Source organism: Saccopteryx leptura, chromosome 3, assembly GCF_036850995.1.
Source record: "Saccopteryx leptura isolate mSacLep1 chromosome 3, mSacLep1_pri_phased_curated, whole genome shotgun sequence".
Classification (NCBI taxonomy): Eukaryota; Metazoa; Chordata; class Mammalia; order Chiroptera; family Emballonuridae; genus Saccopteryx; species Saccopteryx leptura.
The window spans coordinates 246,234,849-246,306,493 of NC_089505.1; the positions used below are offsets into that span (position 1 = coordinate 246,234,849).

The 71,645-nt window shown below is 42.8% G+C and overlaps 2 protein-coding genes across 2 annotated transcripts in view; one reads left to right on the top strand and one right to left on the bottom strand.

The window, feature by feature from the left end:
• The first annotated feature begins 14,307 nt into the window (after positions 1–14,307).
• PAIP2B (poly(A) binding protein interacting protein 2B) lies at positions 14,308–55,186 on the top strand. The gene is made up of 4 exons (XM_066378016.1): positions 14,308–14,508; positions 48,049–48,197; positions 53,732–53,908; positions 54,856–55,186. The coding sequence occupies exons 2-4, from the start codon at positions 48,060–48,062 to the stop codon at positions 54,910–54,912; spliced, it is 372 nt and encodes a 123-aa protein (XP_066234113.1). The 5' UTR covers positions 14,308–14,508; positions 48,049–48,059; the 3' UTR covers positions 54,913–55,186.
• A 10,515-nt stretch (positions 55,187–65,701) lies between these two features.
• The window catches only part of NAGK (N-acetylglucosamine kinase), a 10,778-nt gene continuing 4,834 nt past the window's right edge, over positions 65,702–71,645 (bottom strand). The window contains exons 5-10 of the mRNA XM_066378012.1: positions 70,847–70,957; positions 70,039–70,151; positions 68,296–68,383; positions 67,220–67,317; positions 66,655–66,733; positions 65,702–66,025 (exon numbers count right to left, since the gene is read on the bottom strand). Coding sequence (XP_066234109.1) covers positions 65,835–66,025; positions 66,655–66,733; positions 67,220–67,317; positions 68,296–68,383; positions 70,039–70,151; positions 70,847–70,957 — 680 coding nt within the window. The 3' untranslated portion in view covers positions 65,702–65,834. The remainder of the gene's footprint in view (positions 66,026–66,654; positions 66,734–67,219; positions 67,318–68,295; positions 68,384–70,038; positions 70,152–70,846; positions 70,958–71,645) is intronic.

Consider the following 71,645-nt stretch of genomic DNA (forward strand, 5'->3'; position numbering starts at 1 on the left):
GGCAGGATTTAGCTCAATGACCTTCCTTTCCACTATTGAAGCAGGACCCAGATGGCATCCTATGAGATCCCTTTGGGGCGTTGGAGCCTTTAAGGGTGTATCCTAAAAGCTGGTAGTTCCCCTGATCTCTATTGGACTTTTTCTGCCTCTAGGTATCTTAAAAGCCATGCTCAGAAGATCTCACTGAGGGGTTTGAGGATCCCCCTCCACCTATATAAATCTTTTCCATATATCTGGAGCTATTTGGAAAAAGAAAAAACTGTTATTAGCTGGATCTAATAAAGAAGGTAGTAGTTTGCAGGCGAAAAAGATTTGGTGTCTCTTGTTCATCAGCATTCCAAAGAAATGTAAAAAATTTTTTTTTTAACTAAAAAACATGATATGGTAGACCCGTAGGAGTTCCAGGATATGACTACCCCCTCTTAAATTTTTTTTTAATTACCTTAAAATGTTTGCTGAGTACACTTTAATAATACCTTAACTTTAAAGATTGTAAGCATGACAAAATACAGTAAATGCTTTTGCTCCATATGCAGGAGCATTTTCAGTTTAGCCAGTTTAGGAAATCCAATAATAGAAAATGCATACAGACAATGAGCTATATAGCATGCTTAGCAGCCTCTCCTGTTCTGACCGAGGTTACTATAGATCCGGAATATGTATCCACTGTAATGTGGACATATGACTGTTTGCCAAATGAAGGTATATGAGTAACATCCATCTGCCAAAGTTGTCTTGGTAGGGGTCCTTGAGGGTTAACTCCAAATGAAGGGGCAGTATAGGACCCCTTGGACAGGATTTCCCAATCTGCTGTGCTGCTTCCCGAGAAAGTTGAAACTGTTTACACCGGGCTGCAGCGTTCTGGTGATGAATAGTATGAGACTGACTTGCTCGGTCTGTCATGGTTGCTCCATATAATTTTCTTTTGGGTAGCTTGATCAACAAGGGCATTCCTAGGCCCTGGCCGGTTGGCTCAGTGGTAGAGCATTGCACTAGTGTGCAGGATTCCCGGGTTCGATTCCCAGTCAGGGCACACAGAAGAAGCGCCCCTCTACTTCTCCACACTTCCCCCTCTCCTTCCTCTCTGTTTCTCTCTTCCCCTCCCGCAGCTCCACCGGAGCAAAGCCACCCCAAGCACTAAGGATGGCCCCATTGCCTCTGCCTCAGGCACTAGAATGGCTCTGGTTGCAACAGAGCAACACTCCAGATGGGCAGAGCATTCCCCCCTGGTAGGCATGCCAGGTGGATCCCGGTAAGGCGCATGCGGGAGTCTGTCTGACTGCCTCCCCATTTCCATCTTCAGAAAAATACAAAAAATAAGTAAATAAAAGAAAAACTACACCCCCCCCCCAAAAAAAAGAAAAGAAAAGAGAAAAAAAGAAAAAAAAAAAGGGCATTCCCTTGTGCTAAAGCTCCAGGGAGCATGGAGTGAGCTTGAGTATGTCCTATGAAACATGGAGCTCTATTTTGACATATAAGTCTTTGAAGAAGGAGGAACTGCTGAAATAGTTCATCAGCATTTGTCCCTAAGATAGCAGTCTTTATAATGGAAACACCATAAGTAAATATTTGCTGTCTGTCTATAGATTAAAGGGGGAATATGGCAAATGCTGAAAAAGCATGATCTTTGTGCCCCTCCCCTCCCCCAACCCCCTCCCTCTCTTCCCCCCCCCCTGTAACCCCAACACTGTTGTCCATGTTTCCGAGTCTCATCTTTATGTCCCACCTATGTATGGAATCATATAGTTCTTAGTTTTTTCTGAATTACTTCTTTAGCTCCGTATAATGTTATCAAGGCCCATCCATGTTGTTGTAAAAGATCCTATGTCATTATTTCTTATGGCTGAGTAGTATTCCATAGTATATATATACCAAAGCTTTTTAATCCACTCGTCCTCTGATGGACACTTGGGCTGTTTCCAGATCTTTGCTATTGAGAACAACGCTGCCATAAACATGGGGGTGCATTTCTTCTTTTCAAACAGTGCTATGATGTTCTTGGGGTATATTCCTAACAGTGATATAGCTGGGTCAAAAGGCAGTTCGATTTTTAATTTCTTGAGGAATCTCCATACTGTTTTCCACAGTGGCTGCACCAGTCTGCATTCCCACCAGCAGTGCAGAAGGGTTCCCTTTTCTCCACATCCTCGCCAGCACTTATTCTGTGTTGTTTTATTGATGAGCGCCATTCTGACTGGTGTGAGGTGATATCTCATTGTGGTTTTAATTTGCATTTCTCTAATCATTAATGGTGTTGAACATTTTTTCATATGCCTATTGGCCATCTGTGTGTCCTCTTTGGAGAAGTGTCTATTCATTTCTTTTGCCCATTTTTGGATTGGATTGTTTGTCTTCCTGAAATTAAGCTTTACAAGTTCTTTATAAATTTTGGTTATTAACCCTTTATCAGATGCCATGTCAAATATATTCTCCCATTGTGTAGTTTGTCTTTTTATTCTGTTCTTATTGTCGTGAGCTGTGCAGAGGCTTTTTAGTTTGATAAAGTCCCATTTGTTTATCCTGTCTTTTATTTCACTTGCCTGTGGAGACATATCAGCAAATATATTGCTGTGAGAGATGTCAGAGAGCTTACTGCCTATGTTTTCTTCTAAGATGCTTATGGTTTCATGGCTTACATTTAAGTCTTTTATCCGGTTTGAGTTTATTTTTGTGAGTGGTGTAAGTTGGTGGTCTAGTTTCATTTTTTTGCAGGTAGCTGTCCAATTTTCCCAACACCATTTGTTGAAGAGGCTGTCTTTACTTCATTGTATTTCCTTACCTCCTTTGTCAAATATCAGTTGTCCATAGAGCTGTGGGTTTATTTCTGGGTTCTCTGTTCTGTTCCATTGATCTATGTGCCTGTTCTTATGCCAGTACCATGCTGTTTTGAGTACAATGGCCTTATAATATAACTTGATATCCGGAAGTGTGATACCTCCCGCTTTATTCTTCCTTTTCAAGATTGCTGAGGCTATTTGTGTTCTCTTCTGGTTCCATATAAATTTTTGGAATATGTGTTCTATATCTTTGAAGTAAGTCATTGGTATTTTAATCGATATTGCATTGAATTTATAAATTGCTTTGGGTAATATAGACATTTTAATGATGTTTATTCTTCCTAACCATGAGCACGGTATATGCCTCCACTTATTCGTATCTTCCCTGATTTCTTTTATCAATGTTTTATAATTTTCTGAGTACAAATTTTTAATCTCCTTGGTTAGATTTATTCCTAGGTACTTTATTTTTTTGGTTGCAGTGGTAAAGGGGATTGATTCCTTGATTTCTCTTTCTGACAGTTCATTATTAGTGTATAAAAATACCTCTGATTTCTGAGTATTGATTTTATATCCTGCCACCTTGCCAAATTCATTTATCAGGTCTAGTAGTTTTTTTTTACTGAGACCTTAGGGTTTCTATATACAATATCATATCATCTGCAAATAATGATATTTTTACTTCTTCTTTTCCAATTCGGATGCCTTTTATTTTTTTTTCTTGTCTGATTGCTGTGGCTAGGACTTCCAGAACTATGTTGAATAAGAATGGTGAAAGGGGTCACCCCTGCCTTGTTCCTGATCTTAAGGGGATTGCTTTTAATTTTTGCCCATTGAGTATGATGTTGGCTGTGGGTTTGTCATAGATGGCCTTTATCATGTTGAGGTATGTTCCCTGTATTCCCACTTTGCTGAGAGTTTTGATCATGAATGGGTGCTAGATTTTATGAAATGCTTTCTCTGCATCTATTGGAATTATCATGTGGTTTTTCTCCTTTCTTTTGTTTATGTGATGAATCACATTGATTGATTTGCGAATATTGTACCAGCCTTGCCTCCCAAGAATAAATCCCACTTGATCATGGTGTATGATTTTTTTCATATATTTGTGGATCCCGGTTTGCTAATATTTTATTGAGGATTTTTGCATCTAAGTTCATCAGGGATATTGGCCTATAATTTTCTTTCTTTGTGTTGTCTTTGCCTGGTTTTGGAATCAGAATTATGCTCGCCTCATAAAAGGAGTTTGGAAGTCTTCCTTCCTCTTGAATTTTTTGAAATAGCTTGAGAAGGATAGGAGTTAATTCTTCTTTGAATATTTGGTAGAATTCACCTGTGAAGCCATCAGGCCCAGGACTTTTCTTTTTTGTGAGTTTTTTGATAACTGTTTCAATCTCATTTGTTGTAATTGGTCTGTTTAGGTTTTCTGATTCTTCCAGATTGATTTTTGGAAGATTACATGATTCAAGAAATTTGTCCATTTCATCTAGGTTGTCTACTTTTTTGGCGTACAGTTCTTCATAGTATTTTCTTACAATATTTTGTATTTCTGTTGTGTCAGTTGTTATTTCTCCACTCTAGTTTCTGATTTTATTTATTTGAGTCCTCTCTCTTTTTTTCTTGGTGAGTCTCATTAAAGGTTCATCGATCTTGTTTACCTTTTCAAAGAACCAGCTCCTGGTTTCATTGATCCTCTGTATTGTTTCTTTAGCCTCTATGTCATTTATTTCTGCTCTGATCTTTATTATTTCCTTCCTTCTACTAGCTCTGGGCTTTACTTGCTGTTCTTTTTCTAGTTCTTTTAGATGCAGGGTTAAGTTGTTTATTTGAGCTTTTTCTAGCTTCTTGAGGTATGCCTGTAATGCTATAAACTTCCCTCTCAGGACTGCTTTTGCTGTGTCCCATAAATTTTGAGTTGATGTATGCTCATTATTGTTCATTTCTAGGAATTTTTAAATTTCTTCTTTGATCTCAATGTTAACCCATTCGTTATTTAATAACATGCTATTTAGTTTCCAAGTGTTTGAATGTTTTTCAATTTTTCTATTGTGGTTGATTTCTAGTTTCATGCCATTGTGATCAGAGAAAGTGCTCGATATGATTTCAATCTTCTTAAATTTGTTGAGACTGCTTTTGTGCCCTAACATGTGGTCTATTCTAGAGAATGTACCATGAGCACTTGAAAAGAATGTATATTCTGCTGTTTTAGGGTGAAAGATTCTGAAGATATCTATTAAATCGAGTTGATCTAATATGTCCTTTAAGTCTGCTGTTTCTTTGTTAATTTTCTTTCTTGAGGATCTATCTAATGATGTTAATGGGGTATTGAAATCCCCTACTATTATAGTATTGCTGTTGATCTCGCCCTTTAAGTCCATCAAAGTCTGCTTTATATATTTAGGTGCTCCTATATTAGGTGCGTAGATTTTTTTTTAATTAATTAATTAATTATTTATTTATTTTATTATTTTTTTTTTTACAGAGACAGAGAGTGAGTCAAAGAGAGGGATAGACAGGGACAGACAGACAGGAACGGAGAGAGATGAGAAGCATCAATCATTAGTTTTCCATTGCGCGTTGCAACACCTTAGTTGTTCATTGATTGCTCTCTCACATGTGCCTTGACCACGGGCCTTCAGCAGACTGAGTAACCCCTTGTTGGACCCAGTGACCTTTGGTTCAAGCTGGTAGGCTTTTGCTCATACCAGATGAGCTCGTGCTGAAGCTGGCGACCTCGGGGTCTTGAACCTGGGTCCTCTGCATCCCAGTCTGATGCTCTATCCACTGCGCCACCGCCTGGTCAGGCTTAGGTGCGTAGATATTTATAATGGTTATATCTTCCTTTTAGATTGCTCCCTTTATCATTATGTAATGACTTTCTTTATCTCTAACTATGGTCTTTGTTTTAAAGTCTATTTTGTCTGATATAAGTATTGCTACCCCAGCTTTTTTTTCATTTCCATTTGCGTGAAATATTTTTTTCCATCTTTTTATCTTCAGTCCGTGTGCATCTTTTAATTTAAGGTGTGTCTCTTGTAGACAGCATATGTATGGGTCCTGTTGTCTTATCCACGCAGCTACCCTATGTCTCTTGATCAAATCATTTAATCCATTAACATTTAAGGTTATTACTGATATGTAATTGTTTATTGCCATTTTTTTCTTTACAACTGTATTCCTTTTTTGCTATATTCTTTTTTTCCTTTGATCTGTTTACAACAGGTCCCTTAGCATTTCTTGCAGCCTTGGTTTGGTTGCAGTGAATTCCTTGAGTTTTGTGGTTTATTTTTGTCTGGAAAGCTTTTTATTTCTCCTTCAATTTTAAATGATAGCCTTGCTGGATAAAGTAGTCTTGGTTGTAGGTTCTTGTTCTGCATTACTTTGAATATTTCTTGCCATTCCCTTCTGGCTTCAAGTGTTTCTGTTGAGAAGTCCGAAGTCATCCTTATGGGGGCTCCTTTGTAGGTGATAGTCTTTTTTTCTCTAGCAGCTTTTAATATTTTCTCTTTATCACTTAGCTTTGGTATTTTAATTATGATGTGTCTTGGTGTTGGTTTCTTTTGGGTTTCTCCTTAATGGAGTTCTCTGTGCTTCCTGAACATGTGAAATGTTTTCTTGCCTTAATTGGGGGAAGTTTTTCGCTATGATATGTTTGAACAAAGTCTCTATCCCTTGTTCTTTCTCTTCTTCTTCAGGAACCCCTATGATGTGAATGTTATTTCTCTTCATGTTGTCACAGAGCTCTCTTAGAGTTTCCTCAGACTTTTTGAGTCTCTTTTCTTTTTTCTGCTCTGCTTCTGTGCCTTTATTTATTGTGTCCTCTAACTCGCTGATTCGATTCTCTGCTTCATCCATCCTGCTTTTAATTCCTTCCATTGTATTTTTTATTTCAGATATTATATTTGTCATTTCTGACTGATTCTTTTTTATTATTTCAATGTCCTTTTTTATATTTGTTATCTCTTTATTTAGGTTTTCGTAATGGCCATCTATGGTTATTCTAATATCTTTGAGCATACTAATAATCGTTATTTTAAACTCTGCATCTGGTAATTTGGTTATATCTGATTCACCTAGGTCCTTTTCTGGGGATTTATTTCTCTTGGTTTATTTGTGTTGTATTTCTCTGCCTCTGCATTTTCTCTTCATGGGAGTGGTTGTGATCACGCGCCCGGGTGCACAAGCGTTGGTGGCCTTGGCCTTTGCCCCGCCCCCGTGTGTGACGTGATGCTCGGTCCTGAGGGCACTGGCAAGCACCTTTGCTCAGCTGCGGGTCTCTGCCTGTTTCTGGGCTTTCGCCCTGCCCTTGCAGGAGGAGCTCGCTGGAGGAACGGCTGCTAGCCTTGGCTCTACCACCAGGCAGGACTGCTTGCCCAAGCTCAGCTCAGTAGCGGAACTCCACCTCTTCTGGGCTTTTGGCTCCATTCCCACGGGAGGAGCCGGCTACCAAGTCAGACTGCAAGCCTGGGTTGCACAGGCGGGGCAAGGCTGTGCTCCTGTGCCCTTGCTCAGGGGCTGGTCTCCACCCTTTCCGGGGTTCCCACCCTTCTCCCGCAGGCTGGATTACAGGCTGCCAGCAGCTGAACTTGACCGCTTTTACGCCCCCTTCTCCCCAGCCGGGCAAGATTGAGCTCACACCTGAGCCCAGTGGTGGCCAGCTGGCTTCTGCCCCTGCCAGCACAACCGCGCTTTTGTCTCCCGCTGCTGCCCGCCCTCCGGCAAGCCCTCAGCCACGTGGGTGGGGGCATTGCAGCTCGGACCCTAAGACTCACTACTGTAGACCCAAAAGCTCCCTCCTTCTATGCGACTCTGTTCTGAATGCCATGGGGGAGCTTGTTTGGCTGCTCTCCTGCTTCCCTTTGCTGGTATTGCTGTATCTGGGGCAAATATTCACTTCAGCTTTGGGGAATGACTCGTCCCCGGGGTTAAGGTGGCTATCTCCCAAAATGTTTCTCCCTGTGCCTCCTAGATTACACTCTCTTTCTGTTACTCTGGTCCTCTCCTCTCTCCCCGTCCCCAGGAGCCCCAGGTGAGTTGTTGTGAGAGAGATGTTCTGCACGGTCCCTTTAAGAGGGATCCTGGGTCTGAGAAATCAGACTCTTTCTCACAAACAGTATCCTGACTTGTTTCCAGCTAAATACTGTCTTTATGCCTCTTTTGGGCTCTGGGGCTGCAGGCTGGGACTTTGTTTCTGGGGCTCAGGACCCTTCCCCCTCTGCTAAACTCACTTCCCGCCACACGAGTTTCTCCCTGCTGCCGTTCACTCCGGGAAGCTGGGCAGCCCTCTCTGAGTTTCCGCTTTTCCTACCAGTCTCGGTGTGGCTTCTTCAGTGTTCCTTGGTTGAAGAGTCCTTTTAGTTTAGTCCAAAGTTGGTTTTTCCAGATGATATTTCTTAAAATTAGTTTGTAATCCACTTTGGTTCTGGGAAATAGATGTTTGTACGTCCGCCTACTCCAGCGCCATCTTGTCTCTCCTGCAAATCATTATCTTATTGGGGGCTAATATCCAGAATATATACAGAACTCCTAAAACTAAAAAACAAATTCTGATTTTAAATTTTGCAAAGGACTTATATAGACATTTCTCTGAAGAAGATATACAAATGTCCAATAAGCACATGAAAAGATGTTTAACAACACTAATAATTAGGACAGTGCAAACCAAAACCACAAGGAGATGCCATTTCACACTCATTAGAATAGTTATTACAAAAAAAATAAACAACCTAGAAAATGACAAGTGTTGATGAGGATGTAAAAGAATTGGAGCCCTTCCATACTATTGGTGGGAATGTAAAATGTGCAGCTGCTGTGAAAAGAAGTATGGCAGATACTAAATAAGTTAAACATGGAATTACCATATGATACAGAATTTTGCTTCTGGATGTATACCCAAAAGAACTAAAAGCAGGGACTTGCACAGATATTTGTACACAAATGTTCATAGCAGCATTAATCATGATAGTCAAGTTCCATTGATGGATGAATGGTTAAACAAAAGGTGGTATATACATAAGTATATACAAGGTCTACCGGAAAGTTCTGTCCATTTTTGGAACAAAGCAAAATACAAATTTTATTTCCACACCAACCTTATCTTCTGAATATGGTCCAAAATGGTTTGCTGAGTTGAATTAAGCCTTTCTGCAATCCTCGATATTGTCAGAAAAGGATATTGCTTCAACATGGTCTTAACAACATCATCATCGATGAAAGATGGTCGCCCAGAACTTGGCTTATCAGAAAGGTTGAAATCACCTGTTTTGAATTTTTCAAACCATCTTCTGCATGTCCTATCAGAAACTGTGCCTTCACCAAACACTTTCAATAAATTTCTACATGCTTCTGTAGCATTTCTTCCTTGTTGAAATTCGTAAAAATACAGTGGCATAAATGAACTTTATCCATAGCCATGGGTACACTATCACTTCACACATAAGACTAACGTGAATCAACTTTGTTTTAGTTAATTTGCTACATCAGTATGTGTACATTAAGTGATAAAAATAGAGAGGCACACATGCGCCAAATAAACATGTACTTACGTGTTGAAACTTGTGATAGAAACGAACAGAACTTTCCGGTAGACTTTATACTATTTAGTATATATAAATAGCATAAAAATTATTCACCTTTAAAAGAAAATGGAATTATGATACATCTTACAACATGGATGAACCTGGAAGACATTATACCTAGTGAAATAAATCAGAGAAAAAGGACAAATATTGTATAATTCTTTTTTTTCTTTTTTTTAGTTAAAGAGAGAGACAGGCAGACAGAAAGGGAGAGAGGTGAGAAGTATCAACTCATCTTTGTGGCACTTTAGTTGTGGATTGAGTGCTTTCTCATATGTGCCTTGATGGAGGAAGGGGCTCCAACAGAGCCAGTGACCTCTTGCTCAAACCAGAGACCTTGGGCTTCAAGCCAATGACCTTGAGCTCATGTCTATGATCCCATGCTCAAGCTTGCAACCCTGTGTTCAAGCTAGAGACCTGGGGGTTTTGAACCTGGGTCCTCGGTGTCGCAGGCTGACTCTCTATCCACTGCGCCACTGCCTGGTCACATTGTATAATTTTTATATGAGGTACCAATAGTAGTCAAATTCATAGAGACAGAGAATAGAATGATGATTTCCAGATAATTAGGGCAGGGGGCATAGGGAGTTATTGGTACAGAATTTCAGTTTGGGATGATGAAAAGGTTCTGGAGATGAATAGTGGTGATGGTTGCACAACAATGTGACTGTTCTTATGAACTGTGATGAACTGCATGCTTAAAATAGTAAAATATATGTTATATGTTATGTATATTTTTACTGTAATAAAAATAAAAGAGATACTCTTCAAGGATGAAAATTTACCACCATGACAGCAATGGAAAATGAGGAAGGGTTGATGAACTCCTCTTGTCTCCCTCTCTCCAACTGATACCATCCCCTATTACTTCATGACTGATTATTATTTCCTATCTGTCTCTTTAGACTCCTATTTATTCTTAATACCACTACCAAATACTGTATTCACATGGCTATATTCCTCCTTGTCTAATCCTTTTTTGGCTTGCATAGTTTCTGATAAAAAGTCTGTTGTATGTCTTATCCCCCCCCCCCCCCCCCCCCCGTGTACAATGTACCTTTTTTCCTCTGTGGACTTTTAAGATTTTCTCTTTATTATTGGTGATATCCAGTAATGAATTTATAAGAGACAGTATCAGTGTTACAGAGGGAAACAACAGGAGCCAACCAACCATATCTTATTGCTATCCTGGTAACAAATCTTTATCCTTGAATAGTATTTCTGGTTGTACAGGGATAACACAATGGACCTAAAGACCCTGGTTTTTAAAGTTATGAGATACTGTGAGTCCTTATTGTACCATACACCTGAAGGCCACCTTAGGTGAAAGAAAGCAGTGAGGGGTATGGGGAAGTTATCCCAGAGACAGATTTTTTTTTTCCCTTAAAGATATGTGTTTCTTATAGGGACTATTTAAATTACTTAATTAGATAAAGTTTAAAACAAGAGCAGGCAATTCCAAAAGGATCTATACCTAATAACACAAGTTGGAAATATTGGGAGCAATGGGACTGGTGTTCCTGGGGTTGTGCAACGTACTGGCCCTGCTTACTAAGTACCTTCCCACTCTTTACTTTACATTATTCAGGTCACTGGTCAATGCTCCTTCCTCAAACAGGTCTTACACTAATCCTTCTACCAAAAATAGCCATTTCCTCAAACATTCCTTAACCTTGCTTTACTTTTCTTTGTAGCACTTAATCACAACATGAAATTTTATTATTTATTGTTTACTTGTTAGTTGTCAGTCTCCTTCACTAGAGAGTAAACATCATGGGTATATCTTCATTGTCTTATTTGTATCATATCCTCATAGCATAGATTAGAGCATAGGCTCAGTAATAGTTGTTGAATAAATGAATTTATTTACTTACGTATTTACTGTAGATTATATAAAGTACAATATATACAGGTTGGGGCAAAAGTAGGTTTACAGTTGTTCATATGGAAAATAATAGAATGAGACCCTGGCCGGTTGGCTCAGTGGTAGAGCATCGGCCTGGTGTGTGGAAGTCCCGGGTTCAATTCCCGGCCAGGGCACACAGGAGAAGCGCTCATCTGCTTCTCCACCCCTCCTCCTCTCCTTCCTCTCTGTCTCTCTCTTCCCCTCCTGCAGCCAAGGCTCCATTGGAGCAAAGATGGCCCGGGTGCTGGGGATGGCTCCATGGCCTCTGCCTCAGGTGTTAGACTGGCTCTGGTCACAACAGAGTGACGCCCCGGATGGGCAGAGCATCTCCCCCTGGTGGGCGTGCCAGGTGGATCCTGGTCGGGCACATGCGGGAGTATGACTGCTTCCCATTTCCAGCTTCAGAAAAATACAAAAAAATAAAAATAAAAATAATAGAATGATTAATAAATACTAATACAAGAATAAACTCATGTGAATTTCATGTACTCACAAGTGTAAACCTACTTTTGCCAAATCCTGTATTTAACATTTCCCTATTATATTATTTAATTTGACATTAACTGTTGTTTTTATTTTTATCCATTCATTGTGCAATCATTTACTAAGCCTCTACTTTGTATTATATGTATAGATAGCTTGAGAGGTGGGGAGAGACAAGAACATTTAAAGTAAGACTTCCATAAAGAAATAACCACTTCCTCACTAATAAATTCAAAGTCCTTCGGAAGCAAAGATTATTTTCACAGAGGGGAAAATTAAGCTGACCAATCGTCCTCCTTTAGGGAGGACAGTCCTTCTTTTGTAAGTTCAGTCCTCCCTTGAAAAGTAACCTCCTACTTGTCCTCCTTTTTGATATTGGAAAACTAATCTGTAAATGTCTGTATTTGATTGATGCAGAGTCAATTCCTTGTGTGTGATGTGACATACTTGTATTTGACATGACGATTTGTCAAGGATCAGTACAGTGTGGCAAGATGCGATTATGAGACACATGTGCTCCACCCGGGAGACCTTGAGAGAGCGCACAATATACCGAGCATGCAAATGGCTTTGTGTACTTCTTACTGAAACACCACATGGCACATACGACATTGTAGACTCATGATTATTTCTTTCTTTTTTTTTTTTTTTTGTATTTTTCTGAAGCTGGAAACGGGGAGAGACAGTCAGACAGACTCCCGCATGCGCCCAACCAGGATCCACCCGGCACGCCCACCAGGGGGCGACGCTCTGCCCCTCTGGGGCGTCGCTCTGTCGTGACCAGAGCCACTCTAGCGCCTGGGGCAGAGGCCAAGGAGCCATCCCCAGCGCCAGGGCCATCTTTGCTCCAATGGAGCCTCGGCTGCAGGAGGGGAAGAGAGAGACAGAGAGGAAGGAGAGGGGGAGGGGTGGAGAAGCAGATGGGCGCTTCTCCTGTGTGCCCTGGCCAGGAATTGAACCCGGGACTTCTGCATGCCAGGCCGACGCTCTACCACTGAGCCAACCGGCCAGGGCCAATTATTTCTTTCTCAGTGAATATTCAATCATAGACAGGTAAGCACAATTCATATTTTATTAATTCATTATCTATTTAATAATTTCCAAATATGTATAATTTTATACAAGTATTTTCCCTGAAATTCGAGTTTTAAAGTGGAAATTAACTTTAAACCATATCTCTTAATAACACATTTTGATTAAATAATTGCATAAAACAAATGTTTTTTAATTAGAAAATGATAAATACATTCAAATATCACTCCAAATTAGAGGTTTTGTTTGATATTTAGTTTTAATAAAGGAGTACTTTTTGCTTACAATTATTATTAAAAACTAATAGGCATGTGAGCATAATTACAATATAAAATATTAAAAATGTTGCCCTGGCCAGTTGTCTCAGCGGTAGAGCGTCAGCCTGGCGTGCAGGAGTTCCGGGTTCCATTCTCGGCCAGGGCACACAGGAGAAGCGCCTATCTGCTTCTCCACCCCTTCCCCTCTCCTTCCTCTCTGTCTCTCTCTTTCCCTCCCGCAGCCGAGGCTCCGTTGGAGCAAAGTTGGCCCGGGCACTGAGGATGGCTCTATGGCCTCTGCCTCAGGTGCTAGAATGGCCCTGGTTGCAACAGAGCAAGGCCCCAGATGGGCAGAGCATCGCCCCCTGGTGGGCATGCTGGGTGGATCCCGGTCGGGCGCATGCAGGAGTCTGTCTGACTGCCTCCCTGTTTCCAACTTCAGAAAAATACAAAAAAAAAATATTACAAATGTTTTTATTATGTATTTATCATATTGTAGTGTATTACTGTTGCAATGAATAAAATGTTTCTTTTATTTACGATATTGTTTTCTTCAATTTTTTTGTCCTCCTTTTCATTGTAAAAAAATTGGTCACTTTAGGAAAATAAATTTTTCTGTTTCTAAAAACACTCAAGGAATTAGGTTCCTTGAAGTGTGGGAGTCACACTGCTTTCTTCCAGCGCCTCCAAGGAGCCCAACTCCCCAGTTTTCAACCAGAGCCAGCTACTAGCTAGCCTTGCTCAAAGCTCCTCCCTTGGTAATTGACAGCTGGGGAAATCCCACTAACTGCTCCCCCCCCACCCAACACCCCACAACGCCCTTGCTCGTTATACTGAAGGGAGCAACCAGTGGGAGTGATTGCTGGATCAACCAATGGAAGAAAGAGGGAACAAGAGCCTGTGTAAACAAATGCAAAGATGCTGCGCTTTGGGCTCCTCCCAGGCAGAAGCCCAATACCTTGACCTAATGCCTATCCAAGACTGGCAAAGCGTCCTTTCAGCCAATCAGAGCCAGTGTTTTCCGCAAGGAGGCAGCCGCTCCACCTGGAGGGAAAGAACGAAGGAAGCGAAGAGACAGATGTTAACACCAATCAGAAGCTGGGACTTCTGAGGAAGTGGGCGGGAACTACTTTACATTTAAACCAATAAGCAGCACACGTGCCCTTCTAGGTGACTGAGCGGCAACGTTTTATGTCCAATAAACGAATAGGGCGGTGCCCAGCAACCAATGGCTTGGGTTCGGGGGCGGAGTGAGGAGTCAGTGTGCTGTAAGAGGCAACCTGGCGAGTGGTAGGGTCGCTTTTCGGTGCTGTAGCTCACGTTTCGGTACTAGAGGCCGAGACTACCCTGGCGACGAAGACCTCTGCGGCAACGGCTGAGGCTCTCAGAAGAGCAGCGGAATAGGGTCTGAAGAAGGGGCTTCTGGTCAGCCCAGGTGGGCTCGGGCTCCCGTGCTGCCGTGGAGGGGACCCGCGGTAAGCGCTGCTCTCCCGGTTTTGGGGGCGCCCTGCGCCTGCCTTTCCGCCGCCCTCGGGGCTGTGAGGGCGGCGCGCGCCTGCCCGGCTTCCAGTGGGGAGGGTAAGCCGGCGGGTCCCACGTCGCGTCAGCTGCATGCCCCGTACACCCTGGAGTCGCGGGAATTTTTAGTTCTTTTCTTGCCGCGAGGCGCGCTATTCATCTCCCACCGCCCAACTTCCCTGAGCCCCTTCAGCCTCCTTCTAACACGCGGACGGAGGTCTCTGGCTTGCGAGTCCCGTTACTACTTCAGTGAAACACTGCTACGGAAATTGACCAGTGCTGCGTTCACCGGTCCCCCTGCCCAGGCGGGAAGGGGGAGGAGATGCGCATTTTGCCCCTCCCCCATTCGCGGGCCCCGGTGCCTTTTTTGCGTTTCTTCCACTCCTTCCCTCTTGACTCCAGCCCCTTTTCTTGGTACCTAATTTTAGTTAGGGACCTTGGCCACTTTTTCTCTGCCTTTCGTTCTTCCACCCCCTAAATTTCATCCTCATTTCTCATAGAAACTAACATTTTCCACTTGCCCCTTCCAAGCAGATGGAAGGTGAACACCAGAGAGAATACAATGTACAGGGAGCTTTACAAGGTTGGGAACCTTAATCGGTTTTGTTAATGGTAAACCATTCTTGTCTTCCTTAAAATGGCATTGGGTCATTATATTCTCTCTGGAATCTTTGTCCCAATACAATTGTTTTGATGATAACTTCTGAAAATGCAGATTGAGAAGGATTTACTGGCAGCAAGAAATTTAAAATGTATTATTTTTTAATTAGATAGAATTGGACTACATTTTAAACAGCTTAACTGGGGTGGCAGAGAGTTTGCAGTGAGAGCCTGACCACTCTAGTTTGTCATGAATTATAGAGCATGCTTCAGCTGTATAACACAATGTGATTTGATCACACCCAGCCTATGGATAATGTAGCATTGGAACTGTTTAAAAATAACATTCTCTTTTCCCCCTTTTACAGAGGCTGTGTGTTCGCCTTCAACATACATCAGTTTAGGTTTCAATAGTGTAGATTCTACTAGCCATATGTTCTAGATGATAGTGCAAACTGTGTTGTGCCTTTTAGATAAAATTATGCCAAGAATTTTATGGAGAAAAAGTAACTCACTTCACTGAGTTTTGATTGAGACTTTAGAGTTTTAAAAATACTCACCTAGGCATTGGAGAGTTTTGTAACTGAGGGTTTTGTTTTGGGGTGTGGGAAGTTAAAATACTGGGATAAGCCTGATGGCCCCCTCAGGCTGTGCATGTATGGGGGAGAGAGTGCACACAGAAGAAAGAAAATACACGTGTACAAAACCTTGTTGATTTGGATGGTGCTTAGTTTCATGACTTTATGTAAATTAGAGTTGTTTTTCCTCATTCTCAGTGGTGAATTGTAAGCAGTGGATTTAATATCATGTCTATACTGTTTTAGCCAGAATTTTGCAAGCTTTTGTGAAAAATTCTTACTGTTTTTCTAATTCTTTTTGAATTATACATATCAGTATGCTGTCTTGTATTTTGCCATGGTGAGACTGTATATTGTATGTAGAAAGATAACTCTAGTAGAGTGAATTAAAAGTAATCTTTACTGTGAGGAGGCAGCATTGGCTAGTGGACCATATGTTTGAGCTTTATTAATCACACTAAAAAGAGTAAGATCTTAAAGCTGTTACAACACATGCCCAGGTGTTTAGAACAATAAAAAGAATTCACGACAGTTATTAGCAGTCAAAAAAGAAAAGTCCTGGACAAATAGCAAATCTCTGAGTGGGTCACTCTTGTGAGTTGGTTTAAGGCTGCAGTTGGAAACCAAAGTTATTGTTTTTGTACAGTCTTTTCATGTGGATTTGTACTTACAATTACTTGTTTGCAAATTTAAGATACTATAATTATGATGTCTTTCTAGAGATCATGCCTATAAGGAATTTACTGTTTAATGGATGAAAATCTATAAACCAAGAATTAAATGTAGAGGGAGAGATTCTACAGTACAGGATGTAAACATGACCCACAGAAGCACTGTGGCCCCGTGTCAGAACCCGTCACATCTTCTACTGATCTAGACTTTGTGATGTGACATTTTCCTGAACCTGCCTGTTTATTTCACACACCTTGGCTTATCTGTGTAGGTGCTGTTTACTCCTTTCTACAGCATAAGTGCTTGGTGAGGTCCTATTTCAAACTCTTCTTGAAGCATGTCACTGGCTTCTACTTCATCCAAATAATTGTTTTCTATATCTATCTGTTATTTTGTTATAAATTATTACAGTTGATTCTCATTATTCACAGTAATTATAGTCTGTAAAGCCACCTAGATCACTAAATTAGCAAATACTGAATCATTACTCCCAGGTAAAATATGTACATACATATATATAATACATGTCTTATAGAGATTATAATCTGAAATACAAAATACAGCTCATCCTGGTAGATTCTGTTTTCCTACTTTTATGGAAGAAAAAATGAGGTTCGGAAAGTATTAAGTGACTTGGAGGAGGCCGCCCCCTAGTAGGTGCCAGAGTTAGGATTCAAGCCCTTCCCTGCTGGTTCTAGTGGCAACGCTTTAAGCTTCTTGCACTACACTGCACTGCCCCCTACCGATTGAGTCCTTTAGTCATCCCTGTATGAGAACTGAAAGAAGACAGAGCACTGCCTTGTTCTGCTTTAGCTGGAAATGTGAGGAGTGACTCAAAATTTTTGCCATTCTGTGCATGTCTGTGAAAGACTGCAAAAGTGCTTATATTGATTTTTAGGATTACAAATAAATTTTAGCAAGTAGGTGAATTCTTAAATACAGCATCCACAGATCAACTATACTTGTAAAGGAGTCCCTGTGGTGGCAAACCCCCCCCCCCCCAATTGACTCTAGATTCTTGAGTTTATTTGAGAACTCGTTCACTTATTCATTTATTCAACAACTTTTTATTAAGCACTTTCTATAAGTTGGTTTGTTCTAGACTGTGGTGAACAAACTAGAGATTAAGCTCCTGCCCTTATAGATGTTATATTCAAGTAAGAGGGACAGACAGCTAGCAGTCTAGAGCTCAGGGGAGAGTTCCAGGTTGGAATTATAAATTAACTTGACACAGGTGAAGGCTAGTATACTTTCTCCCACTTCTCATCCCCTAGAATTCCGACTTTCAGAACATTTCTATTCTGCTCTGTACATAAACACTTCCTTTTGAGCCAAACCATGCCCTAATCAGTGGTCGGCAAACTCATTAGTCAGCAGAGCCAAATATCAACAGTACAATGATTGAAATTTCTTTTGAGAGCCAAATTTTTTAAACTTAAACTATATAGGTAGGTACATTCCTTATTGAGGTAGCACCCGCATGTGGTATTTTGTGGAAGAAGCCACACTCAAGGGGCCAAGGAGCCGCATGTCACTTGCGAGCCATGGTTTGCCGACCACTGCTAGGTGATCATCTTCAAGTTCAGCCTGTCCTCAGGGCTCTGAGCCCTGGTCCACTCTTTTGTGGCCAAAGCAGTAGGATTAGTTTTATGGATTATCTGTCCCACAGACTATAGTATATATAAAAAGAAGCCCTTGGGGACTTCAGAAGACAGTTGAGACTATAGCAGTCCTTTGAGTTTCCTGAAAGTCTGTTCAATTCAAATACCTATCACATGATCATAGGTAATGTTCAGTAAAGCAGCTAACAAAGTAATTGACACATAGCACAATATATCGTAAGTCATTCTTTTGGTGTTGTATTTAATATTATTATAGTATGGTTATTTGCTCATATGGCTGTTTTTCTCCTTAGACTGTGAACTCCAGGAGGCAGGATCCACATCTTCATTCTTCTGTCTTTGGCCCCTAGTTCAGTGCCTGTTATATAGTAATAGAAGCACACTGTATGACTTGACGAATTTCTCCTGAAAGGCAATATGGGAAGATGTGAAGCCTTCCTAGAGAGGTATTGTTTTAAGCTGGTTCTTTTTTTTCTTTTCTTTTTTTTAAGGGAGAGGAGATTGACTCCTACATGCAGCCTGGCTAGTATCCACCCAGCAACCCCATGTATGACCAATGCTCCAGTACCAAGCTATTTTTTGCACCTGAGGCTGACACACTCAGATCAACTGAGCTATATCCCCAGCACCTGAGGCCAAGGCTTGAACCAGTTGAACTACTGACTGTGGGAGAGGAAAAGGAGAGAAGGGGAGCTGGAGGGGAAAAAAAGCAGATGGTTTCTTTTCCTATTTGCCCTAACTGGGAATTGAACCTGGGACATCCATATGCAGGGCTGATGCTCTATCCACTGAGCCACTGGCCAGGGCCTAAGCTGGTTCTTTTTTTTTTCTTTTAAGATTTTTTTTTTCTTTACAGGGACAGAGAGAGAGAGAGAGAGAGAGAGAGGGATAGATAGGGACAGACAGACAGGAACGGAGAGAGATGAGAAGCATCAATCATCAGTTTTTCGTTGCGACCCCTTAGTTGTTCATCGATTGCTTTCTCATATGTGCCTTGACCGCGGGCCTTCAGCAGATCAAGTAACCCCTTGCTTGAGCCAGCGACCTTGGGTCTAAGCTGGTGAGCATTTTTTATTTTGCTCAAACCAGATGAGCCCGCGCTCAAGATGGCGACCTCAAGGTCTCGAACCTGGGTCCTCGACATCCCAGTCCAACGCTCTATCCACTGCGCCACCACCTGGTCAGGCTCTTTTAAGATTTTAAAAATTCGTTTTAGAGAGGCGGGGATGGGAGTGGGAGAGAAGAAGAAGGGCAAGGGGAGGAGCAGAAAGCACCAACTCCAGTATATGCCTTGACCAGGCAAGCCCAGGTTTTCAAACCTTGTGACCTCAGCATTCCAGGTTGACGCTTTATCCATGGCGCCACCACAGGCCCTAAGTTGGTTCTTAAAGGATAAGTAGGAATGTCTTCCAGGTGAATAAAACCTTGAGACATTTAAAAAAGAAAAAAAAAAACCTTGAGACACCATGCGAAGCAGGGACCAGCATGTGCAAAGGCACAAAGATATGAAAAGATAATGAAGGTTACTGAACACTCATAGTACATTAAAAAAACAAAAAGCAAGCAAACAAAAATCACCTAAGGAAAAAACTGTGAGTGGGCATGGCTAGAACACATGTCTCTGCTGAGTTAACCATGACCACAGCTGCTCAGATATGAATGTAAGTTTTAGGGAGAAACTTTCTCAAGTTGTTGGCAGGTTATCAGTAACAGTTTAGAAATACAAGTATTGAACTCTGGGAACTATTACATTATAGTGAAATTCTTTATTTACTTCCTCATGAGGCTCATATGTGTCCCATACTGTTCAAGGTGCTCAAAATATGATCAGACTTTATTTTCAAAGAGCCCACAAGTTAGCAAGAAGTCAGATGAATAAACTGATTTATCATATAAGTGAGGCAATGTATTGATATAAATAAAATGCTATTCAATGGAGGAAAAAGGAATAGTAATATATGTATATGAAGCACTAGGGGAAATTTCTCAAATGAGGCCTTAAGTTAGGTTTTGGTGGGTGAAGAGGAAGGAGTTCATTAGGCTGAAATTAGGGGCTTTTTGAAAAATTAATATTTTGTGTTAAGACATTTAAGAATTACTCATTTTTGTTTTATCTGTTGTCTGTTTTAATTAATGGTTACATCTATTCAAACAGTTTTTCTGAACACAAAATGTAAGTAGTTATGTCGTAATAGAAGAATTTTGTGTCAAAATAATCTGGTTTAACTGAAGGTTCCTGTGATACTGGGCTTCTCTAGAGCCTTTGTTATTTATATTGTCCATTGTGAACTGTGGCTCTCCAAAAGGAGTGCATTGCATTTAACCCTGGCTTCTCCCTCTCCCTTCCACCTCCACAGCACACCTAAACATCTTTGGAGCAAATTTCATGAGACATAGTTTGAGGAATGGTGATTTAAAATATATTGTGACCAAACCATGATTTATCAGTGCTGCTGTGTGTGTTGTAAAATAATCTGTATGTTGTATAGGAAAGAAGGAGAAACATTTGGAGAGAAAGAGTACATTCTAACCAAGTTATTATCATCATCATTAATAAGTTCCAAACTTTAAAAACCTTATATAATCACACACTCACACACCCTTTGAAAAGAATGGCTTATTCATATTTTGAAATTTCATTGGAGACACCCTGGGGTGTTGCAAAACCAGAGCAGAAGTCAATGCTGGTGACAAAGGCAAAAGTCATCTCGAGAAAAAGAATCTTCCAGTTTGAGAGGATGGTGGTTTTATCATGTGTTCATATTAGGCCATATTAGACATGTATATATTTTGTCAGTTACATATTTTATTTAGGAACATACTAAAAATCCACACCTTCTTCTGACTGGAGTTTTGGGATTATATGTCAATATTCTTCTTTCAGTAAGATCTGGTTATATGAGCATCAGGGACTGAGACCTTATACTGTGTAATTTTAATTCATCTGTCAATTCTGATTTTGTGATTAACTCCTTACGACAGGGGTCCCCAAACTACGGCCCATGGGCTGCATGAGTCCCCCTGAGGCCATTTATCTGGCCCCCGCCGCACTTCCGGAAGGGGCACCTCTTTCATTGGTGGTCAGTGAGAGGAGCACATTGACCATCTCATTAGCCAAAAGCAGGCCCATAGTTCCCATTGAAATACTGGTCAGTTTGTTGATTTAAATTTACTTGTTCTTTATTTTAAATATTGTATTTGTTCCCGTTTTGTTTTTTTATATACTTTAAAATAAGATATATGCGGTGTTCATAGGGATTTGTTCATAGTTTTTTTATAATCCGGCCCTCCAATGGTCTGAGGGACAATGAACTGGCCCCCTTGTGTAAAAAGTTTGGGGACCCCTGCCTTAGGATATGTTAAAATTAAGGAAGCAATGATCATGTTTTTGATAGCTCACTAAATTTGAAGTCAGTAGGTCTAGGTTTGAAATTTATCTGTCAGCTTTCTATTTGAATGACCTTGGGCACAACTACTTAATCATCTGTGGCCTTCACATCTCTTTTGATAAAATGAGGATACATATGGTTAGTGTAAGAATTAAGTGATGCACATAAATATACTTTATAAACTCTGAAGCACTACATAAATATAAGACAGTAAAGGAATGTATCCAGCTTTATTTGAATTAACATTTTATTTTTAGTTTTTAACTTTATATTACAGAAATAGTATCTCAAATTCAAAAGCATTAATAGACAAAAGTAGAGGAAAACTACAAAGCCCTCCATAGATACACCATGAGCCAGTGGTTTATGTTTTGATGGATATATTTTATATTCTATGCATATTCTTATTTATGCATATATAGATATATATATATACATATATACATATATATACATTTTTATAGAAATGGATTTTTCTTGGGTGTTTTGTTTAGTCACTGTATTTTTATGAGATAAATCCCCTAAGAGTATAATTGGTTGGTTCAAGAAGTTATATCTTTTGCTACATGTTGCTGTGTATAATGAGAACTAGAAAAGGCTTTATCTTAGCCTGGCAAATATGGGACCTTGTGGTAATCTATTACATAGCCTGAACCACTTCAGAAGCTTCATCAAAGGCACATTCAGAAATTACCTTGATGTGTATTGTGTGTGTCTGTGTGTGTATGTGTGTGTGTATGTATACATGCTTAGCATTGTTTGCAATAGCATGATAGGAATGCCTCCAGTGTTTGTTCAGAAGGAACTAGTTAAATAAACTTTGATACATCTAAACCATGATTTATTCTGTAATTGTAAAAAAGAATGAGGAAGATTTGTATACTCACGTTAAAAAGCTTTAAGATACCTTTTGATTTTCACAAAAGGAATAATGTATGGAACAGTATATTTAATATTTTTTTTGTGTTGAAACAGGGCTAGAATAAAAATATACATTTATATTTGCTTATAATTATAAAAATAAATCTGAAGTGTTATATAAGAAGTCACCATATGCCTTTATATATATTTAAATATTTAAAAAAAATTTAAATTTCCTGACAAGGCGGTGGTGCAGTAGACAGAGCAGCAGACTGGAATGCAGAGGACCCAGGTTCAAAACCCTGAGGTCGCTGGCGTGAGCGCTGGCTCATCAGCTTGAGCATGGGGTTGCCGGCTGGAGCGTGGGATCATAGACATGACCCCATGGTTGCTGGCTTAAGCAAGGAGTCACTTGCTCTGCTGTAGCCCCCTGGTCAAGGCACATATTAGAAAGCAATCAAGGGAAAACTAAGGAGCTGCAACGAAAGATTGATGCTGCTTGTTTCTTTCCCTTCCTGTTTGTTCTTATCTGTTCCTCATTCTATATCTCTGTCTCTGTCACACACACAAAAAATGTTTTTGGTTCATGTGTTTGTATTACCTTTTCATAAAATGAGTGAATAAATGAATGAATGAATGGATTTATAAGACAGAGAGAGAAGATAAAAGGATCTGGGGGGCTGCCCATATTTTTGGTACCTGGTAACTACATAGAAACAGTAGCAAAGACTTGAAGAGGGACCCCAGGAAGGGTTTGGTAGACTTTTCTTCTTTTTTTTGTATTTTTCTGAAGCTGGAAACTGGGAGAGACAGTCAGACAGACTCCCGCATGCGCCTGATCGGGATCCACCCAGCACGCCCACCAGGGGCCGACGCTCTGCCCACCAGGGGGCGATGCTCTGCCCCTCCGGGGCATAGCTCTGCCGCGACCAGAGCCACTCTAGCGCCTGGGGCAGAGGCCAAGGAGCCATCCCCAGTGCCCGGGCCATCTTTGCTCCAATGGAGCCTTGGCTGCGGGAAGGGAAGAGAGAGACAGACAGAGAGGAGGGGGGGGGGGGGTGGAGAAGCAAATGGGCGCTTCTCCTATGTGCCCTGGCCGGGAATCGAACCCGGGTCCCCCGCATGCCAGGCCGACGCTCTACCGCTGAGCCAACCGGCCAGGGCCGACTTTTTTCTTCTTTTACTCAGTTTTGTCCATTTCAAAAATAATTTGAGAACAATAAAACAATTTAAAATGTTTTCAAACAGCAGCCCCATTGCTTTAATAGCTGCTTTCTTTTTCATATTCACTTGTATTTTTTTTTACTATGCATATGTATTATTTTCAAGTGTAATTACACTTTACATTTTAAAATTTAACCTGATTTTTTTTTAATTAAGGTAGGGAAGCTTTGTCTAGTACACATTCCAAAAGTGGGCTAATCTACCTCAAGAAGCAGTTATTCAAGACTTCTAGTCTACATGTGACACACATACATGAGAGAAAAAAAAGATTTAAATAAATATAAATGGAAGTAACATTTCTCCTGATTATAAAAGAAACCATGTTTTATTTTGTAATCACTCAAAAACTACAGAGAAAAAATGATCTTTAATTTTGCCACTCAAAACATTATAGTTCTCTTGCTTTTTAGACCTTTTTTATGCATATAAACATTTTTAAAACTAGAATCATAATATATAGCCTTTTTTTTCACTTACTATGTTTTGGGATTATTTTCAGGGCAGTAAATACAGTTGTCCCTTGCCATATCACGGTTTACTTTTGTGGTCTCACTGTATCGGAGATTTTTAAATCGTATATGTATATCTAATTTTGTGTCGTGGATTTTTCGCTATATTGCAGGATTTTGTGGTATATGGGTATTTTTATAAATTTATTATTTTGATTGTTTTTGCGGGAAAATAAACATTTTCTAGCCTAAAAAATTGAAAACAATATAAAATATTAATTAACATTAAAAGAATATTAAATGGAAATAAAATACGTAATGTAGAATTTTATATGTTAAAATTACATAGGTTTAAGTGTAGGAAGTATTTAAGAGCATAGAAGTGTTTATAAGAGTGTAGGAAAGTTTAGTAATAGTATGGGAAAGGTTTATAAGAGTGTGGTGAGCCTGACCAGGCGGTGGCGCAGTGGATAGAGCGTGGGACTAGGACGAGGAGGAGCCAGGTTCGAGACCCCGAGGTCGCCAGCTTGAGCGCGGGCTCATCTGGTTTGAGCAAGGGTCAGTTGGTCTGCTGTAGCGCCCCCCTCCCAAGGCACATATGAGAAATCAATATCAATAAACAACTAAGGAACCACAATGAAGAATTGATGCTTCTCATCTCCCTTCCTGTCATCGGTCTGTCCCTCTCTCTGACTCTCTCTGTCTCTGCAAAAAAAAAAAAAAAAAAAAAAGTGTGGGGAGGGTTTATAAAGCCTTAAATATATGTAAATAAATAAATATGGGGTCGCTACTTCAGGGACTTTCTATCGCGGGGGGTGAAGGGGTGGGGTGGGGTTCTGAATTCTAACCTCTGCAATAGATGAGGGACCACTGTAGATTCTTGGCATCATTTTTTTTTTTTTTTTTACAGAGACAGAGAGTCAGAGATTGGGAGACAGACAGGAACAGAGAGAGATGAGAAGCATCAATCATCAGTTTTTCGTTGTGCATTGCGACACCTTAGTTGTTCATTGATGGCTTTCTCATATGTGACTTGACCGTGGGCCTTCAGCAGACCGAGTGACCCCTTGCTCCAGCCAGCGACCTTGGGTCCAAGATGGTGAGCTTTGCTCAAACCAGATGAGCCCGCACTCAAGCTGGCGACCTCGGGGGTCTCGAACCTGGGTCCTTGGTATCCCAGTCCGACGCTCTATCCACTGCACCACCGCTTGGTCAGGCTCTTGGCATCATTTTTAATAGCTGGACATGCATTGTTAACTATTGTCACACCTGTAATGAAATTCCAGTGCATTCATTTTAGCCGAATTGAACAAGTATTTTTGGACTAAATTTCTAGAAGTTGAATTTCTTGAGGAAAAAAGTACAAAACAGTTTTAATATACATTTTCAAATTATCCCATAGAAAAATTGCTTCCATTTATATTCCCACCCACAGTTGAGTGAGAACTCCACTTTCCTCCCTACATTTGTTATCTTTACATGTTTTTAAGCAGAAAAATCTCACTTTTAATTTACATTTCTTTGATTTCTAGTGTCTTTGACTTTTTATATGCTTATTGGCAATTTTTATTTCTGTGAGAATTGCCTGTTTCTTCATTGCTTATTTTCTATTGAAGCATTTGTCTTTTGTTTTTTGGTTTGTTTTTTTTTTAGCAAGAGAGACAGATGGACAGAGAGAGGGACACATGGATAGGAAGGGAGAGAGATGAGGAGCATCAATCATCAGTTCTCCATTGTGGCACCTTAGTTGTTTGTTCATTGATTGCTTTCTCATATATGCCTTGATGGGGGGGGGGGGATGTGTGCTGCAGTCTAGCTAGTGACCCCTTACTCAAACCAGCGACCCTGTGCTCAAGCCTGTGACCTCAGGGTTTTGAACCTGGGTCCTCTGTGCCCCAGGCCAATGCTCTGTCCACTGAGCCACTGCCTGCTCAGGTAGCATTTGTCTTTTTTATAGTAATTGAAGATTTCTTTATAGGCTAAGGACATAAATCTTTTAGTAGTTGTTGAGATTGCAAATTCTTTGCCCCAGATAATAATTTGCCATTTAACCTCATTTTTGTTATTTTCCCGAATGAAAGTATTTTTTTTTCTGTAGTGTACTCACATATATTCTTTTTTCTCTCTCTCTCTTTCTTTTGTGACTTTTCACCTTGGTGGCTTACTAGGAATGACTTTCATTCATCCCAAAGTTAAAAATATTTATTTGAATATTGTATATTTTAACATTTTAAACCTTAATCAGTATGTAATTTACTTTTGTGTGAAGGTAGGCAGTTTGTTTTTTATTTGCCCTCCCACTTTCAGTTGAACGAGGCTAGCTAGTTGTCCCAATGTTTATTCTCTCTCCACTATTTGAAATGCAACTCGTAACCTAAACCAGATTCCTATTTCTGGGCTTTCTGTTACATTAATACTCTATTTCTATGCTCATTCTTTACTGTTTTAATTAATTTTATATTTCTCTTTATTCTTTTTAAACATTCTGTTGACTAGTATGCAGTTATTAACCAACCTGAAATTAGAATTAGTTGGTCAAGTTTTTAAAAAAACTCTCTTTGATGGTTTTACCAGAATTTAACAAAACGAGATTAATTGGGAAGAGTTAATATTTTACAATATGTCCATTCATTTTTCAAGTAATCTGAAAATTCTGACAATAAATTGTTTTATAGTCTATATATTTATTAGGTTTATTTTGAAGAATTTTAAATTTTGTGTGGGAGTGTGTGGTATGATAATTTGGATCTTTATTTGACCTGGTTGTTGGTTTATTTGAAAACTTTATTTTATATGTTTATTTTGCAACCAGTCTTACTATTAAGTTCTCTTACTGTTTCTAATAGTTTTCTATTGATTCTTAATCTTGCTAAAAAATAAAAATCATATTGACAAAGAAGGGATAATCTTGCCTTTTTCTTTGTGATAGTAGTACCTCTTATCTTGTGTTCTTGATGGACTGCACTGAGTGCTAGTATTCAAAGTTACAAGTAGTCATGATAGTGTAGTTTTCTAATCTTTTTCCTGTCTTTAATAGGATGCACTAAAGCAGGGGTTGGGAACCTATGGCTTGTGAGCCAGATGTGGCTCTTTAGATGGCTGCATCTGGCTCGCAGACAAATCTTTAATAAAAAAAAATAACGTTAAAAATATAAAACATTCTCATGTATTATAATCCATTCATTTCCTACCACTCTTGTTCATGGTTGCGGGTGGCTGGAGCCAATCACAGCTGTCCTCCGGAACAACACTAGATTTTTATTGGATAATACATAATGTACACTGGTTGTTGTATGGCTCTCACGGAATTACATTTTTTTTTTTTTGTATTTTTCTGAAGTTGGAAACCGGGAGGCAGACAGACTCCCGCATGCGCCCAACCAGGATGCGCCCGACCGGGATCCACCTGGCATGCCCACCAGGGGGCAATGCTCTGCCCATTTGGGGCGTCGCTCTGTTGCAACCAGAGCCATTCTAGTGCCTGAGGCAGAGGCCATGGAGCCATCCTCAGCGCCTGGGCCAACTTTTTGCTCCAGTGGAGCCTTGGCTCTGGGAGGGGAAGAGAGAGACAGAGAGGAAGGAGAGGGGGAGGGGTAGAGAAGCAGATGGGCGCTTCTCCTGTGTGCCTTGGCCGGGAATTGAACCCGGGACTCCTGCACGCCAGGCCGACGCTCTACCACTGAGCCAACCGGCCAGGGCCGCGGAATTACATTTTAAATTATGTGGCGATCATGGCTATTTCAGCCAAAAAGGTTCCCGACCCCTGCACTAAAGGTTTGAGTCAGAGAGATGCTTATGTGAGTATATTGATTGCACTAAAGAAACTTGATTTTATTCCTTTCTAAAATGATTTGTGTGTGTGTGTGTGTGTGTGTGTGTGTGTGTGTGTGTGACAGAGATAGAGACAGAGAGAGGGACAGATAGAGACAGATAGACAGGAAGGGAGAGAGATGAGAAGAGTCGATTTTTTGTTGCAGCACCTTAGTTGTTCATTGATTGCTTTCTCATGTGTGCCTTGACAGGGGGCTACAGCAAATGACCCCTTGCTTAAGCCAGCAACCTTGGGCTCAAGCCAGTGACCTCAGGGTCTCGAAACTGGGTCCTCTGCCTCCCTATCTGATTCTCTATCCACTGAGCTACCTCCAGGTCAGGCTAAAATGGTTTTTTTAATGGATATTAAATTTTATTAAATTCTGGCAAATATTGAGATGCTCATGTAGTTTTTTTCCTTTTAATAATATGATAGAATACATTTTTAAATGACCTGGGTTTTTTTGTTTTAATTTTAAAGATTTTATTTATTCATTATAGAGAGGAGGGAGGGAGAGAGAGAGAGAGAGAGAGAGAGAGAGAGAGAGAGAAGGGAGGAGCAGAAAGCATCAACTCCTATATGTGCCTTGACCAGGCAAGCCCAGGGTTTTGAACCGGCAACCTCAGCATTTCCAGGTTGACACTTACTGCGCCACCACAGGTCAGGCTAGCATACATTTTTATATTTCTCAATTTTAGATCATCTTGCATTTCTTGGCTGAACCCTTTTTGAGTAAAGTGGTTTTGCTTTTGCCTGACCAGGTGGTGGTACAGTGGATAGAGCATCAACCTGGGACACTGAAGACCCAGGTTCGAAACCCTGAGGTGGCCAGCTTGAGTGTGGGATCATAGACATCACCCTATGGTTGCTGACCTGAGCCCACAGGTTGCTGGCTTGAGCAAGGGGTCACTGGCTCATGTTTTATTTGAACTTACACATTTGTAGCATAAAAATAGGTCTGTAGTTTTCTTTTGAGCTAGTTTTGTTTTTGTTTTTTAGTTTTTTTTTTAATATGTTGAGTTATGTGTATACTAGAAGACTCTTCAGTTCTTGGTGCTCTGGAACAGTTGCTGCTTGGGAATTACCGTATCTGCTTTTTGAAAGTAAGTGCTGTGTGGGCTATAGACTAGGCTTGCCCAACGTTTTATTCTCTCGCTGTTTACGAGTCATTGCCAAGTATTTCAGATTTCTATAATCTGAGGGTAGTGAGGTTTAACAGTGATTTTAGTGTAAATAGGAACACTACAACATGTAATTGTCTGGTGAGAGCTGCCTTTAGTTTGTAGTGTTCTTGTTGTCTTTTTTATTACTGAGGCTAGTACTGTGGTATTATTACACTCACCATCTGAGGGTTTATAGGACCTTTGCTTTAATATTGAACAGATATAAATGTTTAGTTCTGCAGTCTCAAAGATAAACAGTGTGCCTTCCAGGGTTCTGCTTAATTCTCATTGAAAGCAAGAAGTTTGCTGTGCTAAAAGCTTTGAAGAATGGGGTATTCTGGTTTAATTTTATCTTAGAAATATGAAGGTGAAAAAAATCCTAAACTTGAACACCTTGTCAAATGCAGTTCTAAGGTGGAGCAAATAATTACACATTACTTCTCAAGTAAGTTTGACATATTCTGACCTAGTGGATGTTTTATTATAGAATTCCTAGATTGTCTGAGGCTCACATTATAAAGATCCTTTTTTAGAATTTAAGATTTATGGCCAGACCTGTGTTGGCGCAATAGATAAAGCGTTGACCTAGAACTCTGAGGTCGCCGGTTCAAAACCATGGGCTTGCCTAGTCAAGGCACATATGGGTAATTAATGCTTCCTGCTCTTCCCTTTCTCTCTCTCTCTCTCTCTCTCTCTCTCTCTATTTCCCTTTCTCTCTTCTAAAAACAAAAAGAAGATGATGATTTCTGAAAATGTATTATATGTAATCAAGCTGGATGGGAACTGATACCTGAGTATACATTTCAGATGAAATCTCTCATTGAAGATTGCTTTCTTATCTAACTCATAAAAATAAGACATATTTGATTAAGGGTGAGAGTTGTGAGGAGATTATGGTTTTTGTTTTTTGGGGTTTTTTTTTTTTTTTTTGAGAGAGAGAGACAGGGAGAGGGACAGATAGAGACAGACAGGAAAGGAAAGAGATGAGAAGCATCAATTCTTCATTGCGGCTCCTTAGTTGTTCATTGATTGCTTTCTCATATGGCCTTGACCGGTGGGCTACAGCAGAGTGAGTGACCCCTTGCTCAAGCCAGCGACCTTGGGCTCAAGTCAGTGACCTTGGGCTTCAACCCAGCGACCATGGGATCATGGCTATGATACCATGCTCAAGCCAGTGACCTCGGGATTTTGAACCTGGGTCCTCAGCATCCAAATCCTACACTGTATCCACTGCACCACCGCCTGGTCAGGCAACTTTGCGTGCTTATTAAATAGAAAGTATTGTGTGTTTAAAGATATTCCTGAAATTTTTGGCCCTGGCCGGTTGGCTCAGCGGTAGAGCGTCAGCCTGGCGTGCGGCTGACCTGGGTTTGATTCCCGGCCAGGGCACACAGGAGAAGCACCCATCTGCTTCTCCACCCCCCCCCCCACCCCCTCCTTCCTCTCTGTCTCTCTCTTCCCCTCCCGCAGCCAAGGCTCTATTGGAGCAAAGATGGCCCGGGCGCTGGGGATGGCTCCTTGGCCTCTGCCCCAGGCGCTAGAGTGGCTCTGGTCGCGGCAGAGCTACGCCCTGTAGGGGCAGAGTATCGCCCCCTGGTGGGCAGAGCGTCGCCCCTGGTGGGCGTGCCAGGTGGATCCCGGTCGGGCGCATGCGGGAGTCTGTCTGACTGTCTCTCCCCGTTTCCAGCTTCAGAAAAATACAAAAAAAAAAAAAAAAAAAAAGATATTCCTGAAATTTTTTAAAACAGGAACTTAATAAGAGAAACTTTTTTAAAAAAAGTAATCATTGGAATTATTTTATCTTATTGGAATGTTGGAGAATAGTCCGCTCCATAAAACATCAGAAGTAGAATGGATTTTTTTATTGTTTTAGTGATTTGGCATTGCATTGTTTGAGGTAATACTTGTGATTCTTATAATCCCTCAGCAAATGAAAAGTGAAGGCCAAAATCATAGACCTGGCATAGAAGCTGGATACAGGAGACAGCTATGAAGGAATAGATAGGTATATATACACACATATACCTACACGCGTGTACATATACATGTAATACACATACTGTTTTTTATATATATATATATATATATATATATATATATATATATATATATATATATATGCAAAGATCGCCCCCTCCCCCCACAATACAAAGATACTTGTTCTAAATTTAGGCATCTTATGGGATCTTTAAGCTAGAGACTCTGGAAGCTACACATTTTCACAGAGATTTGCTTAAACAAGTTTTTCTCATTTGCTACCTAATTTCTGTTTTACTGCTAACAGCCTCAGTTTTCAAGTTGATCAGCCGGGCCAGCATTGAAGGAATAATTGGTATTGCAAACTGTGGATTGGGCAGATTCCTTACTTGGAAACACTCCAGTTTTGTTCCCCTTTTCCTTCAGAGAAGACTTTGAGTGAGGAAAAGAAGAGTAGAAAACTAGATCCTACAGCAGGGGTCCCCAAACTTTTTACACAGGGGGCCAGTTCACTGTCCCTCAGACCATTGGAGGGCCGGACTATAAAAAAAACTATGAACAAATCTCTATGCACACTGCACAGATCTTATTTTAAAGTAAAAAAAACAAAACGAGAACAAATACAATATTTAAAATAAAGAACAAGTAAATTTAAATCAACCAACTGACCAGTATTTCAATGGGAACTATGCTCCTCTCACTGACCACCAATGAAAGAGGTGCCCCTTCCGGAAGTGCGGCGGGGGCTGGATAAATGGCCTCAGGGGGCCACATGTGGCCCGCGGGCCGTAGTTTGGGGACCCTGTCCTACAGACTAGACCAGTGCTTCTGAAACTTGGCTGCACATTGCAATTTTCAAAAGTGATTAGGTCAGAGATACTCATTTTTAGGATTTTACAGGCCTATAAATTTTAAAAAATATTTTGAGAATAGCATAGGATTACATTTTTTTAAACTAAGGGTTGTAAAAACATTCTTATTAATATCATTTTATAAAAGTATATGATCTCTAAATACCAAAAAACATAGAAGGGCCTTATTGAATGCAAAAAAAATTCAAATTAAATAAATTTAACTTTATGAAAAACACTGTATTTCCTTATTTCACCACAGGCTGGTGAATATTCGCTTGGGACCAGCACCAGTGTGGTCAGAGGCATAGAGCCCAGCTGACTACATAAAAATACTTGGTGAAGTTGTTTAAAATGCAGATCCATCCATAGTCTCCATCTTAGTGAATCCAGAAAATATACTAGAGTTAGTGCTGCCTGTCACCAATTCAGAGACAGAGATCGACACTGTATGGGTACTTTATTCCGATGGTCGCCACGCTGGGGAGAAGGGGTTTATATTCTGTATCATCTTAACTCCCTTTCCCCAGCCAACCACTTTTATAAGGGGAAGAAAAGAGTACATAAGGGTTTTGGGATTTCAAGGGAGAGCTAATCGGATTATAGTCAAAGTAAATTGAATTATTGTCAGCGAGAGTTCCTGTCCTTGGAGTTCAAGGGCGTTGCTTATAGTCCCCTGGGCACAAAGGTGGGGTGCTCGCAGGAAAGGGTATTACTCGCAGATCTCTAAGTCCTGTGGGCCTGTTCAAGTATCCCAGTTCCTGGAACAAAGCTTTTACTTGAATTAAGCATTATGCCCATTGAACATAACCAAAGTCACCATTGTTTAAGTTAACATTTTAACTCTTGAGTTTCCCCTATCACTAGGAGATTATGATTCAGAATGTCTGAGAATGAGGCTCCCAAATCTACATTGTGTTTTAGAAAGCTTTCTAACAACTTTGAATGTTTATGGTAGAGAATATAATTTATTTTCATTTTTAACTATATATTTTTTAAGATTTTATGTATTGATTTTAGAGAGGAGTGAGGATCCGAACCGGCGACCTCAGCATTCCAGGTTGACAGAATATAATTTATTTTGATTTAAACACACTAGCATGTGGTATGACCTGGTTTGTATTTTCTTTCCAAAGACTTGGTCTTATTGAATAGAATTTTTTTCAGCCTCGTTTCTCTACTCCCATTAGCAATATTTAAGAAAAATCAGAGTTTTATAGAATAGTCATTCTGGCCTGACTAGGTGGATGGTACAGTGGATAGAGCTTCAAACTGGGACACGGAGGACCCAGGTTCGAAATCCTGAGGTCACCAGCTTGAGCACAGGCTCATCTGGCTTGAGCATGGGCTCACTAGCTTGAGCTCAAGGTTACCAACTTGAGCGTGGGATTATAGACATGACCCCATGGTCACTGATGTGAGCCCGAAGGTCGCTGGCTTGAGTCCAAGGTCACTGGCTTGAATAAGGGGTAACTCACTCTTCTGTAGCCCGCCCGCCCCCCTTCACAAGGCAAATATGAGAAAGCAATCAATAAACAACTAAGGAGCCACAACAAAGAATTATTCTCATCTCTCCCTTCCTGTCTGTCCCTATCTGTCCCTCTCTCTGACTCTCAAAAAGAAAAAAAAAAGGAATAGCCATTCTGGAACTAAAGTGGGGAGTATGAGAGGTTAGGGTAGTGGCTAAGAGCATGGACTTTGGAGACAGAGGACCTAAACTTAAGCCCCAGTTCTGGCACTTACTTGGATTGTACTTTAGGCAAGTTGTTTAATTAATCTCTGAATGGTGGAGAATTCATCTGAAAAACCAGGATGATGATAGCACCTACTTCCTAGCATTGTTGTAAAGATTAAAAGAATGTTAGTGAAGTACTTAGAAGTGCTGTTATTTTATTCTCATCTTTCCCCCTTGTATTTGGGTAGATTGCTTATTTGCTCTTTGTAACTTAATTGTCCTATGGTGCCCCCTGTTTCTGTTAGAGGTCTGGGTAAGCTTTCTTCAAATACTTTTTCAGTTGATGACCTACTTTCCCAATTCGATTTTGCCCTTGCAAATTAGATGGTCAAATCCTGCCTCTTCAACAGTTTCCATACCAAAAAACCCACAGGCCGCCAAGCTTTATATGGCTCTAGTAGTTTTACTGACAATTTAAGGTCTTTGGGTAAGGACCACATTGTGCAGTGTGGGGCCTTTCCTATCTGAAATTGTTTCTTGACTCATTCCAGCACTGTGCCCCCATTAACCAGGGAAACATTCCTCTCTCTCATGGAACAGCTTTTGTTCTTATACTCATCCCTCAAGGACTCTCCTATCCAAGTTAATTTTCAAGAAGTTTGTCCCACCTAAAATGGAGGTGCCCTTTCTGAAAAGACTTCTGGTGAATATAGTTTTCTCTACCTCATTACATATGTATTTAGACTGCTTGGCTGCCCTCTCCCCACTTTGCTGTGGTGAACAGTCCTTTTTGCCAGAAAGGTATAAAATAAACATGTGGTCCCTTTTGGTGATTTTTTTGGGGGACCCATTGTATGTTTTTTTTTCTAGTTTTTTTTAACTTTACTGTGGCAAGTTTTTATGCCTAGCCTACAGCTAGCTCATGAAGAGAATGTTATGTTATAGTTACCTAGTGTTAGTAGATGCTAATATAGTACACAAGAACTCATAAAAAAATTTACTAGAAGTAAGAGAGCTTTTTATTCTTTCAATAGTAATTTAACAGATTCCTGAATGATTGTGTCACTGGCTGAGGAGAATAACTTAATACTCAAAGAAGAGTGCTCAGGCCCTGGCCGGTTGGCTCAGTGGTAGAGTGTCGGCCTGGCGTGCAGGAGTCCCGGGTTCAATTCCCGGCCGGGGCACACAGGAGAAGCGCCCATCTGCTTCTCCACCCCTCCCCCTCTCCTTCCTCTCTGTCTTTCTCTTCCCCTCCTGTAGCCAAGGCTCCACTGGAGGAAAGTTTGCCCGGGCGCTGAGGATGGCTCTGTGGCTTCTGCCTCAGGCGCTAGAATGGCTCTGATTGCGGCAGAGCGATGCCCCAAGATGGGCAGAGCATCGCCCCATGGTGGGCATGCCAGGTGGATCCTGGTCGGGCGCATGCGGGAGTCTGTCTGACTGCCTCCCCGTTTCCAGCTTCGTAAAAATGCAAAAAAAAAAAAAAAAGAGGAGTACTCAGCCTGGCCGGGTGGTGGCGCAGTGGATAGAGCGTCGGACTGGGATGCCGAGGACCCAGGTTCGAGACCCCAGGGTTGCCAGCATGAGCTCAGGCTCATCTGGTTTGAGCAAAGGTTCACCAGCTTGGACCCAGGGTCGCTGGCTGGAGCAAGGGGTTACTTGGTCTGCTGAGGGCCCGTGGTCAAGGCATATATGAGAAAACAATCAATGAGCAACTGGGGTGTTGCAATGCGCAATGAAAAACTGATGATTGATGCTTCTCATTTCTCTGTTCCTGTCTGTCTATCCCTCTCTCTGACTCTCTCTGTAAAAAAAAAAAAAAAGAGTGCTCAGCTGCAGATCCTAGCCCCTAAGCATGAATGTCCTTCCTAGTAAATGAGGTTTGGAATACAGCATTTTAGATATGAGAGTCAACAAATTATTTATTGAGGACCTGCTGAGTACATAAAGGCATGCTAAGAAGCTGTGAAAGACTTGATTTTTGCCCTCAAAAAACTTCTAAGGGCAATAGACTGTTCCCAGAACAAATGATGTATGTATGTATAATATATATATGCACTCAAATACATATATGTATAATCAAATGTGAAATGAGGGTGGAGGTGGGGGAGACCTCAGGCAGAAATTGTATTTAGGCTTCTATAGTGTCATTTCTGGTATTACACATTTAAAAAACTGGAACTATTAGCCAATCAGTCTAAGACATTTAGAAGCTTTTGTTTTGTTACTGAGATTGTTATTGAGAAAAGTTACACATACTTCATATGTAATAATTTGCCCATTTGGAATGTTTTTTATTAGTGTTATCTGCTAAAAACATCAGTTCTCAGTATTTCCCCTGTTAATGGCAAATATCTTTTTGGAGCTAGCTATGGAGCAGCCAAGGTCCCTGTGATGACCACCATCCAATGATATATTTATAATTACTACTTGGAGGACAATTGAAGGCCTTTACCTGTGGGTATAGAAATTGAGGACAGGTCTGGGCAGAGAGCTTGTTACTGACTTTAGGCAAGTCTGTTGATTCTACCTTTGGAAGTACCTTCAGATGCTTTATGGAGTGCATTTTTTGTCTGTTCTGTACATTTCCACTAGGATAATAGTAATGTCACAAAACATTCTTATGGCATGGTTCTTAAGTTTGTGTGCTGTTAGTAACTGTTAGATTAAAAATGTGGTAAATAAATAATAAAGGCAATTAATTATTAGAGAAATGCTTGGTAGTTATAAACAGTACTTCTCAGAGCAATGAATTCATTTATGGAAATTTATTTATTTATATTTTTGTGACAGGAACAGAGAAACAAAGAGACAGACAGGGACATACAGGCTGGAAGGGAGAGGAATGAAAAGCATCAATTCTTTGTTGCTACACCTTAGTGTTTATTGATTGCTTTCTCATATGTGCCTTGACGGGGCGAAGAGGGGACTACAGGAGAGTGAGTGACCCCGTGCTCAAGCTAGCAACCTTTGGGCTCAAGCCAGCGACTCTGGGGTCATGTCTGTGATCTCATGCTCAAGCCAGCGACCCCGCGCTCAGGCTGGCAACCTCGGGTTTTGAACCTGGGTGCTCTGCATCACAGTCTGATGCTTAATCATTGCGCCACTGCCTGGTCAGGCTTTTTATTTATTTATTTATTTATTTATTTATTTATTTATTTATTTATTTATTTATTTTTTGTATTTTTCTGAAGTGAGAAGCAGGGAGGCAGAGAGACAGACTCTTGCATGTGCCTGACAGGGATCCACCCGGCAAGCCCACCAGGGGGTAATGCTTTGCCCATCTGGGACGTTGCTTTGTTGCAACCAGAGCCTTTCTAGCACCTGAGGTGGAGGCCATGGAGTCATCCTTAGCGCCCTGGCCAACTTTGCTCCAGTGGAGCGTTGGCTGTGGCAGGGGATGAAAGAGATAGAAAGGAGAGGGGGAGGGATAGAGAAGCAGATGGGTGCTTCTCCTGTGTGCCCTAGCTAGGAATTGAACCCGGGACTTCCACATGCCAAGCCAACACTCTACCACTGAGCCTGCCGGCCAGGGCTTTTTTTTTTTTTTTTTAAGTGAGAAAGGCATAGACAGGGACAGACAGACAGGAAGGGAGAGAGATGAAAAGCATCAAATCATAGTTGCAGTACCTTAGTTGTTCATTGATTTCTTTCTCATATGTGCCTTGACTGGGGGCCTCCATCCGAGCCAGTGACCCCTTCCTCAAGCCAATGACCTTGGGCTCAAGTCAGTGACCACTGGGTCATGTCTATAATCCCACACTCAAGCTGATGAGCCTACGCTCAAGCTAGTGACTTTGGGGTTTCAAACCTGGGTCCTCAGTGTCCCAGACTGGCGCTCTGGTCAGGCAGCCATAGATTTTTTTTCCCCCAACAAGCATTCACAAGACTGGTTTTTTGTAGAACACAGATTTGGGAACTACTCAATAGGAATTAGGGCAATTGAGATTTGGACTCTTCCATGTACAGTTTGCCACTGTATTGCAAGAATTGTCCTTAGTCTTTATTTAGTCTTTCTACAATCAGAATCACGTATGGCAGTTAATAAGCAAAAATAAATATGTTGGCCTTGGCTTAGGTCTAACAAATCAGAACATCTAAATCAGGGGTCCCCAAACTTTTTACACAGGGGCCAGTTCACTGTCCCTCAGACCGTTGGAGGGCCAGACTATAAAAAAAACTAGGAATAAATCCCTATGCACACTGCACATATCTTATTTTAAAGTAAAAAAAAAACAAAACGGGAACAAATACAATATTTAAAATAAAGAACAAGTAAATTTAAATCAACAAACTGACCAGTATTTCAATGGGAACTATGGGCCTGCTTTTGGCTAATTAGATGGTCAATGTGCTCCTCTCACTGACCACCAATGAAAGAGGTGCCCCTTCCGGAAGTGCGGCGGGGGCCGGATAAATGGCCTCAGGGAGCCACCTGCTGCCCATGGGCCGTAGTTTGGGGACTCCTGATCTAAGTGGTACGATGTGGAAAGCTTCTGGGTGATTCTGTTACACTCTAGAAGTTGAGAGCCACTGAATAGAAATATGCCTTCTCAGTACTTGCTAAACGCATCCTTAATCCTATTTGAGTATGCTGCCATTTTATAGTCTTGGCTCTGGTCTGAGAACTAACTACACTGTGTAGTTATGTTCAGTGTTGTCATTCTTCCTAGAGTGATTGTATCCAGATTTTCAGAGTCCATTTCATCAGGGCAAATTTATAGATCAGTCAGTAGAGGACACAAGAGAGATTGTGTTCTGTTTATATCATCTTCCTAATATGACCGCCTTGAGTTTAACTTAGAAGATAATTCTATTCGTAATTTACTTCTGCTTTTAATGTATTTTCTATTAGAGAACCTAAATAATTTTACTCTTGACTTGTCAGGTAATAAGCTTTTGAAAGCTTCTTACTGCCTGACTAGGCAGTGGCACAGTGGATGGAACGTCAGACTGGGATGCAGAGGACCCAGGTTCGAAACCCCGAGGTCGCCGATTTGAGCATGAGCTCATCCAGCTGGCTCACCAGTCTGAACGTGGGGTCGTGGTTGTTGGCTTGAGCCCAAAAGTCGCTGGCTTAAAGCCCAGGGTCGCTGGCTTGAGCCCAAGGTCACTGACTTGAGCAAGGAGTCACTCTGCTGTAGCTCCTCCCCCAAGGCATATATGAAAAAGCAGTCAATGAACAACTAAAAACAAGCCACAACAGAGAATTGATGCTTCTCATCTCTCCATTCCTGCCCATTTGTCCCTTCTCTGTCTCTGTCACAAAAAAAAAAGCTTTTTACTAACTTCTAATTGCAGGTAAGTATAGTACTGTGTGCTTGACAAGGGCATTGACATTCTGTTAGCAAGCCTTTTACTTTTTTTTTTTTTAATTAAAAAAATTTTTTTTTTATTTTTAGTGAGAGGAAGGGAGGCAGAGACAGACTCCCGCATGTGCTTCAACTGGGATCCTCCCAGCAAGCCCACTAGGGGGCGATGCTCCTCCCATCTGGGGCCCTTGCTCCGGTGCCATTTTTTAGCGCAGGAGGAGGAGGCCATAGAGCCATCCTCAGCGCCTGGGGCCAACTCTTTCTAATTGAGCCTTGGCTGCAGAAGGGGAGGAGAAGAGAGTGAGAAGAGAAACCCGAAGGGGAGGAGTGGAGAAGCAAATGGGCGCTTCTCCTGTGTGCCCTGACTGGGAATCGAACCCAGGACATCCATACACTGGGATGACGCTCTGCTGTTGAGCCAACCAGCCAGGGCCACAAGCCTTTCTCTTGCATCAAATAAAAGATAACTAATGGAGCATTTGTGTGTTGAGGTCAATATAAAGAAAGCTTAGCAGGGTGATTACTCCCTTATTTCCTATTAAAGTCCATGCTTCTTCTCTGAGAATAAATAAAATGGAATAGAAGGCACAAGACCATTGTAATGAGAGATTGATCTGGAATCTTTAAAACCACTATGTACATATCTCACCTGTTCTCCCATCCCACCCTCTGTAAAAGGTGAACTGCTTATCCTGCCACCCATCCACTTTGAACTTCCACCAAATGATGAAGGAAAGTTGATGGGTTTTTTTACTTTGTAAAAGAAGACAAGTTATTTTAGTGCTGAGTATAACATGAGATATAAAAATATGTCCTATATGGGCCCTGGCTGGTTGGGTCAGTGGTATAGTGTCGGCCTGGCATGTGGATGTTCCGGATTCGATTCCTAGTCAGGGCATAGGAGAAGTGACCATGTGCTTTTCTATCCCTCTCCTTCTCGCTTCTCTCTCTCTCTTTTCCCCTCTTGCAACCATAGCTTGATTGGAGCAAGTTGGCCCCAGGCGTGAGGATGGCTCCGTGGACTCTGAGACAGGTGCTGAGTAGAGCTTGGTTGCTGAGCAACAGAGCAGTGCCCCCTACTGGGCTTGTCAGGGCACATGCGGGAGTCTGTCTCTCTGCCTCCCCTCCTCTCACTGAATTAAAAAAAGTGCTATGTGAATTTAAAAGACTTTATAAAATTCTTGTATTGCTTATGAAGCTTTTTTTTTTTTTAGTTAAAGGAGGGGAGATAGAGCCAGATTCTTGTAAGCACCCTGGCTGGGATCCACCCAGCAACCCCTGTCTGGGGCCAGTGCTCCAATCAGCTGAGCTATCTTCAGCTTCCAGGGCCAACTCTCCAACCAGCCGAGCCATTGGCTTTGGAAAGGAAAGAGGAAGAGAAGGGGGAGAAGGAGGAAAAGTGAAGCAGATGGTCACTTCTCTTGTGTGCCCTGACTGGGATTTGAACCTGGGACATCCATATGATGGGCTGACACTCTATCCACTGAGCCAATCAGCCAGGGCCTGCTTATGAAGCTTTAAAATGTGTGTGTGTGTATATATATAAAACCCTTGAAAAATTAAAAGAGGAAATAAAAATAAAGCCACAAAGTTGGAGGTTGGTAGGTTTACCCGACAACTGTTGGGCCTTGAGACTTGCATTAGGGAGACATGCAGTCCTGCCACCAGGGAAGTGAACCCTGCCGTGGAGTGAGGGTGCTCCTCGTGGCATTGTAATGGGCCACGTCTCTCCCGATCACTTTTCTTTCCCAGTGGCTCTTCTTTTCTCAGCTGTGACTTCATGCTCACCATGCAGCTCTTTACTACTAATTAAGAATCCCAGGCATTTATATTTTGAATCCTGGGAATGTATTAGTTTTTCAGAAGATCAAATGAGTATCTCCACCTGACTTCCCATGCCTGACACCATTAGTTATTCCTTCTTTCTCCTGTATTTTTAGCCTCTCCCTCTCTATTGGACCCCTTATGTAAATATTTCAGCATAGACCAGTGGTAGTCAACCTGGTCCGTACTGCCCACTAGTGGGCGTTCCAGCTTTCATGGTGGGCGGTAGCGGAGCAACTCGCAGAGGTCCCCAAACTTTTTACACAGGGGGCCAGTTCACTGTCCCTCAGACCGTTGGAGGGCTACCACATACAGTGCTTCTCTCACTGACCACCAATGAAAGAGGTGCCCCTTCCGGGAGTGCAGCGGGGGGCCGGATAAATGGCCTCAGGGGGCCACATGCGGCCCGCGGGCCTGTAGTTTGGGGACGCCTGAAAAGTATAAATAAAAAGATAGATTTAACTATAGTAAGTTGTTTTATAAAGATTTATTCTGCCAAACTTAAAGAAAATACGACATAAAATACTTGGTAAGTAATTATTATTATATGCTTTAACTTGCTGTAACTCTGCTTTATAAATTTTATAAAGTAAAGTTACTTCCCTACTTTATAAATCACCATTACTGTGGAACCGGTGGGCAGTTAGAAAGTTTTACTACTAACAGATACAAAAGTGGGCGGTAGGTATAAAAAGGTTGACTACCCCTGCTCTAGACTCTCCATTCTTTAAAAGTAAGGTTTCCAGGGATCTCTCATCCCTCCAGTTTCTGTCCATTTTTATCCCTTCTCTTGGCAGCTGGACTCCTTGAAAGAGTCATCTAATACTTCCTATCACCTGCAAGTCATACCTCCATTTGTCTCGCACTCTCATTTCTCTTCATGGAAACTGCTCTTTTTTTTTAAGTTTTTTTTTTTTTTTTAAGATTTTATTTATTCATTATAGAGAGGGGAGGGGGGGGGGGAGAGGAGCAGGAAGCATCAACTCCCATATGTGCCCTGACCAGGCAAGCCCAGGGTTCTGAACCGGCAACCTCAGCGTTTCCAGGTTGACGCTCCATCCACTGTGCCACCACAGGTCAGGCCATGGAAACTGCTTAATAAGCTCATTAGAGATTTCCATGGTCCTAAATTCTGTGGGCATTCCTCAGCCTTCCTCTTGACCTTTCAGCAGCCTTTAACACACCCAATTCCTCTGTGTGCTAGTTTCCTGTGGCTGCTGTAACAAATTACCACACACAGGTGGTTTAAAGCAACATAAACTCACTCTCTGGCAGTTCCGGATGCCAGAAGTAAAAAATCAAGGTGTGACCAGACTGCACTCGGAAGGCTGAGGGAGAGGGAAAATCTGACCTTTGCCTTTTCAACTATTATGGCCATAGGCATTCCTTGACTTGTGGCCTCTTTGCTCCAATCTCTGCCTCCATGATCACATTTTCTCCTTCTTTCTGTCTTAAATTTCCCTCTGCTTTTTTTTTTTTTTTTTTAATTATGCTCTTCCAAAAAAATTATTGACTACTGGAGTGACATTGGTACATGTCATCTGTATACTGCATTGTGTGTTCACCACCCCAAGTCAAGTCTCTCCATCATCATCTATTCCCCCTCACCCTCCTCCACCTCCCCTCACCCCTCATTCTCCCCTGCAGTCACCACAGTGTTGCCTGTGTCTGTAAGTTTTTTTTTCTTTGCTTAATCCCTTCACCTTTGTCACTAGCTCCCTAGCCCTTTAGCCCCCTTCCAGTCTGACAGTTGTCAGCCTATGCTCTGTATCTAGAAGTCTGTTTCTATTTTGTTTTTGTTTTTTTTTTCTTTTTGTATTTCTCTGAAGCTGGAAATGGGGAGAGACAGTCAGACAGACTCCCGCATGCGCCCGACCAGGATCCACCAGGCACACCCACCAGGGGGTGTCGCTCTGTTGCTACCAGAGCCACACTCTAGCGCCTGGGGCAGAGGCCAAGGAGCCATCCCCAGCGCCCGGGCCCATCCTTGCTCCAATGGAGCCTCGCTGCAGGAGGGGAAGAGAGAGACAGAGAGGAAAGAGGGGGAGGGGTGGAGAAGCAGATGGGCGCCTCTCCTGTATGCCCTGGCCGGGAATCGAACCCGGGACTCCCGCACGCCAGGCTGACACTCTACCACTGAGCCAACCGGCCAGGGCCTGTTTCTATTTTGTTTTTTGATTTATTTTGTTCATTAGATTCCACATATAAATGAAACCATGAGGTACTTGTATTTCTATGACTGGCTTCTTTCACTTAGCATAATAACTTCTAGATCCAGCCTGACCAGGAGGTGGCGCAGTGGATAGAGCATCGGACTGGGATGCGGAGGACCCAGTTTCGAGACCCCAAGGTCACCAGCTTGAGTGCGGGCTCATCTGGTTTGAGCAAAAAGCTCACCAGCTTGGACCCAAGGTCACTGGCTCGAGCAAGGGGTCACTCGGTCTGCTGTAACCCCCCCGTCAAGGCACATATGAGAAAACAATCAGTGAACAACTAAGGTGTCACAACGAAAAACTGATGATGCTTCTCATCTCTTCATTCCTGTCTGTCTGTCCCTATCTGTCCCTCTCTCTGACTCTCTCTCTGTCTCTGTATTAAAAAACAAACAAAAAAACAACAAAAACAAAAAAAAGGTAAGGAAAAGATATATACCCTGATAATTTAAAATGGGCAAAGTACAGGAGGTCCTCCAGGTACGACAAAATTCTGTTCCAACAACAGTGACATAAACCAAATTTTGATGTAAGTCGAAACACACCCTAGTCTAATAAACGGAACACTTGTGCTTTTTTTTTTTTTTTTTTTTTTTGTGACAGAGACAGAGAGAGAGTCAGAGAGAGGGACAGATAGGGACAGACAGACAGGGAAAGAGATGAGAAACATCAATTCTTTGTTGCGGTTCCTTAGTTGTTGATTGATTGATTTCTCATATGTGCCTTGACTGGGGGGTTACAGCAGACTGAGTGACCCCTTGCTCAAGCCAGTGACCTTGGGTCCAAGCTGGTGAGCTTTGCTCAAACCAGATGAGCCCGCGCTCAAGCTGGCGACCTCGGGGTCTCGAACCTGGGTCCTCCACATCCCGGTCCAGTGCTCTATCCACTGCGCCACTGCCTGGTCAGGCCGGAACACCTGTGCTTTTAACAGCCCAAAATGGCATAGGTAAGCATACTGGGGGACACCAACTCCCTCACTCATATGCGTGTTACTGTGTAGTCTACCATGTGCAGCCAAACTATATAGTTTGTTCACATAGTAAGTATGATACTAATGATGTACGTAAGCTGGAACCCTCACATCTCAATTTTTTAAAGTTTTTATGGAAGTGAGCATCATAAACTCAAAACATTATCTGAGACTATTGAAACCCAAAGACCCTCTGTATTTTAACAAGATACAGAGGGTCTTGTTAACAAGAAATATAAAGAGTGTCAATACAGTGTGTCCATAAAGTCATGGTGTACTTTTGACTGGTCACAGGAAAGCAACAAAAGATGGTAGAAATGTGAAATCTGCACCAAATAAAAGGAAAACTCTCCCAGTTTCATACCTATTGAGTGCAGTTCGATGTGGGCTCACGCACAGATTTTTTAGGGCTCCTTAGGTAGCTATCCCATATAGCCTCTACAGACTCGTCACTGCCTGATGGCCTACCAGAACGGGGTTTCTCCACCAAACTGCCGGTTTCCTTCAACTGCTTATCCCACCCAGTAATGTTATTCCTATGTGGTGGTGCTTCATTTTAAATGCGCTGATATTCACGTTGCACTTTGGTCACGGATTCAAATTTAGCAAGCCACAGAACACACTGAATTTTCCTCTGTACCGTCCACATCTCGACTGGCACGGCCATGGGCTGCTCTGCTGTATACGTGGTGTGTACATCATCTGCGCATGCGCACATGCTGCCACATCATCCTACAGAAACCGGGAAGGTTTTCCTTTTATTTGGTGCAGATTTCACATTTCTATTGTCTTTTGTTGCTTTCCTGTTCCGGTCAAAAGTGCACCATGACTTTACGGACACACTGTATATCTCAAAATATTTAGCCTTAGTAAAAATCAAAGAAATGTAAGTGTAAACAATAAATTGCAATCTTACTCTTTTGAGATTGGCAGTGATTATGAGATTGGCAGTGATTTAAAAAGTGATACTCATGAATCAGTGGAATGAGCACTTACATACTACTGATTGGAATTTAAATCTTGAATCAACCAATGAATGTATGAAAAGTGGAACAACAGATCAGTGTTTCTCTCCCTCTCTCTCTCTGTCTCAAAAAAAAAATAGTCTTATGATAGTATGGCAATAAATCAAGAGTCTTAGAAAAAGAAATATACTTTCCAAATAGCAGTTTTATTCCTAGGAGTTATCCTAAGGAAATCATTAGAGAAAATGAACACAAGAAGTTCATTGAAACTTTATAATACAAAAACATTAGAAACATCCCAAAAGACAGTGTGGCTATGTTAAGATAGAAATGAAAAAAAAGCTAATGATGGTGTGTCTTGCTGTTACTATAAGAATGGATACGTGGGCTCTGGCCAGTTGGCTCAGTGGTGGAGCATCGGCCTGGCGTGTGGAAGTTCCAGGTTCAATTCCCAGCCAGGACACACGGGAGAAGTTCCCATCTGCTTCTCCACCCGTCCTCCTCTCCTTCCTCTCTCTCTCTTTCCCTCCCGCAGCCAAGGCTCCATTGGAGCAAAGTTGGCCCTGGTGCTGAGCATGGCTCTATGGCATCCTCCTCAGATGCTAGAATGGCTCCAGTTGCAATGGAGCAACGCCCCCGGTGGGCTTGCCGGTGGATCCTGTCTCTGCCTCCCTGCTTCTCACTTCAGAAAAATACAAAAAAAGAATGGATAGTTGGGGAATGTATCTGTGTGTGTCTATGTGTCTGAATACACGTAAGAGAAGTCAGGGAAGGTTATATGCACATTGTTCATCATTCTTTACTCTGGTTGGTTGAACAACTGGTGACCTTAATTTTCTCCTTTTTGCTTATCAATAAAAAGAACATGTATTATTTTTTGAAATAGGTTCTAAAGTGGCCCTGGCCAGTTGACTCATTGGTAGAGCTGTGGCCTGGCGTGTGGAAGTCCTGTGTTCGATTCCCGGTCAGGGCATATAGGAGAAGCGACCATCTGCTTCTCCACCCTTCCCCCTCCCCTTCTCTCTCTCTCTCTCTCTCTCTCTCTCTGTCTCTCTCCCTCCCTCCCTCCCTCCCTCCCACCCTCCCTCTCTCTCTCTCCTCCCCTCCCACAGCCATGGCTCAAATGGTTCTAGCAGTTTGGCCCAAGCCACTGAGGATGGCTCCATGGCCTCGCCTCAGGTGCTGAAATAAAATAGCTCAGTTACCAAGCAACGGAGAAGCAGCCCAAGATGAGCAGAGCATCGCCCTGTAGGGGGCTTGCTGGGTGGATGGATCCCAGTAGGAGCCATGTAGGAGTCTGTCTCTGCCTCCCTGCCTCCCACCTCTCACTTAAAAAAAAAAAAGAAAAAAGAAAAAAATGGTTCTAAAGAAAAATAAGCTTGAGAATTAGAATAAGAGACAGTTGCTTATAATGTTCATTAAGAATCACATTTTCCTCACTTATTTAAACGTTGAGGGTTAAGAAGCCGGGTGATCTTTGATTAAGTTCTGAAACTGACAGCATTTGCCTTGAAAGAATTCGCTCCCCATTCCATTTGCCTAGAAAGGGTAACTAACCCTAGTCATGGTTTTCTTTTTTTTCTTACCTTTTTTTTTACCGGAAAATAAATTAATTTTATTTATTTTTCAATAAATTTAACTCCTTGAGGTACATTACATGGTCTCTGTGTCCAGTAGCCTTACCAGGAAGGTTGCTTCAGCATTTAGCATGAAACCATGCCACTGTTTCCAGTTTCCATGAGATAAGTTACCTTTCTTCAGATGACTGGTTTTGCTTGGTTTGCCAGCAGGAGTCACTGTGTTGTTTTTTGCATTGTACACATAAGCACATATCTTATCTTGTCTAGACAGAATTCATTTCATCTCAGCATAACACGTTCAGGTTTGTTGTTGTTTTTTTAAAGATTTTATTTAATCTTCAGAGAGGAGAGAGAGAGGGAAGGGGGAGGAACAGGATATGTGCCCATATGTGCCTTGACCAGGCAAGCCCAGGGTTTCGAACTGGCGACCTCGGCATTCCAGGTCAACTCTATCCCACTGTGCCACCACAGGTCAGGCCAACACGTTCAGTTTTAAGAAGAGCTATGTGCTCCCTCTGGTTGCTGAGACCCCACTTATAGCCAGCAAAAATGGCCTTGGACCTCAGCTTTCCAGACATATGTATTGTTATAGAAGTTCTATTCCCAGCAGGCCTTCACAGACTCCAAGATGGTGGAAAGAGGACTTTTTTTTTTCTTTTAACTCGGGTTGAGAACCTATGGCTCGCGAGCCAGGTGTGGCTCTTTTGATGGCTGCATCTGGCTCGCAGACAAATCTTTAGTAAAAAAAAATAAGGCCTGACTAGGCAGTGGTGCAGTGGATGGAGCGTTGGACTGGGATGCTGAGGACCCAGGTTCGAGACCCCAAGGTCGCCAGCTTGAGCACGGGCTCATCTGGTTTGAGCAAAAGCTCACCAGCTTGGACCCAAGGTCACTGGCTCAAGCAAGGGCTTACTCAGTCTGCTGAAGGCCCGCGGTCAAGGCACATATGAGAAAGCAATCAATGAACAACTAAGGTGTCACAATGCGTAACGAAAAGGTAATGATTCATACTTCTCTCTCCGTTCCTGTCTGTCTGTCCTTGTCTATTCCTCTCTCTGACTCTCTCTGTCTCTGTAAAAAAAAACAAAAAAAACCCGTTAAAAATATAAAACATTCTCATGTATTACAATCCATTCATTTCCTACCGCTCATGTTCATAGTTGCAGGTGGCTGGAGCCAATCACAGCTGTACTCCGGGACAACACCAAATTTTTATTGGATAATGCGTAACGTTCACGGGTTGTTGTATGGCTCTCACGGAATTACATTTTAAAATATGTGGCATTCATGGCTCTCTCAGCCAGAAAGGTTCCCAACCCGTTTTAACTCTTAAAGAATTGTACATCTGGCCCTAGCCAGGTGGTTCAGTGGATAGTGTTGACCTGGCATGCCAGAGGTACGAGAAGCAACCAATGAGTACACAACTAGGTGGAACTAAGTGAAGTAACAAGTTGATGATTTCTCTCTCTCTCTCTCTCTCTCTCTCTCTCACCCTCCCTCTTTCTCTTCCTCCCTCCCACTTTCTTTCTCTTTTCCCCCTCCCTCTTCTCAAATCAATGGAAAATTTAAAAAATAATTTACATCTGTATAGTTGACAACTAAGATATGGTTTGTTTTGTAAAGGTACAGGTTAGCAGTTTATGTTTATCTGTAGTTAATAACTTTTACTTAGAACTTCAGAAATTTCTAGAAGAATCTGGTTATTATAGGTTTTCATTTCCTTGATCCTTATAACATTTTATCCTTTCTTTTGTTTCTGTTTAGGTCCTATCATAATGAATGGAACCAGTGTGGTAAATACATCACCCAGTGTAAAATCCAAAGAGGACCAGGGGTTGAATGGGCATGACGAGAAGGAAAACCCGTTTGCAGAGTTCATGTGGATGGAGAATGAAGAGGATTTCAACAGACAGGTAAAGAAAGAAGGGGAAGGACAGGGATGTATGTAACACAACAACTATAATATTTTATTGTCAGTCTGTTACAAATTCTGCGTTCATTGGCTGTATTATTATTTTTTAATTTTTATTTATTTGTTTTTTTACAGAGACAGAGAGAGAGTCAGAGGGATAGACAGGGACAGACAGGAATGGAGACAGATGAGAAGCATCAATCATTAGTTTTTCGTTGCGCATTGCGACTTCTTAGTTGTTCATTGATTGCTTTCTGATATATGCCTTGACTGCGGGCCTTCAGCAGACTGAGTAAGTAACCCCTTGCTGGAGCCAGTGACCCTGGGTCCAAGCTGGTGAGCTTTTGCTCAAGCCAGATGAGCCCGCGCTCAAGCTGGTGACCTCAGGGTCTCAAACCTGGGTCCTTCCACATCCCAGTCCAACGCTCTATCCACTGCGCCACTGCCTGGTCAGGCTATTATTATTTTTTAGACATTAAATTTAATTGGGTGACATTGATCAATGAGTACCTACTGTACTTCCCCATGTATAAGACGCACCCCTTTTTGAAATGGGGTCTAAAAACTGGGCACGTCTTATACAGTGGTTGTAAATTTTTTTACTTGCATTTCCCGCTTGAGGAGTTATATGAATTTTATGATGAATAAAACTTGAGTTCAATAACTTTATGTAATACTTTCTTTTTTTCAAATTTTGGGCCCCAAAATTAAGGTGCATCTTATACATGGGAGTGTCTTATACATGAGAAATATGGTAGGTTTCGGGTAAACATTTTTTTTTTCGGGTAAACATTTTTTTAGTGGTTGAACTGTTGATTGTGTTGTGTGCCCATCACCTGAAGACAAATCATTTTCTGCTACCATATATTTGTCTCTCTTTACTCCCCTCCCCTCCAATCCTCTCCCCTGCTAACCACTTCACTTTTATTTATGTCCATGAGTCTCAGTTTGTGTGTCTGTGTGTTTTGCAAGAGAGAGACGGATAGGAAAGGAGAGAGAGGAGAAGCATCAACTCATAGTTGCCGCACTTTCATTGTTCATTGATTGCTTCTCATACATATCTTGATGGGGGGAGTGCTCTAGCCAAGCCAGCGACCATGGGGTCATGTCTGTAATCCCACTTTCAAGCTGGAGACCCTGTATTCAAGCCGGTGACCTCAGGGTTTCGAACCTGGGTCCCCAGCACCCCAGTTTTATATCCCACCTATGTATGAAATCATATACTTCTTAGCCTTTTCTGATTTACTTATTTCACTTAGTATAATGTTCTCAAGGTCCATTTTAGAATAACTTAAAAATACGTGGTCTGGCCTGACCAGGCAGTAGTGCAGTGGATAGAGCGTCGGACTGGGATGCGGAAGGACTCAGGTTCGAGACCCCAAGTTCGCCAGCTTGAGCGCAGGCTCATCTGGTTTGAGCAAAAAGCTCACCAGCTTGGACCCAAGGTCGCTGGCCCGGGCAAGGGGTTACTTGGTCTGCTGAAGGCCCACAGTCAAGGCACATACGAGAAAGCAATCAATGAACAACTAAGGTGTCGCAACGAAAAACTGATGATTGATGCTTCTCATCTCTCTCCGTTCCTGTCTGTCTGTCCCTGTCTATCCCTCTCTCTGTCTCTGTAAAAAAAAAAGAATGACATGGTTTGTGCTGACAAGGAAGTACCTTCAACTGATAAGAGACCAGACAGTGCTTTAAAGGAAGATTGTGATATTTTTCTGTCACATTGGTTAAGAGAATCTAATGCTTTAGTGATCTGGTGTAGACTTTGGGGATATAGCAGTTTTGTGCAGACAGGCCAGCCTGACATGCTCCAAATAGGGACTGGCAGAATGTCAGCCTGAGATGAGTATGTAGTAGGGAGGGGAAAGCTAGACTGCTTCAACAAAGTCAACAGTAATTCATTGTCTTCTATCTCTGTGACGTTAACAGCTCAAGACAAGCCATCCTAGGTAGCCAGGCGGCCACACAGTTCCCTCCTTGGTGTTCCAAGGCACTTACCGTATTTCCCCGTGTATAAGACACTCTCGTGTATAAGACGCACCTTAATTTTGAGGCCTGAAATTTGAAAAAAAATGTATTACGTAAAGTTATTGAACTCAAGATTTATTCATTATAAAATTCATACAACTCCTCATCTGTATGAAAAAGAGGGAAATGCAAGTAAAACAATCTACAAATACTATATAAGATGCACCCAGTGTTTAGACCCCAAATTTTTTGGAAAAGGGTGCGTCTTATACATGGAGAAATGCAGTATCAACTGAGTAGCTGAAGGAAGACTGGAAGTCTAGCCACTGGGAACAGGAGAGAGCTGAAGGACAAGGCAAGTGATCTTCTTTCAACCGAGTGATGCAAAGTGCTCACATCCCTTATGGGGACATTACGTGATAGATAGTTTTATGTCCACATCTAGCACAGGAGACAGGAAATATGGTATTGACTGAATAGCCTAATGCTGTGGGAAGAAGAAAACAAGCTTGGGTGGCACAGCCAGCAGTCTCCACTCCGGTGGCTCCTTGTGTTGTGATTTGTGTGAACAGCATGTATACCATGCTTCCATCACAACCCTGTGCCCAGGTAGCCATTTTCAAGGGTTGTGCCTGTGAATAAGGATAGATTTAACAAGGGAGCACACACTGTTAGGCTTTTGGGGAGAGCCAGAGCAAATCTTGAGCAGTCATGTTAAATCTTGTGGCTTGGAAGTATTTTGTGGTTATTGTTTTAAGTACTTCATATCTTTATTATTTACTTAAAATTTTTTTTTAAAGTTTTGCCAATTGTAATGTTGAAATACTGTTTTTAACTCTTGCTATCAGTGACTTTTTTTTTTAATTCATGAGGTTACCTGTATGAGCTGGTTTGGGTGCTTATTTTTGCTTGACTCCCTCTGGTGGCGGCATGAGTGAGCTATGGATTGTCACCAGACCGGCTTTGGGAAAAGGAATGGCCAAATGTGAAGCAGGAGGCCTGTTGAAATCACACAGTCTGCAGAATGAACTCTTAAGAGTTAAGAATGACTGCAAACAAGTATAAAATATATACTGCTTTAGTTTAGGGCAATCTTTAAGAAATATGGAGTGCTTTAGCCTGACCAGGTGGTGGCGCAGTGGATAGAGCGTTGGACTGGGATGCAGAGGACCCAGGTTTGAGACCCCGAGGTCACCAGCTTGAGCATGGGCTCATCTGGTTTGAGCAGAGCTCACCAGCTTGGACTCAGGGTCGCTGGCTCGAGCAAGGGGTTACTCGGTCTGCTGAAGACCCACGGTCAAGGCACATATGAGAAAGCAATCAGTGAACAACTAAGGTGTCACAACGAAAAACTAATGATTGATGCATCTCATCTCAGTTCCGTTCCTGCCTGCCTGTCTCTATCTATTCCTTTCTCTGACTCTCTCTGTCTCTGTAAAAAAAAAAAAAAAATGGAGTGGTTTAAATATTCATATTATTTCTTGTTTTGAAAGAATACTACATTGATGACATCATTTTCTATTGGTATGCCAAAAAGTATTCCCTCTGTCTTTCCAAGGTTCTGAAAATAATTTTCTTTCTTAGGGACTTCATTACCAGAAAAGTGGGCCAGAAGCTGAGTTGTGTTTTTTTTGTTTTCTTTTTATGAGACAGAGAGTCAGAGAGGGATAGATAGGAACAGACAGACAGGAACGGAGAAAGTTGAGAAGCATCAATCATTAGTTTTTCATTGCGACACCTTAGTTGTTCATTGATTGCTTTCTCATATGTGCCTTGACCGTGGGGCTACAGCAGAGCAAGTGACCCCTTGCTTAAGCCAGTGACCTTGGGTCCAAGCTAGTGAGCTTTGCTCAAACCAGATGAGCCCACGCTCAAGCTGGCCCCTCGGTGTCTCAAACCTGGGTCCTCCGCATCCCAGTCCGACGCTCTATCCATTGCACCACCGCCTGGTCAGGCGAGTTGGTTTTGATTTAATGTCCACTGTCCAGGTAGTGGTCTAGTTAGATAGTTTTTGTTCCTTCTTAATAGTTGTAAAATGGACCAAAAGCCAGTGACTTAATCAGCCATGCCTCTGAAGTGAAGGCTCCGTAAAAACCCTAAAAGGACTGGATTCATAGAGCTTCCAGGGGGCTACAGCAGACCGAGTGACCCCTTGCTCAAGCCAGTGATCTTGGACTCAAGCTGATGAGCCTTGCTCAAACCAGATGAGCCCACGCTCAAGCCGGCGACCTTGGGGTTTCGAACCTGGGTCTTCCGCGTCCCAGTCTGTCACTTTATCCACCGCCTGGTCAGACTTAGGTCTTAAGAGACATACAGAGATGACGTCAGAGTAATGGCGCGGTAGGAAGCGATACCAATAAATCTCCCCCAAAACTCAACAAGATCTTCAACCAGAAACAGAAAAACCTATCCTTGGAGCCTCCAGGTGTTTTGCAATAGTTGTAAAATGGGAAATTAAGGGAGAGTTCCTTATTAACAAGATTGAGAAAAGAATTTTAAGCTTTAAAACTGATTTTTGGTAAGTGCCATATGAACAGAAAATCTGTGTCACATATTAGAGATCTTATATCTGTGAAGAATTTCTGCTGTTTTGCATAACTATTTCATTAGTCTTATTGTTGATGGAATTTGGTTGAAAAAATTAAAAATTGTATTTTCTCCAGCCAGTCATTAGAAATGTCTTAATTCTTTTTTTTTTTAATAAATTTTTTAAAAAAATTATTTTATTTTATTTTTTTACAGAGACCGAGAGAGAGTCAGAGTGAGGGATAGACAGACAGGAACGGAGAGATGAGAAGCATCAATCATTAGTTTTTTGTTGCGCATTGCGACACCTTAGTTGTTCATTGATTGCTTTCTCATATGTGCCTTGACCGTGGGCCTTCATCAGACTGAGTAACCCCTTGCCTGGGTCCAAGCTGGTGAGCTTTGCTCAAACCAGATGAGCCCACGCTCAAGCTGGCGACCTCGGGGTCTCAAACCTGGGTCTTCTGCATCCCAGGCTGACGCTCTATCCACTGCGCCACCGCCTGGTCAGGCTTAATTCTTAGTAGATCTTATGCAAGATCATTCTTTTTTTTTGTTTTGTTTTTTGTATTTTTCTGAAGTTGGAAACGGGGAGGCAGTCAGACAGACTTCCGCATGCGCCCGACCGGGATCCACCCAGCATGCCCACCAGGGGGCGATGCTCTGCCCATCTGGGGTGTCGCTCTGCCACAAACAAAGCCATTCCAGCGCCTGAGGCAGAGGCCACAGAGCCATCCTCAGTGCCCGGGCAAACTTTGCTCCAATGGAGCCTTGACTGCGGGAGGGGAAGAGAGAGACAGAGAAGAAGGAGAGGGGGAGAGGTAGAGAAGCATATGGGCACTTCTCGTATGTGCCCTGGCCGGGAATCGAACCGGGACTCCTGCACGCCAGGCCGATGCTCTACCACTGAGCTAACTGGCCAGGGCTGCAAGATCATTCTTGATCTTGAAGTCATAACCTCTGAAAGAAAGAGGTGGAGAAAATAGAAGAGGTAAGTACCTCTAGGACAGTAAGTCTGAGCCCCACACCTTTGCTTGCCAGGTGGAGGAGGAGCTGCAGGAGCAGGACTTTTTGGACCGTTGCTTCCAGGAGATGCTGGATGAAGAAGACCAAGACTGGTTTATTCCATCACGTGACCTGCCTCAGGCCATGGGACAGTTGCAACAACAGTTAAATGGACTTTCTGTCAGCGATGGTCATGATTCTGAAGATATTTTGGTAAGAGCCATAAGTAGTTCCACATGTGACATAGTGAAAAAAATATGGGATCTGGAGTCACAGACTTTCTGGCCCTACAACCTTGGGCAGATCTCTGGAGCCCTCCTAGCTGCTGTTTCTTCACTCGCTACATGGGCACTAATAAGCCAGTGCGTGGCCGATGCATGCCGCCTCACAGAGCTCTGTGAAAACAGTGTGCAGCATCACCAGCTTTCCTTTTCCCAGTGGGCTTTGCAAAGTAGAATTTGGATTAAGGATAAAAATTTGAACATGGAAAAGGTTTGGTTTCAAATTTATCATTTGGTGCTGTCCTTTTACTACTATTCCTCAAATCTATTTAGCATTTTGAATGATGTTGTTATAAAAATTGTTTATTTTGGAAGGAACATACTTATGAGAGGACATTTTTCGTTTAAAATTAGAAGACCAGATAAATGAATCCCCTGCCTTCCATGTTTACTTACGGAATTCTGAGTGATTTAGTTCTCCTACAATTCATGTTCTGAGTGCTTGTGTCCCGTAGTTTGCTAAGGTATTGGGTATTCACAAGAGCGTAGAGAACCAAACTGAGCATAGCAAGACGGAAAAAGATATATGTATAATAGGGATTGTTGTAACCAAACTGATTTGATGGCACTCTTTGATGTTTAAGTTAAGGTACTCAGTGAATTAAATTGTTTTTGGACTCAAACTTACAATCCCCTAATGAAAGCATCACAAAAGGGGCAGGCGTTTGAAGCAGGAAAGAGAAAATGAAGTTGGTCAGGGCTTAGTATGTCAGGAGCCATGGAGAGCAGCCCAGCAGTAACAGCGGGGTTGCATGGAATTCCCTGTTTTTCTCTCATGGAGGCTGAGAAGCAGGTGCTGGTAACAATGGCAGTAGGGAGAAAGTAAGTTTTAAAGTGGAACTTGCTGTGGGATTTATTATCTCTTGATTCTTATTTCAGAGCAAAAGTAACCTGAACCCGGATGCCAAGGAATTTATTCCAGGAGTGAAGTACTGACAGAAAAGCTTTGAGGAGGACTTGTATGTCCCCATAACCAGGGACAGTGCTGCACAAAAATGGCAGAGCTGAAGGGGGAGGGTGGGCTCGGGGTGCACAGTGGGGAAGGGGAATAGTGGTTTAACGTGGACACTGTGACTGGAGTAGCTGATGCTCAGTTTTACTCTACAAGTTTCTGAGTAGTTCTCTTGTTCTACTGACTTTCATTCTGAGCAATTCTTATTATTTTTATTATTTGTTTTTGGCTTTTTGAATTAAGGAAATTGCAATCTTTTCCTCCTTCGTCAGGAATGTCGTGCTGTGTGTGTTTAAACAAAATAAGCTGACCAAGAAAATTGGGGTGTTTATGAATGCCCTCACCCTGCTGTATACTTACAAGGGCAGTGAACACCTAGAAAACCACTATCGAGTCTGTTAAGCTGGATGGGAAGAGGGACGAGTGGGAGAAGCAGGTGCTCTAAACCAGAGGACACAACTCGGCTCTCCGGACCCCTGAGGCTTCCTGCAATGAACGCAGGTTACCAATGGCCTGCTGAACCTCAAACCCCATTCAGGAAAACACAGGCTTAAAGTACTGGTTTATAATAACTCTTTGATTGTGATGAAAGTTGTAAATCAGAAGGGGGAAACTGATGGTTATTGTCAGTTGAGTCATACAGTTACTACTGGCCTACTCTTAAGCCTCTGCTTACAGCTACTATCAAACTCATCATTTGCAAGGTACAAGAGCACTCAGGTAGATTTGCCTCTTTGTCTCACGTGGTGTCTAGTCAGTCCCTTGTCCCTCTCCACCCCCACCGTACTCTGATTTTTTTGTTTGTTTGTTTTTGTTTTGTATTTTTCTGAAGCTGGAAAGGGGAGAAACAGTCAGACAGACTCCCGCATGCGCCTGACCAGGATCCACCCGGCACGCCCACCAGGAGCGATGCTCTGCCCACCAGGGGGTGATGCTCTGTTGCGACCAGAGCCACTCTAGCGCCTGGGGCAGAGGCCAAGGAGCCATCCCCAGTGCCCGGGCCATCTTTGCTCCAATGGAGCCTCGGCTGCGGGAGGGGAAGAGAGAGACAGAGAGGAAGGAGAGAGGGAGGGGTGGAGAAGCAGATGGGCACTTCTCCTGTGTGCCCTGGCCGGGAATCGAACCCAGGACCTCTGCACGCCAGGCCGATGCTCTACCATTGAGCCAACCGGCCAGGGCCGTACTCTGATTTTAAGAAAAGATATTATTACCGAAGGTGTGTGTGAGAGGCATGCTATGCTGGCCATCAGCTTTAGCCTGGAGAAGTCATCCTTGAGTCCTGTTCGTTGTGTCTTAAGTTTGATAGTTTTTATTCCAGCCCCATGAAGACTTAGTACTTTTTGTATCTTACTTCGCTTAGAAAGGTTTATGCACTTTTGCAAGTAAATGTACTGCTCACAAAAATTAGGGGATATCTCAAAATGCACTTTCAAGATCAGGGAACGTCCAGAGATACTCAATACTTTCAGCCTTTTGTACAGTGCATTTTCACAAATGAAATAAATGTTGGTTTTGCATCTCATTTGCATAATCCAACAACTTTCTTTGACTTGTCATTTGCTTTTTTTTTTTTTTTTTTTTTTTGTATTTTTCTGAAGCTAGAAACCGGGAGAGACAGTCAGACAGACTCCCGCATGCGCCCGACCGGGATCCACCCGGCACGCCCACCAGGGGGCGACGCTCTGCCCACCAGGGGGCGATGCTCTGCTCCTCCAGGGCATCACTCTGTTGCAACCAGAGCCACTCTAGCGCCTGGGGCAGAGGCCAAGGAGCCATCCCCAGCGCCCGGGCCATCTTTGCTCCAATGGAGCCTTGGCTGCGGGAGGGGAAGAGAGAGACAGAGAGGAAGGAGAGGGGGAGGGGTGGAGAAGCGAATGGGCGCTTCTCCTGTGTGCCCTGGCCGGGAATCGAACCCGGGACTTCTGCACGCCAGGCCGACGCTCTACCGCTGAGCCTACCAGCCAGGGCCTTTTCTGATCTTGTTTAATAAAGTAAATCAAGTGCTTTTTAAAAATTGCTTCATATTCATTTTGAAATATCACCTAATTTTTGTGAGCAGTGTATAATTTTCAGGACACTAGAAAGAAGTTGAGTTCAAAATTTTGATGCTTCTCCCACTGTATGGAATTATGCAAAAGAACTGAAAAAGAACAACCTAGTAGAGTGATTATCACTTGACCCGGGTGACAGACTGTGCGACCTACTGGGATAGTTGCAGCAGTTATAAAATTTTGCCATTCCTACACACCCAGTTTTGTGAGTTTTCTAGTTTGGGTTCTCTGGATACATTCCTTTTGTCTTTCCTGCTTGTCAGTCATGGGTTTTTGTTTTTGTTTTTTATTAATTCTCATAGGGAACTAAACTGAGCACCAGGTGCTGCTTTTGTGTGATAGAGATGCAGGTGGCAGAGTCAGGTCTAAAAGAGAGTGTGTGAAGTCCTGGCAATTCTCCCAGGATGAGGATTTGCAGAGGCCTGAGGACAGGGGCTTCTGTGTGACTGCTGCTGTGTTGTATGATAGGCATATCAGGAAAAGATCATGTAACTTGAAAAAAATCTGTAAATTCAGTATGTGAATGTGGGACAGAGGTTGGAAGGCAAAGACTAGAGATCTGGAAAGCTTGAGAATTTTTCTTATGAATTCCTTGTTGATTTTTTGAACAGCCACAGCCTAAGGCCGGATTTAAAATACCTGCCCACATCTTTTTCTCATGTGAGTAGTATTAGCATTATTTGAAAACTGGCCTTCTTTGTTAGGTCACATGTCATAGGAGAGTAGCTTAGGGAGCTTGCATTGCCAGACATGCACATTAATTCCCAAAGCCTCTACCTCAAGGGAACGGAACTCTGACTTTTCAGGGACGTCTGTGAATAAAGAAATTTCTTTATTCCAGCTTCAGCTTTCATCTGGGGTTGTTGCAGATAATAAAGCGAGGGCCTTGGCAGTGCAGAACTAAAGTCTCTCTGTCTTCAAGGGCTGATTTTCTTTCTTTCTTTTCCATTAGCTGTCCAAGCTCAGAATTATAAAGTCTGTTAGAAATGTGTTGTGATTACTGAAGGAGCCATTTTTTTAGACCCTAGGAACCCCTTAAGAGTACAGTGGTTTCTTGTGTGGCTCCCGGTCCGGAAAGGGCTACAGGGATCCAGATCTAGCCATTTCTTCATCCTGAAGAAGGCTGGCTTTTCTGACACCAGGACCGGCTAAGACACCAGGCGCAGTTCAAAGAGCTTGTCTTTCCATCTGATGTGGGGTTCTGTTTTGGATGTCAGTCTTCAGCATGGTTGCACAAGGCATATATTGTCAAGACTAGGAAATCTTCCTGTCAAATGAGCAGTGAACCTGAGGGCTGGGCTTTCCAGTCATAGACACAGTGTGCTGACTCCAAGGTCAGAAAGCAGCTAGCATTGTGTGACCCTTTTTTCATGTTTAGGCTAGTGCTTCCAGTGGCTCCTCTTATAGCCCAACTCTTTTCTTCATCTGTTTTGTTTAGAGGTGGAAACACAGCTATCACCCAGATCACAGGCTCGACTATAGTCAGAGTTTGCCAACTCCATAGCAAAAATGCATTTGTGTTTTGCTGGACCTTGACTGAGAAAGGATGGGAGCCTTTTCCCCATAGCAGAGGGTCTGAGTGCAAGCCAGCCTGGACACTTTCACCTTTTAAAGGTCAGGTTGGTATTTATGTCATCACTTTGATGTTGATGTCAATATTCTGTTGAAACTCTTTTTATTGCCAATTGGAAGTTTGAGAATTTGTGTAGAAACGAAATGTATTTTTCTTCATTTTTTAAAATTTATTTATTTTCAAGAGAGGAAAGGGGAAAGAAACATTGATTTGTTGTTCCACTTGTTTATGCATTCATTGGTTGATTCTTGTATGTGCCCTGACTGGGGATTGAACCCACAACCTTCGTGTATCAGGATAACTCTCCAACTGACCAGGGGCTAGAATATATATTTTTAACAGTTGTCAATTCTGGCTGGTCCCAGTGTTAATTATTAGTGATTGATTTCTGATTTTTGTGATTATTGAACTCCAAGATGAAAATTATCTCTTGCTCTTTAAGGGGAAAAACATAAAAATAAAGAAATGCCTTTTTCATTTCTCCAGGTCGTACAACTACAGCAGAAACCTTGTTGCAGGCAGCTGGCCCAGGCTTGCAACTTCCCGTCAGTTTCTGACTGCAGCAGTTGAGTTTTGAGGTCATATAAGGTCAAACCAAGAAAGATCATAAATAAAAGGCTGGACCCTTGTAGCACCTCAGTTTCTGAAGTCAAAATGGTTGGACTCTTTTAAATTAAGGTCCTAATGGCTTCAGAATATTTTTAGTGAAATACTAAGCATTTTTCAAATTGTATATGGCTACAATTTCAAAGTTTTGTCTTGATTTCAAATAGGCTAGTAAGTAAGGAGTTCAGTTGGATACACTGGCAATTATATGTTAGAGAGGAAAGTTGTTGGAAGTTGCCAAAGGAAACAGCTTGACTGAATTTTCTTACATGAATCTCCTGCAAACACTCTGTATAAACATTAGGAGCCCAGGAATCTACCTACTGTGATTGGAAGGGGCACGTGTTCTTCAGTAAGGGTCCCAGCATCACAGGTTACTACAAAGTCATTAGTCAACAGAGCCAAATATCAACAGTACAATGATTGAAATTTCTTTTGAGAGCCATTTTTTTTTTTTTTACAGGGACAGAGAGAGAGTCAGAGAGAGGGATAGATAGGGACAGACAGACAGGAACGGAGAGAGATGGGAAGCATCAATCATCGGTTTTTCGTTGCGACACCTTAGTTGTTCATTGATTGCTTTCTCATATGTGCCTTGACCGCGGGCCTTCAGCAGACCGAGTAACCCCTTGCTCGAGCCAGAGACCTTGGGTCCAAGTTGGTGAGCTTTGCTCAAACCAAATGAACCCGCGTTCAAGCTGGCGACCTTGAGGTCTCAAACCTGGGTCCTTCCGCATCCCATTCTGATACTCTATCCACTGTGCCACCGCCTGGTCAGACTGAGAGCCAAATTTTTTAAACTTAAACTACATAGGTAGGTACATTCCTTATCAAGGTAGCGCCCGCAAGGTATTTTCTGGGAGAGCCACACTCAAGGGGCCAAAGAGCCGCATGTGGCTCATAAGCTGCTGTCTGCTGACCACTGGTAGGTGATGTTGAGGTGTGGGAAGAGGCAGAAGATATCTGACATTTGACTAAGATTTGGAGATATCCATATATTGGGAAAGACTGTATATCCCCCAGTATTGAGGATAAAGCAAACCTCATTAACTTAGGAGGTAGGTGGAGGGAACAGGAGGATTGACCCAGATCTGGTTCACCATCAGGAACCTCCCTCTCCTGCTACCTCTGCTCACAGTTCCCAAGTGAATCATTGCCCAAAGGGATCCTTAGTCCTTCTGGTCCCACTGCCTGGGGTAGTTCACAGTACTTTCTGCAGCCACTGCTCTGCTGTTGTATGAACTGCAACCACAGACTTGGTCACAATTTTGAAAGTTTTATTTTCCCCTTTGTGTTTAATCTTTTTTATTTTTCTCATCTTGCAACTGTAACTGGTGACAAGAGATAGGACAATAGGAGGCTGACAGAAGGCAACACTCAAGTTTTTTGCTTGCTACTTGACCTTGCCTCCCCCCTTACTGCTGTCTCCAGTCAGACTAGTCTATATGGGAATCATAGGAGTAGGGCAGTTGAATATACTGATCTCTGCAGGGTGTCAGCCAAGAGTCACCACTCCACCCGCCCCAGGGGTAGAAAAGAAATCTGCAAAGGGACAGATACACCATCTTTATTCCAAAACAAATGGCCCCCTTAGATTTTGTTACTAGGAGTATCAATTTTGAAACTACCTTCTTATTGGCTACCTTTTACTTTAAAATAATGAAGAAACATTGTAGGCAGTTTACTATAAAATAGTATAGTGTTTTCGCTCTGTAACTCAACACTAAGTGAAAATCCTGCCCTGTTGATTGTGAACCTCAGGAATGTTTAGTGCTTGATGGGTGGTTTGGGAGGCAGGGTTTTCTAGTGTTTTTTTTTTAAACAATATTATTGAGGCATATTTTACATACCATAAAACTCACCCATTTCAAGTATTAACTTCAGTGATTTTAGTAACTTTCCTGAGTGGTGCAGCCATAATCGTAACTCAAATTTAGAAATTTTCATCTACCCCAGTAAGATCCTTCTTTTTTTTTTTTAAACTGATTTTAGAGAGAATGAGAGAGATAGGAACATAGATCTGTTCCTGTATATGTCCTGAATGGGGATTGAACTGGCAACCTCTGGACTTCGGTATCTGGCTAGGGGGATCCTTCATTTACTGCATGATAGTGTTCCCAGTTCTAAGTAACACTAATCTTTATCGCTATGAATTTGCCTTTTCTGGACATCAGTGGAATCATACAAAATGTAGTCTCTTGCCTCTGGCCTTTCTCACTTAGCATATTTTGTGGTTCATCCATGTTTAATTTGTGTCGTTAGTTCCTTTTTATTGCTGCATAGCATTCCATTGATAAACCACATTTTGTCAGCAAGGAGTCTTTTAAACTTGGATTTCAACCTCCTGTGGTCTAAAGCAGTGGCCCCCAACCCCCGGGCCGCGGAGTGGTACCGGTCTGTGGGCCATGTGGTACTACTAGTCAGCAGAGAAAGAATAACTTACATTATTTCCGTTTTATTTATATTTAAGTCTGAACGATGTTTTGTTTTTAAAAAATGACCAGATTCCCTGTTACATCCGTCTAAGACTCACTCTTGACGCTTGTCTCAGTCACGTGATACATTTATCTGTCCCACCCTAAAGCCTGGTCTGTGAAAATATTTTGACATTAAACCGGTCCATGACCCAAAAAGGTTGGGGACCACTGGTCTAAAGGAACCCTCAGAACATAGGCCTGTAGGAGAAGGTGCTGTGCTTATCCAACTGCTCATCAGAACCAGCTTTGTCATCAGAAACTCCGCATTAGGAGCCTGAACTGCTGCAGAAATTTTTATAATCTTGCAACTTCTTTTATATAAGGAACTTTTTTGCTGTCTACATGTCAGTACTTTTGAGGTATCTGGTAATTAATTTATTCTAACGTATGAGCATGTGTTTGGGTGGACAAGAAGGTGAACCATCAATAATACTGTTGGGGATTTTCTCTCCCCAACTGGATGGGGAGTCTCTGAACTTTCTAAATACAGTGTCGTTTCCATCATCATACGGAATCTTTATTAAAGATCATGCTGCCTTTGTTGGACAGATTTTGGGGGAAGGAGGCCCACCAGAGGTGCAGGGGAGAAAGAGTGCAGCTTGGGGAAGTAGTCCCAAGGTCTGTGTGGTCCCGTGCTGCTGGTGGGGATGGTGGAGCTCAGTGGTGTCAAGGCAGCTTAGTACCTCTAGCAGGCCCAGGGCTGACTCTGGACCTTTACCTGTTTCACTAGTGTTTAAAAGCAGTTTTTCTCCCTTCTTTTCCCCTAAATTACATGGTGGTTAATATTTCTTTGGGGGAGGGGCAAGGCTTTAAAATTGAAGAAAATAATTTTCATAAAATCAAAAATGGAAAAAAAAATGTTACCTAAAAAATTTGCTATACAAACCAAATGGCAGCTGTTGAAAAATCTCAATAAAATGGGAATAAAATGTATTTGTTGGTAGTCAGACCTTTTTTTTCTAAGATTGGGTCATTATATATCATTCTCTGTAGGTGGTGTACATGTGGTATGTGTGTGTGAGAGATTTCTGTCTCAAGATTGATCATTATTTTAGTTGCATAATTTTCCATTCCAAATAGTGTAACATGACAGTATTAAGCACTGGCTTGAATGTTACAGACTTGAGTAAATTCCACCTCCACCACTTTGTGCTTTCGGGCTGAACCTCAGTTTATTTGTAAAGCTGTCACGCCTCCCTCCTGGGGCTAATGTGAGAATAAGACTGAATGTAATTTCAAAATACTGCCTGGTACATAATAGGCACTTAATACATGGTCACCATTGTGGCAATAATGTACAGCTTTGAACAAAGAAGTGGTATTAGGGTCCTTGGGCGTGAAGGGAAATGGATAGCTCATCACACCTCCTTTGGCCAAAGTAGGAACACATCTGAGCTTGTGTACTTGGAATAACTAATATCTATTCAATTTATGTGCTGGCAAAAAAATAAATTATGAAGTGCTCTTTGCTCTGCTCTAAATCCTCCATTGTCCAGTTGGAATAGAACCTAGACAACGGTAAAGAAGATAAGGCTTGTATTTTAAACTCTTCACCAATACAGTTTTAGATTCTTTATTTTATTTTTTTTTTTAAGAGACAGAGGGACAGACAGACAGGAACAGAGAGAGATGAGAAGCATCAATCATCAGTTTTTCGTTGCGATACCTTAGTTGTTCATTGATTGTTTTCTCATATGTGCCTTGACCAGGGGGCTACAGCAGACCGAGTAACCCCTTGCTCGAGCCAGCGACCTTGTGTCCAAGCTGGTGAGCTTTGCTCAAACCAGATGAGCCCGTCTCAAGCTGGCGACCTCGGCGTCTTGAACCTGGGTCCTCCGCATCCCAGTCTGATGCTCTATCCACTGCGCCACCACCTGGTCCAGCCAGTTTTAGATTCTAAATCGCAAATACAGCTTGATGCTGATCCTGACATGTAAAAAAAACTTCTCCAAGCTCAATCTTCATTAAGTGTTATTGAGAGGGTTCAAGAGATACAGCAAAGGCACCTCCACAGTGTCCCTATTCTTTGCCAGCCTTGTACCAGATGATATATCAGAGACAGGCTGAGAGCTGGACCCCAATGGTTTGGACCATAGCTAGGTGCAAAGAAGGCTGGCTGTCCCTTAGGAAGGGACTTGGCTTGAGTTCTTATTGCTCAAAGCTCCACCTTACTATGTTGGGCTACAGCTGATTGGAATGAAAGCTGCTGCCATTCTGTTATACACTATGAAATTAGGGTCTTATGACTTGGGAAACAAAAATCCAAGATTCTTTACTTTTTTGGTATTTTTCTGAAGTTGGAAACAGGGAGGCAGTCAGACAGACTCCCGCATGCGCCCAACGGATCCACCCAGCATGTCCACCAGGGGGCGATGCTCTGCTGCAACCAGAGCCATCCTCAGTGCCCGGGCCAACTTTGCTCCAATGGAGCCCCAGCTGCGGAAGGGGAAGAGAGACAGAGAGGAAGGAAAGGGGGAGGGGTGCACAAGCAGATGGGTGCCTCTCCTGTGTGCCCTGGCCGGGAATTGAACCTGGGACTCCTGAACACCAGGCCGATGCTCTACCACTGAGCCAACCGGCCAGGGCCAAAAATCCAAGATTCTTTCAAGGACCTAATCAGAACTCAAAAGCTATAGGGCAGTGGTCCCCAACCTTTCTTGGGCCACGGACCGGTTTAATGTCAAAAAATACTTTCACAGATCGGCCTTTAGGGTGGGACGGATAAATGTATCACGTGACCGAGACAAGAGTGAGTCTTAGACGGATGTAACAGAGGGAATTTGGTCATTTTTTAAAAATAAAACATTGTTCAGAATTAAATATAAATAAAACAGAAATAATGTAAGTTATTTATTCTTTCTCTGCAGACCGCTACCGGTCTGCGGCCCAGGGGTTGGGGACCACTGCTGTAGGGTACAACTCCCTCAAGTGCAGATCCTGGACCACTATAGCAGAAGCACAAGGTAGTTAGAATAAATGAAAATTGCCCATCTCATCCTTGACCTACTGAATCAAACACATTATAGAGGGGGAAGAAAAAAAATCTGAATTGGAAACAAGTTCTAGAATAATTGATACATACAAGTTTGAGAACTTATGTCCAGGACATAATCTATGTCTTCTAATAGTTCATGCTCTAAACATCTAGAAGGCCCTGTCCGGGTGGCTCAGTGGGCAGAGAATCGTCCTGGTATGCTGAGGTCGCAGTTTCAGTCCTGGTCAGGGCACCTGAGAAGCAACCAATGAGTGCACATTAAGTGGAACAAGTTGATGCTTCTTTCCCCCTCCCCCCTTCCTCTCATTCAAATCAATGGGAAAATCAAAAGAAAATAAACACCTAGAGAGGCAGCCCCTACTAATTGAGACTGTCTTCATTGTTCAGTAAGCAGCATGGGCAGAACAGGAAGCCTTGGACTTGTCATAACCAAACTATAGTATCCAAAGTACAGGAGTCATGTCTGCTCGTCACAGATGCGCACCTTGCCCAGTGCCACACAACAAGTGCAAAGTGTCTGCTGTAACCAGAGCCAGACTAGTAGTCCTGGAAAAACCTAGTGAGGTTGTATCTAGTCGACCTTGGATCTCCGCCACCCTCATAACTGCTCAAAGAATTCATTTATACCAAAAAACTGCAAAATGTGCTGCTTACCCATAAGTACCAAATCCAATGAGGTAAAAATCCTCCCAGATGAGATCTGTATCCTGTCCCCTAAGTCCTACTTGGGACTCTCAGTAGAGGATGTGGTGGTATCTTTAAGGTTACTCCCAGTGAGATTTTGCCTGGAAAACATTTAATTTCACTGAAAATGCACTGGCAGTGATCATTCCCCACTTGGACAGAAAATGGAGGTCACAGGTTAACTGGCAGCAACAGCCTAAGTATGCTAGCATGGGGGGGTAGTGGAGGCACACAGATACATTTTATGTCCAACTGCAGGGCAAGCAGACTGTAATCCCAGGCCGAGCACCTGGGTGTGGGGCTTTCAACCATGGGCTAAACCATCCCTGAGGGTACGGCAGGCAGGCGCACTGAGAATGGACACAGCAAGTGTGCTTCACAACACAATTCAATTGGGAGTCGGTAAAGTGCATTTATTTTCTCTTTTTCTTTTTTAAAAAAAGTAAAAGGAAGAAAGGCCCCTCCCTCCCAGCCCCCAATGTCCACGGGGCATGGAGGAGGTAGGGCCAGGGCCGGCCCCCTAGGAGAAGGTGTAAGAGTAGAAGGCCACGGCATTGACACTGTAGTCCATGGGGAGGGGGTGCCCGATGTGCCTGGCCCCTAGGCTGGCCCCGCCCAGGGCAGAGGAGTGCCTCAGCTTCATCAGGGTGAAGCTGGAGAAGGAGTTCTGAGCCTGGATCTCTCTGCCCTGGGTCAGCGCCAGAAGGAAACCTGGAGGGAAAGAATGCAGAGGCAGAGGTGGAACAGCAGCCTGTGCTGGAGACGAGCAGGGACACAGCGGGGAAAGAAGAGGCCAGGCCCGAGGAATCCCTGCAGACAGAGGTCCTAGAGGAGCCCACAGCCAGATCCCCACCCGGTGGTGCACCAGGGTACATGAGCCCAGTAACGACTGTGGGTACTGGAGCCGCTGTCCCCAGCACCCAAGGCCAGGAACTCCAAGGGAGCAACAGGGGTCCCTAAGCTACTTCAGAATGTCTAATGGAAACCACAGTTGCCCAAAACAAGGTGGCAGAGTGAAAAGGCCCATTTCTCTCATTTCGGCTAGGATTGTGTTAACACATGCTGGTCAACAGCTCTGATTTTAAGTTAAGATTTGTGTTTAATTTTTTAAAAAGTGGTGCTTGTTTAATAAATCCTTTGGAAAAGAACATCTTTTTACAAGTTCAGATAAGCTGGACAGGACCTTGTAAAGGGCTCCCTGGCAGACTGAAGGTTGAGGGTGTTGAGCTGAGGCATCAGGGGCCTGTCCAGGCCTCAGGTCCCAAGTCCTCCCTGGAGCAGACAGCTGTCTGGCACCCCTTCTTTGCCAGCACCAGCCCTTGCCCCAGTCCTATACTCACCCTCCTTCAGCAGTTCCCAGCTCTTCCACACAGAACCCACACACAGGATGGGGAGGCCAAGCTGCCCTTTGAACAGGACCTGGACAGTGAACAGAAATGGACAGTGGGGTGACCAAGTCTCTCCGGTACTGCAGGGGTAGCTGTTAAGACCAGCCGTCTCTATCCTGCTTACACTCCCTCTAGTCGAGAACAAAAAGGTGAACTCAAGAAAAAAAGGGAGGAAAATAGGGAGATTTATAAAGGCAAGGGAGAGGGGAAAGGAAAACACATCGAGTAATAACAGGAAAGAATGAAGAGGAAACGGGCAGAAACACGACCAAAAGGGGAGACCACATGTACCACATTAAACCAGCTTACTATATATACACATTACATGTTAGCCAAAGTGAGGGCACAGGACGAAAGAACTTGTTTGTTATAGACTTTCTGTAACATTTTTCTCAACTCCAGGTTCTCATTTAACATCATACCCAATTTACAGTTTGATGGAACAGTGTCACTCCTCATGGGAAAGGGTCAAAGGTGGCCCAGCAGTTACCAGCCTTCATTTCCCACCTCAACTCACCGGGTCAATCTCCGGCAACACGGCCACAACGTGTCTGCCCAGCATCTCCCCAGCCTTCCTGAAGATATAGCGGGAAAGGGGGTCTCCCTGCTGAGCCCCTGGGGGGAAGGAAGAGGGCAGGGCGTGGTGAGTACCTAGGGGGCCGCCAGTGCTCAGCTGTTCTCACTCTGGTGCAGGGCAACAACAGCTAGGTCTAAACCAGGAATGGGGTGGGCACGTGGGCAAGTAAGCCTCCCAAGCTGCCGCTCCACCCTTATTTCCCCTACCCCACACTCCACCCTTATTTCTCCTACCCCACTTCTACCATCGGAGGGTGTCCTGTATGGAGGTGGCTGTTCCAAGAATTGGGAAGGGAAGTCGTCCCCCCCACACACACTAGAGAAGCACACTGGCTTAGCTCATACTCGTGGTTTACCTCCAGCTTACACGGAGTTACTGAGTCTGCGCCTGAAGCTCTCTCAGCTCTGGGGACCCAGGACCCTACTTGAGCAGCTGGTTGGTGCTCTTGTCAGGGCCCCACCCATCTCCAGCAGTCAGCCCCTTCCCAGCTATTCTCTGAAGGGACCTCAGTCCAGCAGGACCTCAGGGGATCCTTCAATGCCCTGCGGCTTCAGGAGTCCAGACTGAGGGAGTATGGACCATACAGTGGAGAAAGAGTAATATGCAGACAAGCAAGCCCTGTGGTCCGTCCAGCCGCTCCTCACCCTACCAAATATGCCTAACTTCTCCAGGATCTCCTAGTTCTGTGGGTATCATCGGTTAAAAAAAAGTTATATATTTTCCCAAAGGACAACTGCTTCATAAATTTCTCAGAAACAGGCAAACAGCCTGCACAAGCCACAAGAGCTGTCAAGAAGAGAAGCAAATGTAGTATAAAACAACTGTCAATATAATCTGCATGTCCTTCTGCCTTCACCTCAAGGCCCATGGCGGCAGAGAACTGAGGTCACTTGGTCAAAGGGAGATTAAACTGGCTTCAGTCCTCACTGAACCTTACTCCACTATGATCCCCTTCTTCCCATCTAGAAGGTCTTTGGGGAATGAAGCCAGATAAAATGCTGCCCTATCTCCAGTACCTTCTGCAATCTTCCGGCAAAACCCAGCAAACCTGCACTTATCAAAGTCCCTGTACAGGTGTACAAGGATTCCGAGCCGGTCTGGCACCTGAGAGACAGAGAAAGGATACAAGGTAGTCATCAGAAACAAAGGGAAATCCCCAGTCTGCCCACCCAAGTTGGCCTTCTGATGTCTCGACTGCTTGAAAAGCTAGAATAATGTTTTTTTAAGCTCCAGAGAGTGCAAGGATTTGAGACTTCACATTTGAGAAAAGTTCTTTGTTTTCCTTAGCATGAATTCCATTGCTCCTTACAGATTAGTTTGGATAGAGCACAGATCTCTGCTCACCATTGGTAATTTCTTGAGGTGCTTCTGAAAAGATTTCTTTGGTCAAAGGAATATATGGACTTTTGCACATTCTAACTCTCTTAGAGATTCACAATGCACATTAGCAAGTTAAAGGCTCTGAGAAGTCCTAAACCAAGATATCTGTTTCCCCCAAACTTATCTGACCACAGAAAGTACTTCTTCCACCTCAACAAACTTACACACCAGTAACACCTCTGAAGGACCTGAGGAACCGGTGATTCCCCAGAGAAGTTCTTATGATGGAAGAAGGTGGGCTAAAATTTGAGCACCTACAGCAACATGTTAAGCACGTTACACAGACTATCTCCTTTACCCTTTGTAATGACCTTATAAAAATAACCAAAGGATAAGAAAGTGGTAAACATAATACTGGAATTCAGAAAAAATTTGCTGAATCAGGATATATTAACTCCACTTCTTACAGCAACTGCAATAGGAAGTGATTTCTTTCCCTATTCCTCAGCTTGGCCCAGGCCAGTTTCTCTATAATCATCAACCCCTGAGCCTTGAGAATACAGGTCTTACTTCTCAGTATTTCTAATCTCCTTCCCTGGCCCCACCCCCAGCTCACCCAAGTGGCCCTTACTCAGAGAGATGTCTATCATATAGACATTCTCTTCCTTCTCTTCCCACCTTTTACCTCTGGCTCAGATAAAGACAGCTATTTCCAAAACCCAATACAAATAAGCACGGCTCAGACAAAGAAAAGTCAATCCCCGATACCTTGAGTAAGTGGCTACCCCCCTCCAGAACTCTCCCTGTCCACCTTTTATTTTTAATTTATTCATTCATTTTAGAGTGGGGAGGGAGGGAGAGAGGGAGAGAGAGAAGGGGAGGCAGTGCAGGAAGTATCAACTTCCATATGTGCCTTTACCTGGCAAGCCCAGAGTTTCAAACCAGTGACTTCAGTGTTCCAGGTTGACGCTTTATTCACTGCGCCACCACAGGTCAGGCCCTGTCCACCTCTTAAGGGCTCTACTCCCTGACCCACACAGACCAGAAGCAGCTCACTGTCTAACATATCTGTTCAGACTTTACCTGCCATCTCTGTGTCTCTGACAACTGTTTCCTGATCTCACCCTGTACTTCTCATTCCAGCTTAAAATGCCATCTGCCTTCACCTCCCAGCAGGGTCTAGCTACCTAAGAATGAGGTTTGGCTAAGCACTTATCCCCAACCTACCCCTCCCTCATGCCCGATACCCTCCTGGAATGTACCACCCATTTCATTCAGAATCTTGTCCTTACCTCTGACTTCTCTATCCTACAGCTCTGACCCATGACTCACCTTCAACTTTTCTTCGGCTCACCCAGTCCCTTCCTGCATTCACTCCTGCTCAGTCTCCCACTGCCCTATCCCAGGTGTGCATGTTTACTGGGGAAAAGGGCGAGTACCTGGAAATAGTTGAACATGGCCTGTTTGACGTAGCCAATGTCATGTGGCGCTGCCTCTAGGTTGTCAATGGAGTCAAACACTATTTTCACTGCTTGGTGTGCAATCCAGTAGGCTGTGGAGAGCAGAGAGAGCTAGAAGATGGGGCCATATCCCCGAGCTCACGGGTAAGGAAACTCAGACCTAGACAGGTTAGTGGTCAGCTTGTATAGTATAGCAAATTAGGTGTCCCAATTCCCAGCCTGGGCACCTCCAGTTAAACTATATCTGACTGATCCACATAAGGGAAAGCTGGAGGGGAAAGACAGAACAGGTGACACTGTGTCACATCAGCTGCTACCCAAAACTAAAGACAAGGTCAGCTGTCACACAAACCACTGGGTCACTGCCATGAACTGGACCCCAAGGGTCCCTATGGAAGCGTGCACCTGCTGCTTATAAAGAGAAGCTGCTGTACCACTTTCCCACTAGCAGACTAGGAGAGCACTCCTGGCCTCTATGACCTTAGCCTTTAGTCTCAATTGCTCACAAAGGCTCCAAAAGTCAGCACAGGTAGTCAGCAGCTATGACGCTGGGCATGAACCTGAATCCCGGGTGCATATCATGGATGAGCAAGGCCAGCCACTTGTCCAGCTTTTGCATCTCTGTGAGCTCTCAGTCATTTTATTGTACTCAGGACTATCAGATCCAGGAGCTGTCCCCAGATAGCCCCTCAGGGTCAGCAGGCTAAGGGCAAAGGAGAGAAGATGGAGAGCTGCAGGAAGGGAAGGGTCGTGGACCTTGAGCCAGGCCCAGTTGAAGCAAGCTCACCTGAGCCCTCGTCCCCCATCATGTGGCCCCAGCCGCCACAGCCACTCTCAGAGCCATCAGGGTTGATGAGCCTGCAGTTGGAGCCTGTCCCAGAGATGAGCACGATCCCACCTGGGGAAAGGGCATGGAAGGCTCAGGGTGGCCAATACCCTGCACAGAGTGAGCACACAGCTTCTAACAGGAAAGACAGGACAGAAACCAGCCCTGGGCCCAGGAATCACCACCCAGTCTTGCAGAGAAAATTGAGCTAAGTAAGAGAGGAACTCCAATTACATACAGCCCTTCTCTGGGGGATAGAGAGGAATATGAGCCCATATCTTCTTGCCCAGCCTTCAAGTGACTACCTCCTTTACTGAGTACCTACTATGTGCCAGGGATGGTACCAGACCCTACTCAAAATGATACTCAATACCCTAAACCAGTGGTCCCCAACCTTTTTGGGCCACAGACCGGTTTAATGTCAGAAAATATTTTCATGGACCGGCCTTTAGGGTGGGACGGATGAATGCACAAAATTATGCGACTGGCGTAAAAACTGTGGTATTTTTAAATATATTGTTGAACTTATGAGACAAGCGTCAAGAGTAAGTCTTTGACAGATGTAACAGAGAGAATCTGGTCATTTTAAAAAAATAAAACGTTCAGACTTAAATATAAATAAAACGGAAATAATGTAAGTTATTTATTCTTTCTCTGCGGACAGGTACCAAATGGCCCATGGACCGGTACCAGTCCGCGGCCCGGGGGTTGGGGACCACTGCCCTAAACCACCTTATCAGTACAATTACTCCCATTTAAT

Coding starts and splice junctions, on each gene's coding strand:
- PAIP2B (XM_066378016.1), top strand. CDS start 48,060: ATGAATGGAACCAGTGTGGTAAATACATCACCCAGTGTAAAATCCAAA. Junction 48,198..53,731: donor AAGAGGATTTCAACAGACAG/GTAAAGAAAGAA, acceptor TTTGCTTGCCAG/GTGGAGGAGGAGCTGCAGGA. Junction 53,909..54,855: donor ATGATTCTGAAGATATTTTG/GTAAGAGCCATA, acceptor TTCTTATTTCAG/AGCAAAAGTAACCTGAACCC.